The sequence below is a fragment of the Chamaea fasciata genome, unplaced genomic scaffold, assembly GCF_029207755.1.
Source record: "Chamaea fasciata isolate MVZ Bird 193981 ecotype frontalis unplaced genomic scaffold, bChaFas1.0.hap1 SCAF_3, whole genome shotgun sequence".
Lineage (NCBI taxonomy): Eukaryota > Metazoa > Chordata > Aves > Passeriformes > Sylviidae > Chamaea > Chamaea fasciata.
This window is the reverse complement of record NW_027094088.1, coordinates 54,712,025-54,784,113: the sequence shown is the minus strand read 5'-3', so window position 1 is coordinate 54,784,113 and position 72,089 is coordinate 54,712,025. Positions and strand designations below refer to the sequence as shown.

The 72,089-nt window shown below is 37.5% G+C and overlaps 1 protein-coding gene across 1 annotated transcript; it reads left to right on the top strand.

The window, feature by feature from the left end:
- Positions 1-18,061: 18,061 nt before the first annotated feature.
- Positions 18,062-70,482, top strand: SCAF8 (SR-related CTD associated factor 8). Its single transcript, XM_066179055.1, has 20 exons — positions 18,062-18,420; positions 38,564-38,647; positions 40,125-40,169; positions 43,493-43,654; positions 46,414-46,570; positions 47,709-47,839; positions 50,714-50,890; positions 54,478-54,557; positions 54,960-55,077; positions 57,862-57,993; positions 58,116-58,228; positions 58,704-58,897; positions 61,043-61,143; positions 62,715-62,828; positions 63,453-63,609; positions 64,755-64,885; positions 65,853-65,997; positions 66,514-66,594; positions 67,199-67,420; positions 68,066-70,482. The coding sequence occupies exons 1-20, from the start codon at positions 18,391-18,393 to the stop codon at positions 69,766-69,768; spliced, it is 4,077 nt and encodes a 1,358-aa protein (XP_066035152.1). The 5' UTR covers positions 18,062-18,390; the 3' UTR covers positions 69,769-70,482.
- Positions 70,483-72,089: the final 1,607 nt, after the last annotated feature.

The following is a 72,089-nucleotide window of genomic DNA, read 5'->3' as shown; positions in this document are numbered from 1 at the left end:
ATCTTTGCAGAGACAAATGAAACCCATAAGCAATCATCATGCTTTGTTAGCAAATAGAGGCTCAAGGAATCTGATTCCATGGGGCACTATAGAGAAAGAAAGCATCAAGACAGGGGATAAGAAAAAAATATTTCCCAGTGACACAAACCAAAATCATCAATGAAGACATTAATTGATAGAGACAATTAAAAAAAATATGGTGTCTCCTGAAGAATTTGAGCCTCCTCAGTGACAGAAAAAAGCTGGATGCCATACAGTTTTATAGAGCATATATACTACTGCTTGCTGTCCTCTTGTCCCATAACAGCTAAAAGGTTTATGTTAGGAACAGCATTCACTAAATATTTAGCTTTTTTTAGAATGGACTTTCATTTCACTGATGATCAACAATTTCCTTTATATGGGATACATCTTCTGTCACTTTGGCTAATGCTTCGCATAGTCAGGGAAGAGCTAAAAGTTCCACTTAGAATTAATGGAAAAAATAGCAGTATGAGCAAAAAAAAAAGTTTCCATGAGAGCATAACATGCAGCCTCCTGTAACAGACTACTTTTCCAAATCCAGCAGAAGGTAGTGGATCTCTCCAGCATTCAACCAGGCTGCTAGACATGCAAAGATGAAGCACGTAGAAGCACAAAACTAATCATTGTATTCCTATAGACATACAGGAACAACACATTTGCTATAAACAACTGGACATAGACAATGCTTTTACTGCCTGGGACAGCCAGACTGATCCCCCTGTCTTTTCCTTTTCTGTGTGTGCAATCCACGCACTCCAGGCCTTCTAGGGTGTCTGCGGGACTGGACTCGGGTCTCTTCGTCTCCTGGCAGAGACATAACTCTGCAAAAATGGGCTGTGAAGACGATCTGGCTCAGAACTGCTCACAGCCCGGCACAGATTCCATGCTCTCCCCGCCCTACTAACAATTTAGAGTGCATGAGGGATGCACACGGAAAACAGGATTACGCATTAAAAATAATAAAAAAAGAGGATGAAGCATGCAGGGCATCTGTCCAGGGCTGCGTTTGCCTGCCCTGCAGACACAGGGAGCCCCTCGGCGCACTGTTAGCGCTCCAAATCCAAGAGTTTTTCCAGCCCGGGAGGTTCCAGCGGGACAGCCGCGGGCCAGCGCTGCCCCCCAGCGCTCAGCCCCGGCCAGAGGCGACTCCCAGACCGTACGCGTCTTTCCTGGGAGCAGAACTTCAGGCAAGGATATATAGAATGCTATATGCTCGCAGATCTAGATAAATTCTATTATTATATCTATAGAGTTATATCTACATAACGGAACTATATGCATTCTATGAATATATCTACATACATTACACATACACTTCCCATGTTCAAGTAAATATTTACACTTGTTCCACACAAAAGCACCCTTACACACACACAATGCATTTCTACCTTTTACAATACAGCAATTAACGCATGAGGGTAGTGCTAGGTGTCATGAAGAAACACTCACATTTCAAAGAATTCTCATATCTATGACAAATTAAGGTTCTGACATGATCAAGATGGTGCTTTACATCCCATTTCATTTTCACAACTGAATTTCATATCAACAAGGAACATCTTGGTCTGTAAATACATGCTCTCTCCCTCTTCCCTCTCTCCTCTGTTACTCTTTGCCTAAGATTTTATGATTATTTTTATTCCAAATTTTTCATAAGATACAGACTGGCCTTTTATACACAGCAAAAAAGTCATAATTAAAGCTGCTTGACACTCCCTTTAGCTACGGGTTTGTGTTCCTGAGTTACATTTTCCTCCATAAAACTCTTGTGAGAATTTAAAGCATTCCTAAAACCCATCCCAAAAAACAATTGTAAGAGTTCTGACGGCAACAGCAAAAACACACTGGAAATGCCTCCTGCCTTCTGGGTCCATAGGCACTCTAGAAAAATCCCATCAGGGATCATAACTGGATGTGACACTGCTGCCTTGGAGTGAGAATATGGGCACTGGCGTCACTTGTAGATTAACACCAGTTTAACACTGTCTTTCATATTAACCCTGACAATATTTACAGAGATTGTTCAGACCATGGAGGAAAATGTTTTGCCTTCTGCCCTTCCTAAGGTCACCTCCATCCCACTGTGCAGAATTCTACAGTGGCAAGTAACTACAACAGGTTTCCAAAGATATGACCTAAAGTTAGGACTTACGATTGTTATTTTGAATATAATAATTTTACGTTCTCCCCAGACAGGATTAACCAGAAATCTGCCATGTCTTGGCTGGGCTCCAGTGCCTCTGACACAAAACTGCATCCATACCAGCTCTGCAAAAGGACATAGTCTGCCAGGATTTTCCCTGAGCCTTCAGAAAGATCTCACACCAGATCTTAAGGATGACTCAGCAAACAATCCTTACCTCTCCTACATCTCCTCACAGCAAGGAAACTAATCCAGAGGCCTCAATTACAAAGACTAAATCCTCAGCAACCATGCAGTAATACAGCATCATGGAAAGCCCAGACACTTGGAAAGTAGAAGAGCTGTAAGAGGACCAGTGCATGGAGTTGGTCAAGTCACAGTGTGGAAAAGATAAGCTGCTTCAGGAAGAAGATGGTGTTCTCTTTGAGCAGGCTGAGCAAATTGTACTTTCCCTGTGATTTAATGAGGGCAAAGAACAACTTCATGGATCCCTCAGACTTCTTTCTTTAATTGGGATATTAAATGACAAAGTATATGGAAAAGTGATTTGATATCCTATAGTAATTTGGAGGTTCCTACATCATGAACTGCATTAAAACAAGGACATGTAACACTTACATAGCGTGTGACTCTTTTTAAAATAAACATATTTGGCTTACACCACTGTTACTCTCTGTGCACTTCCTACTGTACTTATTAATTTTGACTGTATTCTAATACCTGGAACAGAGTATCTGATGCTTTAAGTTTATCCAAATAAGTAAAAAAACGTCCTGGTTTATGTATTGCCCAAATACAGTGAAAGAATTTTCTGTGTCAAGATAAATATGCTGGTATACACTGTATCCTCACAAGGAACATGAGTCAACAGAAAAACTAGCTTTATTGCTTTATTTTTAAAGTAAAATAATCTCCTAATATTTTCTTAGCTGTTTAGGCACATTGGGTTCTGTAATACAAAGCAGAAGCATTTAAAACTTTTAATGCTGCCTCTGTTACAGTAACAAACCAAAACCACCTTATCTAAAGCAGGATTTGGGATTTTGCTAATAAAGGGCTGGGGTCTAGTCACACTAGAAACATAATGGCCTGCAACAGTTCAGTAAGACAATACCTTAATCCCTTGGACTTTCTTCAGTTAATTTTGGAAATCACTCTGCCCTTCATAATGCAGCACTTTGTCTTCACATATCTATCTTCTGCTACAGCCAGCAGTATTTAATACTTTTTGACACTCCATCACCCTAGCAGCTGTTTTATTTTGGTTTTGATACTGTTTGTGGAAAATACATTTTAAAGTAGAAAGAAAGAAGAAAAAAGAGAGGAAACAAGTGCTGAACAATGAGAGACTTTGCACTCATGTGAAGGCAGCTCCACCAGCATGGAAATAGATGGACCAGCAGATGTGAAATCAAGGGAGGCTTTCCGGTGTTTGCTGAATCATTTCTTCCTTTGTTATCGCTACAGGGCTTCCTGTCAGCAAGTCAATAGTGCATTCAGAACACAGCTAAAAGGCCAGATCCTATTCACTGAGGAGCCCCAATTAGCCATGTGATGGCAAGGGACCTTTTCACATCTAACACAGTAACATTGTATCAAAATAAAGGTTATCTACTTCGAAAGTTGGAGGAGGGAAAGCGAAATGGAGCACACCCATGCACCGCTATTTGGGCCTGTAACAGATTTTAAAGTGTACATGTCAAGATCTGTTCTGCTCTCTCATTTTGCTCGATCAGATTAGCATTATTCAGCAGGATTTTCTTGGTTTTACTTTAAAGGAACAGAAGACAAGTTACATGCAAATCCTTTTAGAGAATGAATACACAAGTTTTACTGAGAATAAGATGGACTGAATTTACAAGAGTAACAGCCACCCTGTCTTTGTGGTCACTGAATCTCCAAATAACCAAGGCTGAAAACCCATTCTGACCTGTTCTCTGTAAACTGCCTTGATTGACCCTTAGTAGCACAGGCAGAAAAAGAGATGGGGAAGTGCTCTTGCTTAAGGGTTATAGAAAAAATTCGGCAGGCATTACACAGAGTTTTCACTGATAGCTAGCCTTTGGCAAAAAGACTCAGCTATTGAGGGCTACCTAACTCAAGCAGCCACCTCTGCATCTTACCTGAGCACTGGTCCCTACCCCAGGGCAGCCTGAAGATTATGACACCAGAGGTCTGACACTTGCACCCAACACTGTCCTGGGGGCAGCCCGATCCCCATAAGAGACAACTACACACCAAAGAAAAAGTGCAGATTGTAACTAACTGTTCAACTCCTACTACTCCTAGAATGACTCTTTGTGACAGCTTACTGTCCATGAGAAAAAGAAACCAGCTCTCTAGATGACAAACCTGTCTGTAAAAAATCTGCAGGGAAAAGGGTGTAACACTGGTCTTGCATACAAAGCTCAAACTCTACGAGGAGTGTGTCCACATAATTCACAGTATAGTTGCAGCTCTGTTCCAAAAGGAGGTAACTGAAACAAGGACTATGTAGCTCCCTTTTTTATTATTAAGATTACATTTAATGACAGAACTAAAACTGTATTTTATCAGATATCAAGTTTTGCTTGAATCAAGCTAGTTTCCCTAAACTGCTCCTATGTTGTAATGAACTAGATACCTCTATAGAAATATTAATAACTTTCTACATTACACTTTTAATATGTTCATGGAGATTTCAGAGAAAAAGGACTAAACAGCTCAAGACTCCAGGAAGTATTATCTCACAGGTAATAGAATTCAATAATATTCAGTAGGGTTAAAAACAATGCCACCTTTGAAAATTTTTCAATAATTCCATGTGAAATGGTCTATTTTACATCAGGGAGAAATAGTTTTTCTCAAGTAATTTTTACTCCTCTTAACTTATATAAATAAAAAGTTGCTTTCTCTCTCTCTCTATATATATATATTTATATATATAACTTATATATAAAAGGTAATTATAAATATCAGGGCTTAAAGTTTCATTACACACAACTCGAGACAGTCCCATCTTGGCTTTTGATGACAGGACATGACAAGTACACAGAGCACATAGACAGCCTGAGCAATCCAAGCTACTAAAAACCCCTAAACCTTACAATAAAAACCTACTCTACTATATCAAGTCCCTATAGGAATCTAAATTGAAAGTACTAATCAGAACTTTTTTTACTCATCACACAAGCCACATACTGATTAAACTACACAAGATCTCACTAAATAACACAAGGGCTTTTTTTTCTTTTTCTACCTTGAATACAAATTCTTTCCCTAGACAATCTTAGCACTTTCCTTTCCTTGTACATTTTTCTAACATGCTCAATTTCTGTAAGCCAGTTCATTTTTTTCTGTGAGGCCTTGAGACAAGACATCCATCTTGATCAGTGACAAGCAAGAAGCCTATGTAGCAGCACAGCATGGAAAACTACCAATAATATAGTAGCTGCAAGTATTATCACCTTTTCTTTCTGTACAGGATTTGCAGACTAACATATTCTTCAATACAGCCACAGCATGTTTTCCTCTGTCCCTGAACTAATTGCACCTTTCAAGTAGAAGTAGACAAGCTATATCACTATATCTTCTACAAGAGCATGCACACCAAAAACTCTAAGCTACAAAACTCCAGAATCAGGATTTTGATTTTTAGGGAAAAAGAAAATATAAAAAAAACCAAATTTACCTACCCCCACACTACAACAAACAAACTCCTATAACTTCCTTGCATGAGGTAATAAAACCCGTTTTTTAATAGCTTACCCTTTGAAATAAGGAGACCGCCCCTTCTCAATAAACTACACTAAGTAGTTTTCTGTCACCTGTTTCTTATTCTCATCAAGAAGATTAAGTTAGCTATTTAAGGCCGTTTTTTTCACACCACTAATTCAAAGGCAAGGCAAGCAGGAAAATAAGGTGGTTTATATATTTAATCTGTTGTTTTGTTCCCTTTATAATAAATGCAATTAAGCTGTAAAGTGTTTAGTATGTATTTTGATTGCAATAAAAAAGAGCTGCTATTTTAATTACTGCAACATTTTTATCCTAATATGCTAACAGTTTAAAGTATTTAAATTTTAAAGAACTTTTGAATCATTGAAACCTCTACTATGAGTTCTTTTGGTGTTGCAGAGTTTTTATATTGGCTTAACTAATTTACCATCCAATAGAAGTGCACAAACTCAAGGAAACAAGGGGAACTGGAATGGAAAAGCAACTTAATTTTGCTATTTTCTCTCTTCCAGTGATTGCAACCCCATGGTAGGAAAAGCTGAACCTTGTGTCAAGGCAGACTCCAAGAGTTGTGGCTTAGGGTCTGCCACACTAAGGTCAAGCAGCATTTAATATGCAGAGTTATAAACTAGTGCACCAAATGATGCTTATTTATGACTTAGTAGTACTTCCCAAGGCTGTGATAAATAATCAGGAAGGAATTACTTTTCCTGAGTTAAGTCTGCCTGTGCTTATCAGTCAAGGAGCTGTGTGACTGAAGTGACTAAAGTACCTCAGGTATTTTCATAGAAGCAGTTGTTGTTAGCAACTTTTGTGTCTGAGGCAAGAAAAGTGCTGCATCTACTCTGGGTGTCAAGGTACTAAGTTAAGTGGATTTTTTTTCCTTGGTTCTCTTCTAAGATGTAGCAGGACACAAGCATTTGTCTTTCATAGGCACTGCCTATGTAGAGTGATAAAAAAAGTTGCATTTTTTTTTTGTCATGGGAACTTAAGCAGAGTGTGAGCTCCTCTCTTGTTTCTTGTGCCTAAGGAAGCTGTGACTCACTTTCACTTATTCTGTCTTCTACTGAGGAAGCCTTTGTATTACTGTGATAGACTGGATGAAGAAAGATGTAGCTGAAGATGTACTCAAAAAGACAGTATTAAATCTTTCAAATACAAAAGTAGTTATGGAAAAGCTTTTCTTTTTTTTTTTTCTTTTTTTTGTATAAACTTTATTTATGATTAAGTGGCTGTGTTGCATTCTTTCTGGTGTCTACCTCTCTAGAGACAGAGTACTACAGTTCCTCTGTTGACCAGAGCACCCTCCCTGGTTTCCCATACTTCATGATAAATACTGCTGTGTTTTAGCACAGGGAAATGCTCTGTGCTAGGCTAAATCCCATTCCTTGTACAGTGGCCAAAATCTCCTAATATTGGGCAGATTTTTGGGGGCAGATTTTTTGCTAATATTAGGCAGATATATTTTCTTACCTATTCTAGGGGAGGCCTTTCAGGGAACTGCCCAATAAGAGAATAGGAAAAAGGATAGACACGTAGCAGAAATGGAGTGTAGTGTCTCCTGTAGTGTGTTCTTTACATTTTAGGTGTAGTTCTTGTTTAAGGCTTTTGTTAAAAGAGCCACACTTTTATTCTTAAAGCAGTATTTACTCCATACCTTAATTTTGTCTGGCATTTTCCTTAGGAGGATGAACTCTTCACTATGTTCCTTAGATAAGAAAAGATTAAATCTTTTTTTTTTCTGCCAAATAATTATCTTATATGCCTCCTTAGAAAAACCAATATAGTATTTCTCTTTTCCATAAAACCTAGCATTAACAGTATAGTTTAAAGTGAACTTAGGACTTTTGCTAACCTGGAAATGTAAGGTGTTACTTTATGGTTTGGGGAGTCATGTTTTTGGAGAGGAAGTGTATTACTAGCATTACTATTACTAGTAATGATGCCTAAAAAACCCATGTGCACTACTCTTTCAAGATAATGGAATTTAGCTATTTCAATAATAACTGTAAAATGCACGCAAGCTATTATTATTCCTTACTTGGTTCAATAAAGCTTACATAAAAGTGGTCTCTGGACAGAAATGATGCAGGATTAGTGATCTAAATATCACGATTTTTTAAATGGGTTTCATTTGTTTGTATTTAACTACAGTCTAATTACTGTTAGCCTGCTTTCTGATGTTGTTTTTCTTCTGTAGCATTTTCTTCTTTTCACTTTTCTCCAGGTCTTCCTCAAATCTCAAAGGTCATATGTTGTGCAGGTATTAGAGAAAAAACAATATGTAATAAGTCACAGCAGATGAAAACTCAATACTAACTTCTTGGTAGGTAACTGTGTGAAAGATGGCACTGGAAACTTACCAAAATTTTAAGGACTACATATAACTTTTGATAAAGAAATTGTGCATAATAGCATTTATTGTACCTTCCTTATTAGATGAACAGTTGTTGCTTGTTTTAGTCTCACTAGCAACAGAAGCATGAAATTTAGCTTTGCCCATGACTGAATCCCTGTGTTCCAAGTCTAGCCAATCTTCTTTTAAAGAGATTTGAAGAGAAATCCTAGGGAATTGTCAACATCAGTTAGTGTCTTGCAGTCTGATCCTATAATTGGCTGGCGCTTTGTTCCTTTCTGTAAAACTTCAGAGGATTGCTCAGATCCACCAATTCAGGCAGACAGTTTGGTGTTAGATTAGAGAAGAATTACTGTACTGACTTATTAGGACCAAATTTTTGTATAAAATGCTTTTTTATTTGTTGTGTTGGGGTTTTTTTCAGAGGGAATTCTAGTATAAGAATAGCATGTTGAGTTGGAGACATACTGTACTTTTCTTTCTCTTTTAAAAGTTGATTCCACTATGAATGTAGGAATCAGGCCTAGAGTAATTATCACTTATAGTTACTCAGCATGCTTAGAAGATCCAAATGCCATATATTACCTTTTTACTAGTTCATGAACATGCAACTGTAAACCAAATTATTTTGGGAGTATTTTTGGACAGTAGCATAGGCATGATTCCTTTTTATTGTTGCTTGCCATAGCATTTGTTACTGAAGATTCTCCTTCTATTTTGATTATTGTTGCTAGTTTTCTAGCATCAGGTACAGCATGTTGTATCTCTATTGAACATCGAGAGAACTTGAGTTTTGCTCTTTTTTTTTCCTTTTTTTTTTTTTTTTCCCAGTAGTTAGATCATTATTTGCCACACTTTGAAGAGAACCCAGCAGGCAGAAATGACTAGTGCCAGGGTTCCCTGTATTAGTGTTTCACTTACAGGGTTGTCAGACCTATTAAACAAATACAGGTGCCATAGCTGTCAGACTTTATGCCTATGTTATAATGCACTTTATTAATGTATAGCCTTGGCCTGGCTACATTGTATTACAGATACAGTCCTACCCGATCCTAAATCGAGGGTACAGAGTTGTTTAAAGAAGTCTGAACATTCACCAGTGCTTAGAACTAGGAGCTTTGAGAGGCCAGAATTAAGACTGGAGTCCCATCTCTGTGTGTTTTGTAAGAGGCAGTCATTTTCCTAGGCTTTAGGCAGCTTGTGACTGAACTATATTTACTCAGAATGCAACAAAAACTTAATAAAGAGGAAACAGAGGCTTTAAATTAAGAAAAATTATGAATTTATAAAGGCACTAATAAACTGCTGGGTTCCCATTTCATATCTACTTACACTTTATATCCTTTCTCCATAAATGACTAGGAGGAAATAGTGCAGGATATCTCTAGAAAAGGTGGTTCACCACTTACATTTATTTCAGCAGCGCTCTGTATGAACACGGCAATTGATGGGCAAAAGCTGAGTTCACAAGTTATGGTCCTCAGTATGCAAAGCACACCGGGGATGACTACCTAAACTGAATAAAAATCGGCAAAAACTGTGGTTGAAGTGCAAATCACGTGCTAATAATCTGGCTTTAGTTTTGGTGTGGCATATATAATTAGCATAGCAGCATGCAAGTAAAGGCAATCTTGTATTAACATAGATTGTTAGCAGAATAGTGGGGGGGTTTCTGTTTGTTTTTTAAAATCACTTCCACCAGTGGGATATGGTAGAGGGAGATAAAAAGATTGGTTAATGAACCAACCACCTCTTTACAGGTGCGTTGTTCAAGCCGTGCTGCTGGGGAGGATGTATTGATTTTTGGGAGAGCCGGGAGTGGAGGGCGGTCAGCACCTGTGGGCGAGCAGGGAACTCGCCTGCTTCCAGACTTGTACCGCCAGGTATCTGGAGCAAGCGCCGCGGGGAGCTGCAGGCTCCTGGCTGCGGCCACACTGCCCTTAGCGGTACGCCTGAAGGGGGGTGCGTGCCCGCCAGGTGGCGCCATTGCGGCGCGGGAGCGGCCCTGAGAGGCGGCGCGGCCGGGGGGTTCTCCCGCCGGGAAGGCACGGGAGAATGCCGGGCTCCGGGGCTTTGGCAGCCCGCTGGAAGCACCGGCCTGAACGACGAGTAATGGGACCGCCCGACGCGTGCCTCTGTTGGGAGCGCAAAGAGCTGAGCTCGCTGTGGGGGGCTGCATGTCAGCCTCCGCGGGGAGCCGGGATTGCCTTACAGGCTTTGGGGGCAGCAAGGGGAGGAAAAAAAACTTCGGGACTGTAAGTGCAGAGCGAAAACAAAACAATCATTTCCCCTCTTAGAGCTGCCCTCAGCGTTACTCAGCTGTCTCTCGGCGGCTGGATGACCGTGGCCGGGGTTCACAAAATTCACCGAAACCCTGTTCGAGTTGAGGTACCTGTTACTGATGGCTCACGACACTTTTATCAAGCTCCATAGAATTTTCTCCTTCGTGGGGCTTTTGAGCAGATGTTTGTGTCATGCTTCTTTACCATCCAAAGTAGAGACTACAGGCTGCGTCCCCAAAAAGTCAGGAGCCAGGAGCTAGTAGGGCGTTTTCAGACATTTAACCTGTAAAGTGCGATTGCTGGTGCAAGTTTCCCTTTGGCAATGCAGTTGTAAAGCATTCGGTGAACACCGCCAGCATGCCAGGAGAACTGTGTCTCAGAGAAAGCTTTCATCAGAAGCAACTTTCTCAGGATGTCCTATTAGGAGGACGCAAGAATAAATCTTAACACGTCTTTTTACGAGGTTTTTAACACAGTTAAACGAAGACAAGATTGCATTTGAAAACTTTTTTAAATTTGGGAAAAAGTTAACACATTAAGCTTTTTTAGTTTTTTATGCTGTTTTTCTACTTCTTGCATTTGACTTATCTCTGTACCATCCTCACAGTGGTTTTGTATTGGCTATTCAAGAGACTGATATTTTTGCAGATTGCAGGTTAGTTTCTTGTCAATTTCCTTATATTGACTAAATGCATATGAAGCTCAATACTCAGTTTGGCCAAGGTTTTCTGACCAGCCATGTTTCACACCATGTTTTGGGTTGTGTAAGAGGTTTTAAATGATAAAATCTTCTTCTGTGAATTTTGCAGGTAAGCATAAGACTGAGATTCAGCTTACTCTCTTCTGCCTATGTTTTCAAAAGCGGGCAATACATGGTTGACCTTCATGCCCTGTGATTTTATTGCTTTTTAATATCTTCTGTGCAATTTTGTTTATGAAATGTTTATATTGTCTTTGTGAACCTACACAGATAAGTCTCATTCTTGGAGGAGGAAGAAATGGATCTGCCATCATTCCTTCTATTCAGTTCTGATCAATAAGTCTTGCAGGTGGTCTAACTAATGGCTTATTTAAACTACTGAGGTTGTGCTCATGCCTGGCTTGAAGCATGCAGATAATGTTGCCTAATAACATTCAAGAAGGACAATGTTTCCTCTTGTGGAATTTGAGCATTACACTCAAGCTATCACTTTTTAAAACTTGTTGCATCCTAACCATATACACTATAATTGAATTGAGTAATTTTTCTAGGGCATCTGGAGAGAAATCTAACAGTTCATAGAAAAAGGTAACTTCCATGTCAGGAACATATTCTATTACAAAATAGAGTTAATAGTGTAAATAGCAAATATTGTCATTATAGTATCTACTTCCAGTAAACACATTGAAATGGAAACACACAAGTATACAGAAAGCATGGCTGTGTAAGTTTCTGCTGCAACAGTTTAAGTAGCTAATGTTTTTTTGGTTTTCTTTTTGTTGTTGTTGTTTTTTTGGCAAGGTTTTCCTTCTCACCCCAGGTGAGGTGCTGGGTATTTAAAATTCCCTGGACTTTTGTGCTGGCCCGCACCTAGTGTGTGTATGTGCAATTATCTCTGTTCCGCTTGTTCCCATTTAACATTTCCAGTGCAAGGCTTTAATTGACTGAGCTGTTCTTTTCTAAGTCACAAGCATGTTTTCAGAAAGAGAACATTTTCTGTAGAGTTTGTGCCACCATGGACTTCTGGTGTCTTTCCTATTGGGGTGTAAATTGTTAATGAGCTGAGCCTCACTGTCCAAGATCCACCAGAAGAAAGTAGAACTTTCTTCTCTAGAAAATTGAGTTACTCTCTATTGAAATGCAAGGATGATACAAGAATTTCATGTCTGTTAGACCAAAAAAAAAAAAAAAAAGTGTAAATGATATGACTGGAATGAGGTCATAACTTGACAGAAAATATCTGAAACTGGAAAAATCATGCTTAGCATGATGAAAAATCATGCATGTGATGAAAAAACTGTCAGTGTGATAAGGAGGCATATTTCAGCTCTGTGGAATACCTTTCTTGAAAGTTTTTTTTATCAGTAGTCAATTAGATATTGAAGATGTTTAGGTTTTATCAGTATGAAATAAACCTTGGCTACTCCTTCATTTCTGGGCTTCTGCAGACTTTGGCAGCTATCACAGTAAAAGTGCCTGTGGTGAGTCTGGACCAACCACCGCAGAAAAATGTGTCCTGCTCCATATGTACTTGTGGCAAAGGCCTGTGCCTAGGAGATCTGCCCACTGATTTTATTGTCTTTATTGTGGTATTGCATAGTCTTACCTTAGATAGAAAAAGTGATCTTTAGCATCGGCTAAAATTTTGATTTCAAATCTTTGCAGATTTTTAAGATAATGAATGTGATGGTCTAAATCTAAACTATTGAGCTTAAAGCAAATTATAAAAGCTTGAACTGAAATGGCTCATTTTCCTATGTTATTTGCTAGAGAGAGTAAAGAGACATTACAGAAATAATCCTAGTATATTGTGCTCAGTTTTGTTATTCTGAGTTACCAGAAAGGGAGAAATAATTCTACTTTTGTAGCCTTATTGTTGCAAGTTGGAAATGTGAGCTGTATGGCAGGAGAGGAAAAGTAACAGTATGTGAAGAAACGATCCAAATTGCTGGTTAAGGTCTTCTCTCATTGCTCTTAGCCTGTATGTAAAAAGCCAGCTGGTAAATACTTTTTTTTTTTTTTTTTTAAGTAAAATTGTTCTCAGTTGATAACTTCTAATGTCCTTACTTCAGGTTTTTGACCCCACATTTGTTTGTTCCTCTACAAACAGCAGTACTTCAAATAAGCAGTCTTCTCCTGTTGATAATGTCTGAAATTTATTAATGAATCATCCTTGAATTTTCCTTGAAATACTTAAGTATATTTTAGAAAGTTTTAGTTTTTTAGTGCTGGGATTGAATTCTTCAAGGAAATTTCAATACGTATATGTTTTTATAGACACATCTACCAAAAAAGAAATTATTTTCCTGATTTCAGCTTCCCTTAAAGAATAAGTGGATATATTTGTTGTTGAAATTTACAATAAAACATTTCTTATGTCTTCCATGGTATTTGGAAGCTAAAATCATGTGGATTTTCTATCCTTGTAGTTCTGCTGTTCCATTGAAATTATGTAAGTGTGGTATAATTGCTACTGTAAAGCCATTGTCTGACCTTTATTTTAAAAGAATTGTCTTGTTAGGAGCAGAACTAAATGTAACTATGCAGCTGTAGGAAACAATGGTTATTCTACCTCGGAATTGTACAGTACAATCAATAAACAGGATGCCACAAAGTTCAAGCTTCAGGATTAGAACCCCACACAGAATAAGAAAACATTAGTAAATGCTTTCTGGCTAAACTTATTAGAAATGCCACAGTTGGTGTGACTTGTACTGCCAGCACACTTAAGCATCAGGTTATCCAAACCTCCTATGGCAAGTCTGAGAAATGTTACTTGAAGGTAATTTCCAAGACTTTGTTTTCTTGTCCTGATTAAAGCAGCTTGTTTTGCAGTCAACAGAGATTTATAGATTGTGCCTCTGAGAGAAGTAGCTGGCCTGTAAATTAAAGCTCCAATTGCTTTTTTCAGTGAAGTTGTTTTCAGGTTACTTCTGTGGTGTTGTGCTGAGAGAGTCTGACACCATCATGCTTGGGGAAGTGCAAGAGTCAGTCAAGCTCCACCAGCAAGAACTGCATAGTAAAGTAACTGGAGCTCCAAATTATGGGGCTATCATGAGTAACATGGTTACAAATGATTCAAAAGTTCTCTTTCAACCTCTGAAATTTTTAAAACTTGAAAAGGAGCTCCTTAGGTGAACATACATCTGTAAATAACTTAGGAAAAGTTCAAGAGAATTTATTTCTATACATTTTGGCTACAGTTTACACTTTTAAAAAGGTTATAGAGGTTAAGAGGACTGAAAATGCAAATGAAAGAGAAGGATGAGGTAGAGTTAGCAAAGAAGGACGAAGGGGAGAAATGAGCTCAAGTTCAGTAAAAAATGTAAGGTAACCCTTGAAAATGCACTGAGAAGTTAAGTAGAAATGGGCAAGGTGCATGGACAATGACTTGTAGCTGTACATTCAAAAAAATTGTGTGGTTAATATGAGGAAAACTGAGTGACATCCTCTTACCTGAAGCTACAAATTACTGATAACAGATCTATTTTCCTCTGTTCTCTGCCAACTGGAACACCAGTTCTCCCTCCAGACACTTGCATGTAGTTTTCTCTGCTGAGAGGAAACAGGGAACTGCTTACTTGGATGACAGCCTTCTTAAGGGCATTTGCTGGTATGACACTTGTTTGATCTATGGAGTCTCTATTTGGACTTGTCTGAAGTAGGAAAAAAGCAAGCATACCTATTTTACCTTCTCTTATGGGGAAAAAAACAACATAAATCCCCCACAATAAGCCAAAACAAAACAAAAAAAAAAAAACCAAAAAACCACCCAAACCCCAAACAAACAACAACAAAAAAACACCAAACAAATAAAAAAACAAACCAGGAGAATAATAATGTATTAAGTCTTGCTTTTCTCTCAGAATTGCAAACCTAGGTGTTTGCATCCACATATAATTCATTTATGTGTTGGAAAGCCAGAGGGATTTCATCTGCAAAACTACTGAGGTTTTGGTATGAATTTGACTAGTTGTGCAGAGCTCTGGAACAGCAGAAAGCTTGTGCTGTGCAGGAAGCTGATGTTTACTCTGCTGTGCAGCACAATGAGAAATCTCCCGGCTTTGGCATGTCAGGAGTGATACCAAGTCACTGAACTAGAGAGCCTTGTAGGGCAAGGCCACCTTGCCCCAAACTAAGCTAGTGTTTCTTCACTAACACTGTTTTGATGTTACATCATTTGTATGTTTTCTTAATTAGACCATGTAAATATAATCTGAGCTGTTTCACAGTGGTCATTCTATTGCCTCTTTCTCATTCTTGGATGACAGCTGGCTCCTTTTGAGATCAGGGATGTACTGTGCTGCTCTTCTCCTTTCTACTGCTGGAATTAAAAGGGGCTGTTAAAAGGCTTTGCTACTTCAACACTTAAAGTGGTAAAAATCCTTGTTTAAATGTTTGACAGACCTACAGAAAGCAGGCTGAAAATGTGGGGGGAAGGGAACCACTTAGTTTCAAAGTCAAACTCTGCTTTTGAGGTCAAGGCTTTGTGCAGGTATTTCTAAGCATAAATCCTACCCCTCCTTCTCTGATTTCTCCATTATTGGAATAACTTTATGCTTCTGGAAAAAAAAAAAAAAATTCCTGAAAAGCAACTGAGGGGGAGTTTGTGATCACTTTGAAACCATTTTCAAAACTTTTTTTTACAAAATTTCTGCAGTGTGGTATTCCATCCATTTTACAAGGGAAAACTAGGCTTGCTTAAATTTCACCTAAAAGGGAAGTTACAGATCCTGGAGGACTGTTTTTAACTGCAGTACTTCAGTAAGCTTTCCAGAGGAGTACAAGAGAAATAGTTTCAGCAATTACTCTTTGTAATTACAAAGGTACACCTAGTACCCTGTAAAGCCTTCACAATAATTTGAGCAGAGTTGTCTCTCCATATTTTATTTACTCCTAATTCCCACAGGAAAAAAACTAAAGACACAACCAAACCCCCAAACAAAACCAAACCCAAAAGTGAAACAAAGGCCTTGTCCTTCCTGGTAAGCACAGTGTGCTTCTCCTGAATCATCTGGGAAGAGGGACTGCCGGAAGGTTGTGCTGAACTCTGCAGTTCATAGAGTATCAGAGCCACTCAGATTAGAAGGGACCTGAGGAGCTTGTCAAGTCCAGTCTCTGGCTCAAAGCAGGGTCAGGCTGTGAGCTCTGAGTAGCTTACTAAGGTTTTTATCCCATGGAACTTCATAAAGGGCTAGAGACTGCACAGCCTGTCTGGAAAACCTACTCCACTGCTTGGCCGTCTTCACAACCAAAAAGGCTTTTCTTGGGTTGTGTCAGAACCTCCACTGCTTTAAGTAAAGACTACTACCTCTTGACCTCCTGCTGTGTAGGAGGTCTGCAAAGAACTTCAGTTGTTTAAAAACAATCCCATGTCACTAAGCCTTATTCAGTCATTTTACTCTGCAGGTATTGGGTATCCTTCCTACCCCATGGCAGTCTTTTTTTCTTTTTTTTTTTTTTTTCAGTCTGAACAGACACAGTCCTGTCATCCTAACAGGGTATTTGCTCTTGTTTCATGACCCTCTTGGTACTGCAACAAGGGTGGTTGCTAGAGATGGGCTTTTTTCCTTAAGTAAGCCTGTTGGGGGGTAAGACAAGAGGAACTTTCAACTCCTTTTATAAAAAGACTTAGTAATCTCTCTCATATCTGTAAGAATGGAGTTGTAGGATTCCAGATCTCCCTCCAATGTTGGGTTTATTTTCATTTATGTTACCTTGTTTGTTGAATAAAGCCCACTTCAATTTGAAGTCCCTGACTCCAGCCTGAAGTGGGATTTTCACTGTCCCTGGAGAGCCTTGGTGGCTCCTGTCTGAGGGGCAGTTGTGAGACCATCAAGGCACAATCTATCCAGAGCCTGACCAGTGAAATGCAATTCAGATGGGAGTTGTCATATCTCTACTGTGTCAGTGTAGTTCAGTTGAAAGGACATAATCAAGCAGGGGAAAGCAGCAACTAAAGACAAACCTGATCTTCAGTGCCTCTGAGATCCTTGAGTCTCTTCCTGGCAAAGGTGAGTCATGTGGTGGTTTTGTGTAAGAGGGAACAAAAAAATCTGTGCCCCGGAAGTAAGTCCTCCTGTTTGACAGAGCTGCTCCTGCTGGGATTTCTTAGCTAAGCAAGATGTTTGTGCTTCAGGGAGCGGCAGGTGCTCTGCAGGTCCGGCATGGTGGTGAGGGCATGGGGAAGTGCACCCTATCTGAAACTTAACCTGGCAATATGCCCTGAGCAGTCAAACAGAAATGCCTTAAAGCCTGGTGATGGGTTTGGAGACTTTGGTGTGAAACTGTTGAGTTATAATATTCATGTAGTAAGTGCACTGGGGCTTGTGACTGGTTTACATTACGATTGTCTGGGTTTTCTCCTTTCCTATCGATAAATAGTACGGATTGCTTGTGGCCTTATCGAATTACGATGGTTTTTTTTTTCCCTCCTACGACTCGGTGATTCTTTTTCCCGCTTCCCTTTCTCAAGCCTGCATGCCGTTCCCAGTTTCGCAGGCGGGCCTTGCTGCGGGGAGAGGGAGGCTCAGCGGGCCGGGCGTGAGGAGGCGAACCGTTCGGGGATCCGGAAACGGTGAAAAACAGTGTCCCAAGAACTCCTGGATTTGCCCCCCGGTGACGAAACGCAGCGGCGTTTTCCACGTCGTTCCCGTAACCCTTTCCTTCCCGCCCGCCCCGGGAGGAGAGGGAGGCGAGCGGGCGGGGCGGACGCGGCGCCATCCCGGCAGCGCCCGTGCGGCGCGGGCGGCGGTGCGGGCGCTGCCCGGCAGGGGGCGCTGTAGCCGCCTGCGCCGCTCCGGCGCTGCGCTGCGAGGAGCCCCCGCGTGTCCGCCATATTGGCGTCCGCGCCGCAGCCGCCGCGCGTTGTTCCTCCATCTCCTGCCGGCGCGGCCGCCCGGAGCCCGGCGCGGGAGGGAGGGAAGGAGGGAGGGAAGGGAACGCCGGCGCCGCCGGGCGGGAAGCGGGGCGAGGAGGAGACGGAAACGAGCGGGGCCCGCGTCCCCCCGCGCCCGCCCCCTGCGCCACCCGCCATGGAGAGGAGGCCGGGCGGCCCCTGAGCGAGCAGCGCACGCACGCACGGACCGAGACTTGCCCCCGCCCGGCCCGGCCCGGCCCGGCCGCCATCAGCGGAGAGAAGCCGCCCGGCTCCCGCCTCCGCCGCGACATGGAGGCTGTGAAAGCCTTTAACAGCGAGGTGTGTAACCCCCTGCCGGCGGCCTCCCCTCCTCGGGGCCGGTGAGCGGGCGGGGCCCCGGGGCCCGGCGCCTTCCCTGCCCACTCCTCGTAGCGGGGAGGCTGCGGGAACTGGGGGAGCTCCGGGGGGCCCAGGGGTGCGGGAGCGCTCCCGCAGGCCGGCCCGAGGCTCCCCCCCGGCGTCGGGCGGGAAAGGGCCGTTGTCGCCGTCCCTGGGAAGCGGGAGGGTGGAGAGGGTAATGGAGACGTCCCCCTCCCCCCCCAGCTTCTTCCGCCGTGAGGCTGGGGGCGGCTGAAGGGGAAGAATAGATCTGGCGGCGGGCTGGAGGAAGAGGAGGACGTGTGAGGAGGCCGAGGAAGAGGAGGAGAAAGAGGTTTCTTCCCTGCGCCTGGCCTGCGGTGGGGCGGGTGATGCCCGGCCAACTTCACGCAGCGGCCGAGGAGGCTGCGCTGGGCGGCGAGGGGGGTCCAGGCTCTCTGGGCACGGGGCCTGTGCCCTTCCACGCCTTCCCTCGTCTGTCCTGCCAACCTCTTCCTCCTCGCTAATTACATGTGTGTCCGAACCCCGCCAGCGCGCACTTTTGGCACCTCGTGCAGCTAAGCTTTAAATCTGGGGAAAGGAACACAAAGGCATTGGAGGTTCGCCTCCGTGTTTAAGAGTAGTATGTTCTCAGTGATCAGGATGGAAGCAGACATTCCCTACGTGCTGCACAGAGCTCAGATCCTGCACTGAGGCACTGTGCAGAGAGCGGGCTATGGCATCCAAGAACACATATATACATACATACAGGCTGAGGTCTTCGTACTGCACCTGGCTTCTCTTTTGTGCTGAGAGCTAATGTTTATTTTATTGCAAGATGGTTCTTGTGGCAGCTCCGCTTTGTTGCTCTCATTGTGAGAGTATCATTTGTATTTCGAAGTTGATGTACGAGCAAGAAAAACAAACACATGTTTTTCTTAGAAGTCCTACGTTTTACAAAGTAGTTTTTAACTTATATTGACCTTAGAAAGTATCAGCTCTCGTTACAATGTATACTTCTACAGACTGCTCCCATACTGAAGCTCCTCATTGCCCTCTCGCTAGCCCCAGCCGGGATGTGGTATGGCTTTAATGGTTTTAGGTAATGCCGTTTCATTTGACCTGGTGGAACAGTGTGGCAACCATGTTGTTGTTCTACAAACACAGTAAGATAGATTTTTAAAATGAGCAGGTACTCTCCAGTAACTCAGGAGCAGTTGTACAGCTCTAACTGATGTGCAGTTCCAGGTGTTGCACTTTATGCAATTTGACTTCTTAAGTAGAAAAAAAGCACATTGTGGCCACTAGAAGAAAAAATAAACACTATAAACTTTTATTCCTATTTTATTTTTTGATTGTCATATGTGCTATATTGTTATGTAGGGAAAAGGAAGAATCTGGTCACAAGAGCAGCTGGACATTAGTTGTTCAGAACAGTTTCCTTCTATAGACCTCTCAGTAGGAGCAGAAGTTGTCCTCTTCATGTTGAAAAGCAGCTTCTGACTGACTTGCTGAGCACTGTACTTAAGTACTGTAAAAATAAGTCTTGAGACTTAAGGTGGCAGCCTTACTGAAGAGGAGAGCTTTAGATTGTACCTCAAATTTTCTAAATGCTTAAAAAACGGTAGACAGTAGGTTGGAAAGAAAATGTAGAAGATCCTGACAGTGTAATTTTAACCAACTTATCTACTATGGTATAAATAGCCAACATCTCTGATTTAACCTCTGTCCATATTTGAATGCTGGGTTACAGTGATGGGAGGGTCTTAAAGATGCCATGACTAAATAAGCCCTGATCCTGGAAGTAAATGGTACCAGACTTGCTACAGTTAAAGAATCTCAAGTGTCATTGCTAACCACTCTTAACAAATCTGTACCCAGTGCAGAACCAAACTTTAACTTAACTTTCTGTAATTTTCTCTGGTTTAACTTACCTATATACACTTTGCAATACAGAGCTGTGAAATGATCACTAAATATTTGAATTAACTGAAGAGCATGAGTCTATGTATTGCTGTTCCTAAATGGTTTTGATTAATTTACAAAATATTGGTACTTCACTTGTAAATCCTCTTCTTTGTTTATATTGTGTTTTAAGGTCATATTAAGCTCCAGAACTGACGTCTGAGCCCTGTTTTAGAGTTTTTTTTGGCATAAGATAGATGTAAATTAAATTTAGCAGCAGATGGGACAGAATAAATTTTATAAAAACTTTTACCATACTTTCTCTGATGCAGTTTGCATTCAGTTAATAATTTTACAACAGTTTATGTTACTTACTGGTGAAAACCAGATGACACTTCGGAAGGAACATTCCAATACCGTTAAACACTCAAGTCTGTATTGTGGGTGCTTCTGAGGTTGTGTCTGGATTCTGCAGTGAAGCTAAAATAAAGGCAGCTATCCATCTTGGGAGCACAGCTAACTCCAGAACTGTGTGTGAGCTGAGCACTATCTTGTATTGTAACTATCCTTTATGGCAGTCAGGATTGAAGTGCTTAAAATAGGCTTGTCATTAATTTGATTAGAAAGAAGAATTTCAAGTTAATTTGAACAGTAACTGCTGGAAATAATGGCGGGTATTGCAGAAAGCTGTTCAGTGTCTAGTGATGATGTGTAGCACTGTCTGTGCTGTACCTAGTTGTATATATAAAATTAGTCCTAACATTTCAAGTCTTGGGAAAGTTAAATTTAAAGCTGAGAAATAATCAAGATCCTAAATAAAAAATGCTCAGTATTGTTGTCCTGTAATGATTGACATTTTCCTATTTGATTAAAACTGCTTGGCAACTGAAAATTAGAATAATATACAACTGACTTAGTATAGTGTTGAGGTAATGGTCAGTGTTTTGTACCACAGAGTTTATAATTTGCTACAGTTGGCACCATGAAGGCCTACCACTGCAGAGCCATTTTCCTCCAGGCCTCAGTTCAGGCCCTGAGTTTTTTCGGAAAGGCACAAAATCAGGTTCAAGAATAGGTCTTGACAGAAGAAAATGACTCAAGTGTTTCAAATTCTCTATATGTTCTCTAAAATATATTTTGTTAAAGAGGAATTGAAATGGACTAGAGGCAATCATGTGTATCCTCACGGTTCCAGTGCTCAGATGACAGTGATTTAATTGCAGATGTGTATAATTAAAATCCAGTATTTGTTATATAGTTGCCTCAGTGTTAAAGTCCTTGTGTCATCATCAACTCTAGCTGGCCATTGTCACATTGCTTTCAGGTACTCTACTTGAAGTTGGTTTTGAGTGCTGTACTCCACGGAGTTTTCTTGCAGTACTTGTCCTTTTTCCTGTGGCAAACCAAACTGTTTTTCACTTTATAATGTGAAGACTTTATGGAAAAAGAAGACCAATGGACTAATACACATTTCATTATTTTAAAATTTATTTCTGTGTTAACATGTAGAATAAATGTAAATAGTTTCACATTCACATAAATAGTCACAGGATTGTAATTTATTTTAGGGGGAACAGAGATCGCAAATTCATTTTTAAGCACAACACAAATGGAATATTGAAGTTATGCTTTGTTTAGCCATATTAACTGCATCTGTGAGAATTAAATAATAGGAATCTTGAAAAGAGAGCGAATTCAACTTAGATATTTATTTCTTTAAAAATTGCAGTAGTAATTCACTGTTCTGTTTCAATTAAACATAGCATTTCTAATAATTTAAAGTTTATTAATGTCTTTATTCGCATACTGGCACACATCTCTTAATGCATGAGCTTCATCAAATCTTGCTGTTCATGATGTTTACTGATAATTTTGGGTTTGCATTCTCTTCAAAAACGAAGCAAAAATATCTCCTGCATAAGCTGTGCATGCTTTGGTCAAATCATTGAATATTGTATTCATTTTGAGTTGCTGAGACTGGTACTTGCATCTTTGATTTACAGCCATTTAGAAGGTTAGTAATGGTAAAACGTACTCAGGAGAGTTAGATATCATACCTAAATTTAGAATTTACATTGTTGAATCCAGTGCACAATAATTGTTATCATCCAGTACCACAAATTTCAGCTGTATTTGTATTTGTCAGGCAGTGCAGTATATTATGACGTTGGAGAGGCAATTGAGAAAAGGACAATTGTATATTTGAAAAAAGGTAAAATAGAATGAGGCAAAGCTGCTCCCTTGAAACTCAGAAACGAAAAAGTCGTGTCTTCTGACTCCTTTCAGAAATGCCTTGTTCTCTTGAGCATGTCTTGTACGAAACGCTCCATTTCTCTTGTTTGTACAGTTGGGTGCTGATACTTTCATGTATTCGAGGAAGTTGAATAGAAAACTAAGTGTCATCATGGAGACTTGGAATATCCAACATCTTAAAGTGGGATGCACGTAAAGTGCTGTAAGGTTAAGATTGTAATTACTCTTTTTTTAAAGAGTGATGTTGGTGCCTGTGCCTTTTCTCTTCCAGGGTGTGAGAGTCATACTTAAAACTTCTGCAGCATTGCCAGGTTGGTGTTCAGCTGTTATTAACAATGAAAATGGTTGTCTTTGCATAGTTCATCATAAAGTGCACTGAGCTTTTGGTGTGCATAATGCTTTTGAGAGTCAAGTAAGATGATACATAAAGTAGCTATTGCTACTTTTGGATTCACTTGTCATTCTGAAATTGATCAGTGGTAGGGACATAGCAGATGCTGATAATTTACTGGTAATGCTGTTGTCTCTATGCTTTCTTTGCACTTAATATTATGTTGGCCACCTTTATCATGACAATTCTTTGGAAGGCTTATTTTAAGGGTCAGCGAGGAGCAGTTCAATGGTCTACAATTTCAGAAACGTGACCCTTGGAAATGACCCACATTTTAAATACTGGGCATTAGGGTAGGGGTGCAAAAAACTACAGAATGCTAAACTAAATATTCTATTTCAGACTGCTTTATTTAAATGGAATATTCTAAGTCAACGAAGAAGGTTTTTCATGAAAGAATGCCAGTTGATGCTAAAAAAAGCTAAATGGTATGCCTCATGAAGATGCTAAATGGAGATTGATGCTGAATAACTGGGGAACGTAGGAAAAAAAGGGATGCTTTATAGAATAAGCAGCCAGGGTTTTGATTAGTGCAAGTAGATACTAGCAGTTATGTTAAGGAACAGTGAAAAGACACATAAGCTACTCCCTGTCAAGATATTTTTCTTGGATTCTGCTGCATGTTTCATGTTGGCCAAAGCACCTGACATATCTGCAGGATATTTTTTTCCTAGCTGCTGTGACAATGACAAAACCTGTATCTGTTTTCTCTGTCACTGTTTTTTACTAGCCATAAAAAAGAGTATGACCTGCTTTCATATCCTCTGCTGTTTAAAAGACTGCAGCTGTGATAGGTTTAAAGCTTTCTTCTTTTTTTTTATCTGATACCCCATTTATGGTCTGATACTTGTATATTTTATTGTAGCAATTGGGACGTAAGTTTCTGGTTTTCTTTTGTCTTTTGTTAGAAGAAAAAGTGATACGTGCATTCATCTGCATGCAGACATTCATACATCTGAAAAGTTGTTTCTGTTTTTCATTCTTATTCTCTGGGGTGGATGTGAAAAATATCTTCCATTTTACTTTGCTGTATAATCCTTTAGTATTTCTCAAAAAAAAGCTTGAATATTTATATGAATTTCCTTAAGATGCAACAAAATATGTAAGAACTTGTTAGTTTCCTGTTTACTGTCAGGAGCATTAGGAGCAATATCAGTGAAATATAAGTAATTTGACTCTGTTGTTTCCCAGCAAGAGGTAAACTTTGCTGGCTCTCAACAATTTTTTTTTTTTAAAGAGTGTGGGGAAAGAAAGTCCTTTTCTCTTCAAGATACAGTAAATATTAAATTGATGTTCACCTGGTTAAATATCTCCATGCGTGCTGAATAAATATTTGCAGTTTTAATATAACACTTTCAAAGACTGATCTGACCTTTGATTTTCATCGGCCACAAAACATTGACTTCTGGCCTTGTAAAGACATGCTCATGGCAAGTGTGTGTTAAAGGCCCAAAATGTTAGGGTTTGGTTTTATTTTGGTGCATCTCTTGTTCAAGAACCTCCTTTCTTTAGTGAAATAGTATAGTACAGACATTGATAGGTTTTCAATCTTAGATGCATAGACTTTAAATTTGTTCTTAAACTGTGATCAAGATCAGATCCTTGTGAGCCTGGAGCAGTTGGGTAACTCTCCAGATTCTGCAAACTCTCTGGAGTTGTAATTGGATAGTTAGAAGTATTGATTCTACTTGCTACTCATTTAGAGAGCAGCGAGCCATTTTGCACTTTAAAACAAATGCCCTTCTGAACTCTTGTAATTTCAGATCCTTTGGTTGTCACCTGCTTACCAAAATTATACCTGGGGCTGCAATCTTTGACAGAGTACTTGAAATTATCTTAACAAGTCTTGTTTGAATTTGCCACTATTTGAGTCGTGCCCCATCCTTTACAAGGCCTGGAAGTGTTCCAGGCTGAGTTGGATGGGACTTAGAGCAACCTGGGCTAGTGGCAAGTGTCCCTGCCCATAGCAGGGAGGTTGGAACTAGATGACTTTTAAATCTCTTCCAACCCAAACCATTCTATGACCAACAGTTTGTTTTCCTATGGCAGTTGTAGAAGTGGAGTCTAGTAATCCAGAAGGCTTTCTTACAGGAAAAAAAGCCATTCAGAAGAAAAGTTTTGGACAAGGAAGGTTTAAAAATGCTTTGAGGTACTTAAATTACTCCCATAAGAAAGTTTTTTCACTTAGGAAGAGGTCTTCTGTTTTCTTGTCTGTAAAATTGGTTCATCATTTTACCTCTGGACAGCCACCAAAAGATTCACCCTGAGTGTTTCCTTGAGCCTTGGTTACAGCCCACATTCATGGCCTCAGCAGCCACTGGTGTAACTCCACTCTGAGGCCTGGGAGAGTGGTGCATAACTGGCTGTTCATATGTGCATCCAGAGTTCAGTGAGCTTGACTTTCAAAGTTCAAAAACAAAAACAAAAACAGCTTTTGAAAAAAGTTCAAAACGATATTAGTCCTTGTTCCTGTTGGGAACTTTTAGTAAGTTGCCACGTGTGTTTCTAGTCTTCCATTTTTATTTTTTTTTTTTACTTCTTTGGAGCTACTTTTCTGCAGTATTTCTTGGGGACACTGGCAACAGCAGTAGTTGGTTAGTTATTTTGTTAACCTTGTTCAGGAGCTGCTTCTACACTTTAGGGTACATGTTCCTTAAGGCAAAACGTGATGTCCAGTTGCTGTGGTACTAATATTCATTTTACCTATTCTTGCTGTATGCACTCATCAAAAGGAGATTATTTTTATAAATACAGTTTAAAATGAATTGTTAATATTTGGAGGAAGCAAGAAGAAATGAGTGCATTGTCACTGTGTCCTTCTCTCTATCAGATTTATCCCTACCAGAAATGCCTATTTCTTGTACTAGCCTGCTGTTTCTGTTGTTAGGCTTTTGGGAAGTGAGCTGCCATTTGTGCAAAGGTGACTACTGTGTATATACAACAACTTACCATTTCGTTTCCACTTCTTTTTTGCAAGAGTTTGCCTACATAACTTAGCTGGTTTTACTGGGTACAGTTTTTGATTGCATGAAGTTGTTCTTTTCTCCTGCCCTTGGTTGTATGAGTGGGTGGCTGATGCTTTGACATTCAGAAATATAATGCACATGTTTAATTTACTAAACTACGTGTGTGGAAGGTGAGGCTTGGCACCTTTGTTAATGTGTTTGCTGTTGATGGTTTTGAGGGTTGGCAGAGAGTGTTCTGGTTCCCATTTAAAATGAAGGCACAAAAGAAGGTGTGCCCCAAAGAAGAGTGGCAGAGCTGAGGTCCAGGAAGCAGTAGTAACAAGGAATGGTGGTTTGGGTGGATGGTGGCTGAGCAGTAAAACGGTGGAGGGTAACAACACCTGAGTCCTTGAAGCCACCTATTTTTGTAGATTTGGGCTTTTTTATTATAAGGTACTGTTTATAAAATTAGTTTTGAAAGATTGAAGTGCTCTATAAAAAATTGTAACAGCTGAACAAGGTGCAGTACCTTTATGCAAGGAAGTGAATAGCTGTCTTACATATTTGAATTGGAATTTATTATTAAAATAGCATGCATTTTTGGGAAAGGTAATTTAGAAGGTCCATCATCTTGAGCGGTTCAGTCTAGGGCTCAAGTGTTTCCAAATAATTAGTTTAAACTTGAGTGGTAAGGCTTTCTTTTTTTTTTTTTCTTTTTTTTTTCTTTTTTTTTTTCTTCAGTATTTATTAGTTACTTTCAGAAACTTAAGTAGAATTAATTACATGCATTCTTTCCTTTCTACCCTATTGTTTTTTTTCTGTGAAGTGCAAAATACTGTAAATTGCTCTCGCTTTAAAACTCTTGGTTTAAAAATGTTGGCCTTGTGGCAGGACTTTATGGAGCTCTCAGTGCATAATTTAGAAATTAGTATGATAGATAAAAATACAGTCCTCATATTTTGCTAGTGATGTGATTGCAGTTTTAAAAAGATAAATAATCGAACTTATAAATGTTTTTGACTTCAGAGGATAAGTCCAAAGAGCTTAGAATATATTAACCAGATTGTTGGAACCCAGTGGAAAGACCTGATGAAATCAAAGTCTTTCAGAATACTGAATCTCCTGGATATATTAGCAAGACAAAGCTGATTCACATGAAAAGAATAGCTTCAGAAATCATGTTGATCTTCAGAACTTGGTTACCAGATATGCAGTAGTAACCACTTGCTTCTTAATTTTCACGAGTATAAAGTGGAGCACTTAAGCACTTAACAGGAAGTGAAGACTATTTATATGACAAATATACTGGTTGGAGAAATCCAGTCCTATACAAACTGTGATTATTTTTTAAATTTTGAATCATCAAGTTTCGTTGTGGATGCAGGGGTTTTAAGCTATATCGAAGGAGATATTTTGAAATCAACACAACAAGACAGTTTTTGTCATGAGCTCTAAAAACAGTTGGCAGAGAAAACATGTGAGTCTGTTTTTTATAATGTTTAAGATCCTTTCATATATTTCATATCTCAGAATTGTAGAGGTGTGGTTGTAGTTAAGGCTTCTCTAAGGCTTTTAACTCTGTTATGCCACACCTTACCAAACTAGTGCATTGGAACAAGGACAGAGGGTACTTCTCCACTGTGGGCAGCCCCCAAGCTCACCTCTGGAAATCTGTGAAGACAGACATTGTGACAGAAGCTGATACATTTTCCTCTTGATCTAGAATTAGCTATGTACTAATGATAATATGTTAATGATGGAAATTAGCCATATGGCAGGAAAGATGAGAAAATTGCTTGAAGTGAAATGCTCCCATTATTTTCCTTGTTTTCTTACGTGATACTCATCTGTATCTTTTGATCAATCCTTGCTTTCTGTTATTGCGAATTCAGGCATTGGTGAAGTGCTCACTCTTACCTTCCTATTTCATTTGGTCCATTTAGGTCTTTCTAAGCTTTTTGTTCCCATGCAGCAAACACCCCAAGTTACCATGAAGAGAAAAAGGGGAATTGTATTTTATGACTTCAAAATAGCTGAGAGCAAGTGGAGTATGTTCTAGAGACTATCTGAAGTAAGCATCTGTTTTGGAGCTGTGTGGAGTTCAGGAAAGTGGAACCAAATCCAGGTGGTTTCTTTAAATTCCAGTTTTATGTTCATCTTTGTACAAAGCAGACTGTACCAAGAGAACTTAGAAGCTCTCTTTGAAAGGAGTAATGGTGAGGGTTTAAAGAAAATTTTAAATCGGCTGGTGGCTCAAATATGTAAAAACTAAAATGGAATTTCGTCATTCCATCTCAAATTTTTTGGGTTCAGTAAACTTGAAAGTCATAATAGTGTTTCCTTAAAAGAAGAAGGAGAAGCACTACACAAATGCAGTGGTGGTTACACCTGACTTCGTGTGCTTTGGTATCTGATGGGCTGGAGGGTTTGCTGTATTACCTTTGCATCTTACTTCACTTGCTTGTGCAGTAGTTGGCATGAATATTTAAATGTCCTCTGTAAGCATAAACAGTGGTGTGTAATGCAACTGATGTGTAGGGAGGGGCTGAGTTTTTCATGTGAGTGTCATTGGTTGCTTTCAATTTTTTTTTAAAGGAACATGAACTTAAATATCAAGAAAATTGACTATTACTTTATGTTAATTAAAACACACTTGTCATGCACTTTGGTTTTGAAAACAGTTGTATTGAAGTAGTTGCTGTTGTGTTGCAACCCACTCATTCTGTACTTTTTTAATGTTGAATTTTGGCAACTCATCTTGGTTGATAACTGAAAGAACTTTTTTTTTTTTTTTTTTTTCTTCCAAACTGAAATACCTTATGCTGAAAGGAGCATCTGCCATTCTGGTCATCCTGCATGCACATCTATGGTATATATTTAAACATTTTTATGCAGCACTGAGGGTAACAAAGACCTGACAGGCTTTAAATAACAGTTCTCATAGGTAGGTCCTACTGAGCATCAAGTTAAAATCCTACTCCCTGAGAGATGAGGGCCTGCAATTTGCGTAACTTTTCCAAGAAGTTAAATTTCAGGAGGGTGTGTAAAATGTAACTTAGAAATTTGTTGATAAGTGTCCTTTTTTTTAAAAGCAATAAACTACAATACTCTTTTCTTGTTCTTCACAGTGTGGTGATATTTAGTGAGCGATTCAGTGATTCTGTATTTCCAATTGGATTTAATTTATTTTAATGCTATTGAAATATGAAAGAAGTTAACCTCATTTATTAATTTAGTATGTATTTGGCTTGACTTCTAAGTATTTATTTTGATTTTTTTTGCATTGAAATTGCAGATACTTGTTAGTATATATGATGTCTGGTTAGTGTCATGTCATTATTTGATGTCTTTCTAATGTTGTGTCCTGGTAGCAGCCAGAGAAAACTTCAAAAATATTTCTGTGGAGAGATTTGTAACTGATACCCCTCACACTGGTCATAATCTCATACTTAGGAGATGAGCTGAGTCCTGGTTTATCAACATCAACATGTTTATTCCTTTAGCTGCTGTATCAGTGTTACAGGGATTTGTCTGTGTGAATATCTGTTCCTTTGTATCTCATGAGACTATAGGTTGTTCACAGCTTTCAAGCCTTCTAAAATCATGGCAAAATTATATGAAAAATTATTTCCTAGCTGCTTTTCTTGTCTTTATAGGATGTGGCAGAGGTATTAAAAAAAGGATATATTATTTATGAAACTTCTAAAATTTTAATAAAGTTAGTACTTCTTTCTATTTTTTATTCAAAGTTTTGGTACAGGAACAGCTGTCTTGCTCTTTTGCCTATTGAATAAGAGCACTGAAAGATGTTGGAATTAAGTCCTGGGCTTTGTAGAAGTGCAGTGTCCCATTGCCTTCCTCAGATATGTGTAGTAACTTGCTCTGCAAGTGACTGCCCATCCTCAGGGATGGAAGTTCATGTGCATGATGTCTGGTCTTCACTTGAGATGTTTTAGGCTGTAGCTTACTTAGCTGCGTGTAATACTGCCTTGTAAACTACAGCTGTATGCAGTAGTTTGCTTTTTACAGGCATTTGCAGTAGATTTCACTTTAAGTACTTCTTTAATTATGATTGCAATGATAAAACTATTGTTTGTGACAGTGAATGATGAAAATTTGAAATATGCTGATAAATTCCCTGCTTTCAGTAGGCCTTCTCTTGAAGACCACTTTTCTTAACATAATTAAATAAAAGAATACAGAGCAGAAATTCACTGCTTTATGTATGGCATCAGCCTGATCTTTTGCATTTCCCCCCAGTCCCAACATGTAATTCATATAGCTCATTAGATCGTTGAGCAAACCTTTATTTTTTCCCAAAGTTTGGAAAGAGGGCTTGGTTTATTTAAAATTATATTGGGGAAAAGGAATATTAACAATGCTGCTAACCTTTATGTACACTGGAATATGGCCTGTTATTTAGTGTCTTAGCTCTCCCCATCATTACTTTTTGCTGTACAAATCATTATACTGTTTTATCAGATAGAGGAAAATACAGATTGTGAATATAATTAACTGGCTTTAATTGCTGGCCTGGTCCTGAGACGTTGATGTACATTTCTGTAGGAAAGAGACAGTCTTAGAAACCACTTTTAGCACTATTACTTTGATCATCTTTAAGACTTCTAATGCTATCTGTGTAATAAGCTGTTATGTGCTTTACATGGACATTTGGCTGTCATCTGATTCTTACTTTGCAAGAATATGACCCTGGGAATTGCTTTCATTGAGGTAGATTGGGATTTGTAGCCAGTATATCTTTGTGCACTCATTTTGTCCCTGAAGTGCTATTCAGGTTCAGGTCTTCCCTGTAAGGTTTTCCTGTGATTTATATTTAGTATTTAATTAAACATGCTTATTTCTGTCAAAGGCTTATTGATTGTCCCCCACCTAATTATCAAAATGCCAGTGTGTGTAGGACATGGTTGGATGGAACCGTGATACAGGAAACCAGCGAAACAACTTCCCCCCACAGAAATTCACTGTAAATTTTATCTGGTGTTTTCTTCAGCTTAAATGGGTTGAGAAGATTAATGTTGTTTTGTATTTGTTGGCAATGTGTTTGGAGCTGAGCATGTTCAGTCATCTAAAATGCTTGAGGCAGGCAGAAAAGTCTTGTCCACAGCTTTCTAGAATAAACTGATAGATGGTCATTGACAATGCTACTCCTAACTGTGCTGTCTTGAAAAAAACACTGGCATTTTTTACAGTAACTTGAGAGTATTCTCTTTACTTTGGCTATGCTTTTTCTCTCAGAGGAAAATAAAATTATTCCCAAAGATCAAACGAGAATCATGTGTTAATGCTCTTTCTGGCTTCATTATTTAACACTTGTTTTTTCAAAACCTGAGCTAACAGTTTGAAAATGGTTTACCTTACCAGTACAGTCAGACTCCTTGTGGCTTGTCAATGGTTGTGAAACTCTTGCCTCATCCCCTCTTGTTCTTCCCTCCACATTCTGAAGAATTTTAGTCTTTGTTCCATCCTTGTCCTTGTGTGATAATGCCATCTGCATTTATAGAGAAAATGTTTCATCTTTAATTTTCGGAGTAATGTGCTGTAGTTCAAGAGCAGACAGCACGAAACAAAGCTTTGTGTAAATTTTTAATGTATATTTGCAGTTTTGTTGGGGTTTTTTTTCAATCAGGGTTTAACCTTTCAGTTTATTGTAAGTCACTCCATCTTATCTGAAGCAGCATTCTCCCAGATGTTGTGTTTGTGTTGCAGTGACTGCTTAGGAGAGTCTTTGTGTCAGAGTGACTCTTGGGTGAATACATAGATCACTGGAGCAGTGCTCTTTTCTGGGCAAATATCAAGAGACTGTTTTTTCTCTCTAAATGGTAGGATAGATGGGAGATAAATTTTGGGTTGATTGTGATCAGCATATTCTTTTTTCTGCTGCAAAATCAGTTACTAAATGAATAGGAAAAATAACTTGTAAAGGGGTTTTTAATTTAGGTTTTATTATGTATGTGCATCAGGAGGTGATAGATGTGCAGTGTTTGGAGAGAAATTCTTAGTGTACATTTTAAAAAGAGACTCCACACTGTGTGGTGCTTTCCACAGCAATGCCTCAGATTTCAACAGCAAATGTCTGTACTTGGTGCAAAAACATTCACTTTGCAAATCCTTACAACAAGTAACTTAGGAAGATAGCTAGAAAAAAACAGTTTTAGTTGGTGGTCAAATATCTTTCAGTAATAATCAGACATTTAAAGATACTGATAAGTTTTTGCCTGTGAGGAAGTGTTTCGTATGAGTTGATGTATATCCAGAAAAGCAGTAAGTGGCAAGGGGTTTTTTCATAATTCACACAATCATATGGTAGCTCAGCTCTAAAGCATGTTTTTCTGAAGTTTACATATGGGTTTCTGTCTGCTCACTTTCTTTGTTCTTCCAGCTTGTAAATGTGAAGTAGCCTCTTTCAAAACCTCTGAAACTTCTGGTTTTATCTGGCACTTGAAGATGACAGTGTTTCACTTTCGACCCTCTGAAATGAACTGTATTTCTACTGTGAAAAAAATGCAGCTGCTTGATGTGATAAGGCCCGAACTTCATTTGAATAAGACCTTTTAAATGGAGAGCTATGTTTTATGCTAAAATACAGATAGCTGACTGTAATTTATACAGTTATTTAAAAGAGGGTGTGTTTCATTATGGTATCAGGGCACAGACTTAGCAAGTTCATGGTGACAGTTTAGGTTCTGAGTCAATTCCCTCTGGGGCATGCCAGAGCTACCCTTCCAGGCTGAGGACAACCACATTGGGCAGTTTGGAACCACATCGACCAGGCTGACTCTTGCTTGCTCTCCCTGCTCATCTCATGTGGTGTGCTCCTTGGGTGAGGAAGATCCTTCCCAGTTGATCTTCACTACTGAGGTTGTATTGACATATACCTCTCCTTTGTAATCCTGTTCACCAGCTGAAGAACTTTTGTTCTTCACTTGAAAGCTTCTCCACAGTTTTAGTTATCCCTGATGATTTCATGCCGACCTTGGAGATTGTACAGTTGAGAGTGCCCTGTAGGTTAGTACTATTGCCTAAATAATGTGGGTCTGAATGTCCATTTACTGCATTTACTACTGAGATTTTTCTGGTTTAGTCCTGAGTTGGTATCTTCAATGCAATCTCTCATGCATCAGCAGATCTCTGCTGAATGGCAATAGCCAGCTTCAAAGCCAGTGTCCAGTACTTCCTGTGTACTTGGGCTTAATTTGTCTGCCTGATTATTACTTGGTAGTGTCACTGATGTTCCTCTTCAGCTTTTGACAGTCTGACTTTATCCTAACCAGAATATAGGTGACAGCAGACACAAGTGGGTTCTATTGGTTCCCTTTAGCATGCACCAAATGACTGTTCATTCAAATTGTTTGCTGGCTGTATTTAAGGGGTAATTGTTTGGGTTATTTGTCATGCAAGGGCCTGTTTAGGGAAGCTTGGTTTCGTGGGAGCCTTTTGTGAGAGATCTTTGGTAAATGTGTTTTGGTGGTCCAGTTGGTTTTATATCAGTGATTTCTCACTGTGCTCATGGAGTCGTTCAAAGAAGAGCAATATACTGAGATGTGGCTTTTCCTTACAACAGCTGCATGGATCATGAATCAAAGCTGCCAAGTCTTTCATTCTTGAGTTCTGTTCTAATACTTCATTATTTTTCACATTGTGAGCTTATTTACCTTCTTGTAAACACACTTCTGAAGGATTCTGGTGTGAGATCAGTTTTGCTTTAGTGTGTAGATGTAAAAAAAAGGGGGGGGGGTGGTGGAGGGTGGTATCTTTTTCTGTAAGGCTTTATCTCCTTTGAGTCCTCCTGTAAGTGCTGATTGTCCTGGACAAGCACTGCAGTGGATTTGCTAATCCTTCTGTCTTCCAAAAAGCGCTGATTTTCATGCTTTCTCCTGTTCATTTCTCAAACTTGATTGCACTATCTTGCATGTACATTACCAGCCAGAGCTTATGGTCACTCTCACTCCTCCCCATCCCTTTGAATATTACTGCTGATTTTCTCAAGTGTATCCTTTTATTTCAGAGAGTTTTCCTTGGCTTTACTATTTAGCCATGTTGCGCTTTTTTTTTTTTGGTTTATTTAAAGACTTCTTTTATGTGAGGGCAAGCCATTAACTTCTGCACATGAGCATGAGTGTCTTACAAAACTAAGGCACTGGTCTTAGAGACCAAACTAGTTTAGCCAAACATCTGTAGGAAAGGGTATACAGGAAAAATAAAGCTAGGATATAAACACAAATTTTTACAATAATACATGTGTCTTTAACTCCTTTTTCTTCAAATTCCAAGTGTCTTAAAAGGACCATCTATGCTGGAAAAACAGAAGTTTTCATTACTAGGGAGTCAACCAAGTCTTGCTTCTCTAGTCAGCCTAACAGTAAGAGAAAATAAATTTGATGGATGGACTGTTTGATGGATAAGGAGCTGGCTGCATGTCAGTATCCGAAGAGTTGTAGTTAATGGCTGCAGTGTCCAAATGGAGACCAGTGTGGTGTCCTGCAGGTGTCCACACTGGGATTGATACTATTGAATATCTTTTTTGATGACATAGGCAGTGGGATTGAATGCAACCTCAGCATTGAGGTGGAATTGGTACACTTGAGGGATGGCATCCAGAAGGAGCCTGACAGGCTTGAGGAGAGGGTCCATGCAAACTTCATATTGAACAAGGCCAAGTGCATGGTCCTTCTGCACCTGGGTCAAGGCAATCACCAGTCTTTTTTGAATAAACTTTTCAGAACAAAATGTTTTGTAGTAAATTAAAAGCTTCTTAAAGACAATTAAGGAAAATAATTTTTGAAGAGTTATTTCTTTTCTTGTCTTATTCCAGGTACTAAATTTGGGATCTGTGAGTTTTTTAAATGGCTGTTAAAATCTGTAACAGATGTATCCATTGTCCAAAAAACCTCTCTCTGCAGAAGTACTGTTTTACTCTTTATATTGATTCCCTTCCACCACCACCTTTCCTCCTTGAATTATCAGTCCTTAATGCTAAATTTGCCTCTTTGCTACCTGGAATAAAGTATTGGGATGTTGGCAGCAACCCATGTTATCCTGTTGGCTTTTGGCGTATTCCTGTTAAGGGGTGCTGAGATACCTGAGTGCAGACAGCCGATGTCTCAGAGTCAGTTGTGTGCAACTCTTGCTTGTTTCCCAGCACTGTGTAGTGGCTCCCTTGATGCTTTGAACTGCCCCATTAGGGCTCAGTTTATTTCAAAGCTGATGGCCTCGTCAGGTGTGGTGCCTGTGAGTACCTGTGTGAGTCAGTGGTTCTTCCTCCTTACAGTTGTGTGTGTTGCAGGTGAAGGAGCTCCTGTGCCAGTCTCATCTGGGACTGTTTTTGTACTGACAAGGTTGGCTTCTTGAATATAGGCTGATTTCACATTTGCTCATGTACCTGTAAATTACTTTAATTAGTATTTTGGGCTTGGAAATGCTGACCAGGAATAACCAAAATGACTCTGCTAAGAAACAGTATATAAACAAAAAGTTTCTGGTGCTGTAGTGTTCCCAGAAGTAGTTAAGCTGTAGTTGCACAACATCCAGCCAAACAGTAGCCAGGATGAGTGATTACATTTTGGTAATTACCTGTGAGTAACTGGAAGCTGAACAGTGAGCTGTAAAGCTCACTGTCTCCCACAGCACACTCCTGGAAAAGCTGGCAGCCTATGGCTTGGACAGGGGCACTCTTTGCTGAGTTAAGAACTGGCTGGATGGCCAGGCCCAGAGAGTGGTGGTGAATGGTGCTGCATCCAGCTGTCACCAGTGGTGTCCCTCAGGGGTCTGTGCTGGGGCCAGTTCTGTTCAATATTTTTATTGACAACATGGATGAGGGCATTGAGTCTTTGATTAGTAAATTTGCAGATGACACTATGCTGGGAGTGTGTGTCGATCTGTTTTAAGGTAGGAGGGCTCTGCAGAGAGATCTGGAATGGTTGGATGGATGGGCAGAGTCCAGTAGGATGAACTTTAATAAGTCTGGGTGCTGAGTCCTGCAATTTTGGCCACAATAAGGCCCTGCAATGTTATAGGCTGGAGACAGTGTAGCTGGACAGTGCTCAGGCAGAAAGGGACCTGGGGGTTCTGGTGACAGCAGCTGGACATAAGCCAACAGTGTGCCCTGGTGGCCAAGAAGGCCAAGGGCATCCTGGCCTGTATCAGGGATAGTGTGGCCAGCAGGAGCAGGGAGGTCATTCTTCCCCTGCACTGGGCACTGGTCAGGCCACACCTCGAGTGCTGTGTCCAGTTCTGCCCCCTCAGTTTAGGGAGGACGTTGAGATGCTTGAGTGTGTGCAGAGGAGGCAACGAGACTGGCAAGGGGCTTGGAACACCAGTCCTGTGAGGAATGACTGAGGGAGCTGGGGGTGTTTAGCCTGGAGAAAAGGAGACTCAGAGGTGACCTTATCACTCTCTTCTACTGTCTGAAAGGTGGCTGTAGCCAGGTCGAGGTTTGGTCTCTTTCTCCAGGCAGCAACTGACAGAATAAGAGGACACAGTCTAAAGCTGCACCAAAGGAAGTACCGGTTGGATATTAGGAAAAAGTTTTTTACAGGAAGAGCAATAAAGTATTGGAATGGTCTGTTCAGTGGATTCACTATCCCTCGAAGTGTTTAAACAAGACCGGATGTGGCACTTGTGCCATGGACTCGTTGAGGTGTTAGGGCTGGGTTGGACTCGATGGTCTTGAAGGTCTCTTCCAACCTAGTGATTTTGTGAAAACAGAGAAGAAACTGATTGGAGGCTCTTGGGTCTTTTTGCCTCTTTTCTCCCTTTCCCCCATAGTGGTGAAGAGCATTCATATACCTACATTTTAGAAATGTATTGCTTTTTATTGTGTGAGCAGCATGTAAATAATTCAGAATACTTTGCAACAGCAATTAGCATTAGCATTAGTGAGGAGTAGTAGCAGTTGTTTTAAAAATGGATGTCTAGCTGTGAACTGGTTATAATTTCACAGTTTTAATGGGAATCCTTTCAAGCTGAGAAGGCAGACACTTATGCTTGGACAAACCAATTTTTTTCACTTTGTGTTTTGACAGCTCTAGGAGGTTTTGGTTAAAAGTGGTTTTGACAGGAAAGGATAGAACAAAAGAATCTCATGTTTGCAAGGAGAACAAATCCTTGTCTCTTGGAAACTCAAGTATGATGAAAGAATATCTACTTTTTACCTTCAATGATAAATCATTATAAGCAACTTGGGGCACATGACTTATATTTAGGATTGTCTAATCCTTTCCACTGTGTGATCCTGTTCACTCTTAGAGTTTGTTTTATAAAATATAAACAATTCTGCAACTGTGTTTTCTGAGCTAGCAGTTTGCCACAAATTGAGCAAATATTAGGAGGTTAAAAATACTTTAAATATCTGTATGGGTTCATTATGTTGCATTTCTCAGGCTATATAGGAGAGGAGAGGGGTTTTGACTTTGTTTCTGTTTCACTTACTGTTCCATGGAAGAACTCCAATTCTTCCTGTCCCTGGGAAGGAAATAAAAATTCAGTTATAGATGATCATTCCTATTATCAGAACTCCAATTTTGAACTAATATGCTTCTAAACGTGTTGGAAACAAAAATAGATCAATATTCACAATAATCATCCTTAAATCTGGTTTGGCATTTTGTGTCTGCTCTGTTTCTGTCTGAAAGTAGCAAATATCAGCCAGTGCCTTCTCTTATAACACTTAGAGCTGAAGGAGAAAAGAACAGCATTTTGTTCAAAATCATATATTGTGGGTAAGTGGAGATTTTCACAGCAAGTAAATAGCCCTGGGAAGGAGTTGCTTCTAATTACAACCCATCAGTCATAGCTGTGAATTTAGTTAGTGTAAAGTTTCACTGGGCAGCAAATTTCTGATGAATACTTCTCATGCTGGCTTGCTTCTTCTGGGAGATGTATGTACCAGTCAAATGAACCGAGTTAATACTGCATCCAGGGAGAGCATTGTTGCAAAATTACACTGCCTGTGTGCTGTGGTTGTTTTGCTGGTTAGATATTAGTGAAGTTAAGACTCTCTACTTGAAATTGAGAACACCGCTGGTTTTTTGCTTAAACATTTGCAATACTTCTGATATATTACTTTCCTGAGTTAATACAGTGAATGAAGGAAGCCTAGACTTTTTTACAGTCTGTTTTAAGTGTCAAAATTGCTAAATGCTCATGCTCACTGGGCTTGATTTTGTTGTTGTTTGTTTGTTTAATGGAAAATGAAAATACCTGATCCAGCAGGCATATGATGATGAATATACTACGTTAAGGTCTTGATACACTTCCATAAAGGTATTCAAGTATATCAATGTCTTTGCCCTGGAGAACTTAATAAAAGCTACAATATTTGCATGTTGTAAGTATTTATTTTGTAACTTCACTTGAAATGCCTCCTGTATGTAGTGGTGGTAAGGCTAGGTGAATATATAGGGACCATTGCCAAGAAAAACCTGTTCTCCATAAGCATTTTGAAACTTGTATTATGCCACTGAGCTTTTTTTTTTTTTTTCTTAAATGGAAATGTCTTTTCTTGCTTAATACGTAATGTCCACTGAAAATCAAAAATGGTATTTTTCTTATGGAAAAATAATGTATTCTGGTTACAACTTCAGATTATATTTCTGATTTTTTTTTCTTGCAGTTGTACTCGCTAAATGATTATAAGCCACCCATTTCTAAAGCTAAAATGACACAGATCACCAAGGCAGCAATCAAGGCTATAAAGGTATGAAATAAGTTAACTTCTTTTGACCACTTTTACATTTCTCATATATGTCAGAATAATTTCATGTAATAGTCTAAAGAATATGCTTCAGAATTTTCCACCTCCCCTGTGTGTACAATTTCCAAGTTATGATCATATGTGATATCTGGGAATGCAGCAGAAGGCTAAAAGTGTTTTGTGACTTTCATTTGCTGGTTGTCATATGTGAGAAAGAATTACACCAATTTGACTTTATCTGAATTCTATCAGATCTGAAAGACAGGGGAAAAAAAATTTCCTTTTAAAACTCAGTTTAAGAAGGAAACACTGACATGCTTGTTACTACAGTTCACCCTTCCTTCTCCCCTCTCTCCCTTCCTCCCTCCCCAGAATTTATGCATGCCTTTGGATCAATACAACTGTTCATTTTTCTAAATTCCTAGCATAGCTTTTCATGGATATTGTTCATAGACTTCAGTTTTCCTGTTGCTTGGATACAAATTGTTTTTAAGTTCTAGTTTTCGTGCACTCATTAAAGATTATTCCTGCCACAAAGTAAAACTGATTGCTAAACAATGGCACAGCAGAAAAGGTTCCTGAAAAATGGTGAAGGAAAGAAGTATGCCACTAGTGTTAAGCATTAAAACAAATGGAAGCTCAGTGAAAGTTGGAGAGGTAGAAAAGAGGACAGACCAAACTTATGCTCTTTCTATTTACATTCCTTTGCTGACAATGCAGATATGTTTTGAGGTAATGAAATCCGTATTTGTGTTTTGCGTAATTGGGAAAGAGTAATTTGATGACTGAAGAGGGAAATTCAGTGGCTTTCTTAAGTATGTCTCTGTAAGTTAAAGTTAAGTTGCAGTATAATGGAAATGCTTAAAACTTGTATTGAACTCAAACAAGTAGTAAATCATAACAGATGGTTCTATTAATTAAGCAGTTAAATGATACCAAAATGTTTTATTGTGAAATCAACTTGGAAATCCTACTTCCACTCTTGTCCGATGACAACATTTAATTGTGTAAAGTGGTTATCTCAATTATTAACATGATTTAGAGCCATTATGATTATATGTGAGATTTAAAAAAAACAACTCCACAAAAGACAGGCCAGCTTCAAAGAAAAAGTATGCAGTAGGTGCTATTATTTATGAAATGCAGAGAAGTTCCATGTTAAGTAACATTAGGTGAGCATCTTCAGTCGTGTACAGTGAAATAACTGTTTTGGTGGAGCAATTGTTATTCTCCTAGGTCTCAATAAATATGCATGCTATTCAAAAAATCCAGTGTAAAGAACCTTCAAGAAAAAGAAGAAACATTGATATTAGCTCTTTTATATGCTGTTAAGTGTTTTAAGGAAGATTGTATGTTCAGATGTAGGTATTGGATTGCTGTTTAATAATCTAAAGTTTCTGCTTCTGGTTTTGCTATCAATATTTGAACAAGTATATGCATCTTCAGATTTTCTCTATTGAAATACTATTATATTTTTCAGTTCTACAAGCATGTTGTACAGAGTGTTGAGAAATTCATTCAAAAGGTAAGTCAGTAAAGTGGGAGTTTAAGTACACATATGAATTAATATTTCTAGCACATATTACTTTATTTCCATTTTTAGTCATGTTCCGTTTCTGCTAATAATCAGCAGCAGATCATAACCCATGATGCAGAATGACAGATACTTTGTTCTCATTTTGTTCAAATATAATTTGATTGGAATCACTGTGGATACTGTGACTACTGGATACTTTAAGACTACTTCTCTGTGTATTTAAATGTTCAAAGAGACTGTCAGTGAATAGCTAACAGCAAAACAATTGACAGTTGTTTGGCTAGTGACAGGTGCTTTTGCTTTTCTGCCAGGTTTTCCCATTGATTTTAAAGCTGAAGGGAAGATGACCTTCAGCCTCATCTTTTTTGTAGCAGGAGATGTAGTGTTTCAGTTGGTGCTCCTTGCAAGTAAATTAAAACAAAAAATATTTATATGGCTAGACTAGAATTACTTTTTGGGAAGATGGTAGTATTAATTTAAAGAATCTCTCTAGCAAAGAAATTTATAGCACTTCCTTTTCTTGCAACAGTTAATTATTTTTGGGTAAAACAGCATTTTGCTTCCAGTTGGAAATGTGTGGTTTCAATTTTGTGAGTCTTCCCTGCTTATCTGTGTTGTAACTGATTGGTTGGTTGGTCATTTTGGTACTGAATTTCTTCTCTCTTTATAAATAGCAGTAAATTATAATCAAATTGCAATTTAGTTTTGACAAACAAGCTAGAGAAGTTAGGCTGTTAATGTTGCAATGCTGGAAACAATTTTCCTTCGGTTACTCTTTTTACAAAGCAGTCTGGATTGCTCTGTATTAGTAACCTGTCTTACTCATTAACTTTTATTCCTTGTTGCCCACTGTACTCTGCAGTGCCTTTTGCCAGTGGCTGGACAGTGTAAACACATTTCAGCTTCAGCCTGGTGTTTTTATCTGTCTTGGAACTATTTATGAATGAAACATTTAGGTACTAGTACATCAGTCCTGTGTGAAAAAAGTGCCATGTATGTGTTTCAAAGCCACAGTAAAGACTAGTAGTGTGTTTTACCAACACTGCTTTTTTTTTTTCAAGTAGTTATCTTTTGGGTCCTTGTCTCTGACTTCTTCCATCTCTGAGAAATGGGACTGATTGTTCATGGCCCTTCCACAAGCTACTTTGAGTTACCCTTATATGTTTGCCTTCAGTGTCCAGTACTGCTCGATGGGGTAGTTCTGCACTGTTCATTGCTGGTTAGAGAAGGCAGATGGATGTTCTTCTTGATAACCTTTTAATGATCACCCTGGATTAGATGATTCCCTTTGGTGGTCTTGCTGTGGGGTTTTTAATTATTTCATGAACAATTTAGTGAAATGTACCACTTAATAATAACTTTAAATAGTAACGTCTTGCTTTAGTAGAATGAGAGATAAGTAGATGAAAGCTATGTATTTGATATTAAAGGGCTTAAATTGTATGTTTGCAGAATAATTGGATGTTTTTCTGCAAGCAGTCACTTCAAGTTAAAGCTCAGGATGACTGGATCTTCCATTAAAATCTGCTGTAGACCTGGCCAGAGTGATGTCAGTGCCATCTCAGTTAGTTTGCTCTTCATCCTTTACAGCTCCAGTATTTTATTTCATAATTTTGTGAGGTTACTGAAACTTCAGATAAAATAATTGCCCATTACTTACATTCTTCATTTTATGATGCTTAACTCACTGGTCTATTGTTATTTTTGTTGATTGTTTTATTCTTCGGCAAAAGATCACTTCAGGGGTCAAATGATCACATTTTGTATATGTGAGATTATTCCATTGGAGAGCCAGACTTAATTTCTTTGAGTAATCAAATTACCTTATTGATTACTCACTCAGAAAGTAAGCAAAGATTTGTGTGTAAAGGCTGTCCCGTCTGAGATTAGGGATATGCAGGCTCACTGCCCCAGTTTTAATTTTTACTTAATTTTTTGCATGTATTTTATTACCTTTTCCATATAATCTATATTATTATTACATTATTATCATATTTTGCTTTATGTGCCATGTTTTAAATTATTTCACCTAATATATGTCCTGAGTTTTCTTTTTAAAAATCTGTGACCTTTATTAATTTGAATATTGTGAAAAGTTGTATACCTGTTCTGTATGCAGAATACTCTTGTTTAATAATTTGAATAAAATTTCAGAAGGTACAATACATTGAAGTGGTTTTCTGAAAACAGTGTATTATATCCAGTTTAGGCTTAATGGTGTACACATATTCCTAAAAGGATGCCACACACACATTCTAAAAATGAAGAATGTCATACTTAAATGCACTGAAGGAAGGCTTTCTAAAGGTTGCAGGTGTTATCAAATCAACACTTTTCTAAAGAGAACATTTGTATCTAGGGCATAGTAAAATTAATATTCTGAAGTGTTTGTTTGGCACGTCATTAAAGATTTTTAACTGTGTTGCATAATATGTCTACAGGACCAGAGAGGAAAAGGGTGTCCTTTCCCATGTTTTCCATAACACCTTGTGTGTTACACACCAAATATTTATTAAGTGAATCCATAACATAGTGTATTCCGATGATGACTTTATTATATTTTTGGACCACATTTTTTTTCTGTCTTAGATCTGGTTGCAGTAATGTGGTGTAATTACTCTGCAATTAAAAGACAAAAATCTTAGCATTGGTTATTAAGAAAGCAAAATTACATAAGTAATTAGTATTTAGTTAGCATACATGCCTTATAAATATCATAGTGTTTGTAAATTATGCAAGTTTTCCAGAGTTGTAAAATAAATATCACTGTTATATTCTCAACCAAACAGATGTCCCCATAAATATTTTTTTCTTCTACAGGGGAGGATATACCATACCCTAAATACAACAATGTAAAATAAAGTAAACAAATTTTAACTGTAATGTTTTCTTTGATCATAAAGAAGGAAAAAATTATCCTGAATTACATTTACAGCTACTCCAAATTTACTGTCAAGAATTTGATCATGCTTTATGCAGTACTTTTAAAATAGAGTGTACATTTTAAATGGATATGTGGATTGTGTGTTAAATTTTTTTAATAGATTTTTAAAGGTTAATTCTTTAGCGGTGAGAAATTGATTTTACACCTTTTACATATCTTCAGAATGCATATGGATGTGATAATTTAAACATTAGAGGTTAGATGCTTTTTGGGAAAGTTTCATTTTCCAGGACAATTCATTAAATAGAGAACATTTCAGTATACTTGAGTGCACTTAAAAATTGAGAGAATTGTTTACATTTACTCTGCTTTTAATGGTTTTGTTTGTTTTTCACATATGCTACTTTTGAATTGCCATTCTTTATAGTGCAAGCCAGAGTACAAGGTGCCTGGTCTGTATGTCATTGACTCCATTGTGAGACAGTCCCGGCATCAGTTTGGACAAGAAAAGGATGTGTTTGCACCAAGATTCAGCAATAACATCATCAGCACTTTCCAGAACTTGTACCGTTGTCCTGGTGATGACAAGGTAAACCACTTGCTGATCTTTCTAGTTATAACAATCTTTAGCATATCATCTATAAAGAATAAAGATTTTAATCTCACTTTCTACTTGCTGGAGGGGGTCTACTTATAAACTTGCCCTGTATATGTATTTCTTAATGTTGCTTGTCTTAGGGTAGGGATTGGAAGGATACATCAAATGAGATTAATTAGAATTTTGAAAAGTTCATCTTTCCTTTGATTCTATGATCATCCAGCAGCTAAATAAGGTTTAAGTTGAATAATTTGACCCACTAGTTCAGCTGTTCCCTTGGATCACAGCAGTTGAGATAGCCACCAAATTCTGATTCTAAAAGATTGGCTAGAAATAGCTGAATGCAGGCAGTTTAACTTGCTTCGTATTTGTCTCTAATTGTAAAATAGGTAGTGTTTCTTCTTATTGAATAACTGCAAAAAAGTGGGGAATGCCAAGGGCTTCATCTTCACAGAAATTTGTGTAATAGCATCATTAGGTAAAGTAGTAGGTGAGGCTGGATGCTTCAGGTAGAGTTATATTTAGAATAGTTACATGCATTCCTACAGCTGTATTTTTCAACCAGAGATATGACAACTCAAGGCATCCATGGAAGGTGATTAAGGCACATTCAGCCATTGTGTTGTCTTAGGATTTCTGCCTTTTCAGAAGGGTTAGGACCTCTACAGGAAAATGTGTCGGGACGTGCAAATTTTACTTGGTTGGATAAACTTGGCTAAGGATGTATATCTTCTCTTCTTCAGCTGAGTTCTGAGGTGTTGCTGAACAGGTTATTTAAGTTAAATGACATTTTTCCAGTGTAGTGTTAGGTTTTCTGTGTGATTAACTTGTGCTGCTTCAATTCCAGAGTGTTTTACTATGTTTCTATATAAATAGGCATGCTTTTTTTAACTTATATTTCTATTCATTCAGTTGTATTCCTTTAGCAGTATTAGTGTGTTTTGTAAACTCATTTAGCTTGCTACTTTGGGAAATACACTAATACAGAAATAGCCTGATGTATTGAAGAAAGAGAGGTTGGAACAAGGATGGATGCAAGTACTCAGTTTGTGTCTGGTTTTAAAAAATACGTAATAAATTTATTGTAGGCTATGAAATAGCACTGTTTGTTCTGTGATGTTTCAATGCATGGCAATTAATGTATTGCATTAGAGGTGTTTGATGTGAAGAGAGGTAGTAAAACCTAGTCTACTTAGTATCCAGAAAAGTCCTGTCAGGTTCATTTCTGGGATATTTTTCACCTCAGAGTAAAATTGTACTTTTCAATCCTAAGTCTTGCTGCTGTGTTGCGTATGGATTCAATATTATCTGAAGGCCTTTGTGCTGTGAAAGTAGTTATCCTATACATTGCCTAGGAAAAAGCTGAGCTGTCAGAAACCAAGGTATGTACCTGGTTTGTAGCATTTTGATGTTTAATCTGGTTGAAAGGCATAATGGAGAAACACAGCAGTTATCTTCATATGCACAAATGTAGAATTTGTTTTTAAATCAAGCAGAAATGCAATATCATTTCATTTAAAGTAACAACAAAAACACCTCGCTGATTCCTTTGCCCAGAGAAAGTGCAAGGTGTGGGTAGATACTGAGCCACAGAACCAGTTTCATATTCCTGTTCTGGAGAGATGAGGGAAGTTAGAGCCTCTGGTGGACTTGACAAGGACTGCTTATAATATAGACTTCAAAGAAGAAGGGCTCAGAAACCAAAATGCTGTGTGGAAGCCTTCAGTGATTTCTTTTAAGGGAACTCTAAATTGCGTCTTCCATGCAGTGAAAATTCAGCACTTCTCTCTATTATAGTTAGGTATTCTCTTGTAGTTCTGGGTGAACAGACTTCTTTTTCTTTGTTTTGAACACTGGCTAGGTGCTCTGTGTTCTTGGTTTACAGAACTCAAGTAATTAAACCATCTTTGTGACAGCAAATGCCAGATCCTATTAAGAATTTCCTACTCTTTGTAGTGCAACTGATTTTTTTCCCCAAAATAAAGCAAAATCTTCCTTTTTGATGGAAGTGAAGCTTATTGAAAAAAAGTCTAGAAGCAGATCAAAATAATCATCTGTTTGTGATGTAATAGAATGCTTCTATTGTAATAGAAAAAATGTAATAGAAATGTAAGCTGAACAATGAGTTACAGCTAATGGAATTGTATGAAGTCTTAATTTTGGGTTTTTCTTCATTCTCCATGTTCCACCTTTTTTAATACAACTATGTATTTTCAATAGGCAGTTAATTGTGTTGCAGTTTAAACTTTTAAATTCCTCACTTCATCAAGACAGCTTGCAAAATATGAAGCTGCTTTTCTAATAAAAATATTTATCAATCTTAGCAGTATATGCCCATTTTTCAGTGCACATAAATGGGTTTGGTTCATGGGCAGAACAGAATTGCATTTATATATGCTAACTATAAAAAATTAGGAAACTAATAATTCATTTTTTTAATTATTAGTAATGCTTTAAAATGCTTCCTTAAAATGTTTTTCCTTCCATGTCATCGTCCAGGACTAAAGGCACATTTTTGGTTGAGAGAACATTGTCACCTGTGTGCAGTAGCTCTTTGCTGTTGCCTAGGATCAGTCTCAGGTTCATAGTTTAGACAACTTTGGTGTGACCCAGTATGACTGTCCTTACTGTTTGCAAACCTAAAGGCCCTTCAGTCTAGACAAATTAAAGCTGCTAGCTAAGAATTCCATAATCAATAACAACAAGAAAAATAAGGATGACTCAGATCTTCTGTTTTTTCTTCATTTTAGAGTAAAATTGTTAGAGTGCTAAATTTATGGCAGAAGAATAATGTGTTCAAGAGTGAAATTATTCAGCCTCTCTTGGATATGGCAGCTGGGATTCCTCCTCCCGTGGTGACCCCTGTCTTGCCCAGCACTACAGCTGCTATGAGCAACAATACGCCAGGTAAACAAAACCAGATGGAAGTCATACTTTGAATCAAAACACTTCTGTCAGCTTTGGTATGTTGCCTGTTAACATGCTGAAATATCTCACTTGAATGCTAGAAAGGAGTATATTACAGGCACCATCAAGATCAGGGAAACAGGAAAACAGTATTAGCAATGTGGGCTTGATTGTTTTGTGCTCTGAGGATCTGCCTTATGTAGGTAGATGGCAGGAAAATGGATTTTTACCTTTTCTCTTCATCAGAATTTTTTCTTTCGGGGTTGGGATATTTGGGAAATTGGCCAGATAGGAATGGCTTTTGGCGCCTGCTTTTGTAGCCCCCCTTTTGCTGATCCCATGCTTAAAAGCAATGAGATGGACAAATTCACCTTGGTTTTCACTGGCAAAGCAAATATGTGAGATTTTCAGATCTTGAAGTGCCTTTTCTGCATCTTCCAACTCAGTGTTTTTTATTTCTACATAGTATGACTATATATTGGATTGTTGGAATCATAAGTCTTTAATTCTAATTCAGATTGACTTTTAAAACTGTAATCTAGTCATATTTAGCATTCATTGGTGTATCTCTACTTCTGAGCCATAAATGCAAAAGTATTTGCAGGTATGGAGGATTCTTGGCATGAAACTAATTATCAGAGTGCTGATTTAGTCTCAGTGTTTCTCTTGAGAAAAAATAAAGCAAGCAATCCTCATGAATCCAGCTGGTGCAGGTTGAAATTTTTAGTAGAATCTTTAAAACTCCTCCTAGAGATAGAGTGCAAGTCCAATGAGATTCAGACTAGCAGACAAGTAGATTGCTAACAATTATCTTTTGGTATATGTAGTTTCCACTGAATATTTTGGAATACTGTGTGAAACCTATTTATTTTGCCTTCATCAGTGTTTTTGTTAGTAGTCCCAATAGGTCAATAGTGAAAAGAACTGTGAACTATACTAACACAAAGTAATTCTGCTACTTGAGGAATGTTGGTGTGAGTCTGTGTTATTTCTGTGTGCTCTGTGTGTGTGTCAGAAAAATAGTTTCAATTTATGTGTTTTCTCAGTGTTTAATAACAGCAGGTTTTTTTTCTTCTCTAACATTATTTTTAGTTTCTGTGTTAAAATATTTTGGCATATTGATTTTTCTCTTTTTTAGGTACACCTGTGACTCCAGTTACCCCAGCCAATGTGGCACAGAGTTTACCTGATCCTTGGGTATCTCAGATAGCTAACACGGACACCCTTGCTGCTGTTGCACAGATTTTACAGAGTCCTCAAGGCCAACAGGTAACTATTTCAGACGGTTGCACTGTAGACTGTCTGATACTTTGTGTCTTTAAGGTACAGGTAAGGAATGGTTTCATTAGTATCTCCTTTATTTATGTCCAGTATCCATGTTCACTTTTCCATGAGGTTGTTCATCACAAGTAAGTTCCAGGTCAATTAAAACTCCTTGTTACCTATTGTAGCCAGCCCTTTTTAAAGCCAGCACCTTTAAAGCCTTAAAAGTGTCTCAGAAGGTGATTTCAGATAAGATGGTGTGTAATATATACTTGTCTATATAGATGATAAGTACAGATCTATTGCAGATGACTAAATCAAGAGCAACAATAAGATGTCGTGGATATAGATATAAAATAGAATGCACATTAAAGCATGTGTCTCAGTTGGATGCCTGAAGAAGAGCTAAACATTGTACAGAAATGCAGAATGGGAGCAAACTTGTTCAGGAAGTGTACTGTGTATTGATTCCATTTTTTCTCTTTCAATCAGCTAAACATAGATTTTATTTTGCAGCATTCAAAAATAAGATTTTGGAAGTTACTATGTTCTTCAATTTTTAAATGCTCAACTCTAAAAGTGTCTTGATGTCCAACATCACAAGAACTGCTTGTCCTCATAATCTGCAAATACATAAGTTAAGCACACACAGCTGGCTTTCTGTAAAAATGTAAATAAATCATTTTTCAGTCTGTGCTGGAGCTATGGCACCTACATAACTTTGGCATTATGATTTTTATTTGGACTGAGGTTGTTTTACCTGCTGGCATACTAAACAAAAATCTCACACATCTGAATGAGAAGCAGTGGCCAGTGAAAGTTCTGGTGCTGGCAATAACAACTTTACTTAGTGAGACTGTTTTTACAGTATTTAGCTAACTAAAGTTGTCTGTAATTGTTTATAAGTCAACTGAAGGGATATTTTTATATGATTATTCTGGAAGAAACAAAATCACTGAAAAGCAAAGCAAAATGAGTTTGTGGGATACTTTGTGAAGTATGAATGAAAAAATAGTGGACAAGCTCTTAAACAGGGAAAGGATATGAAATGAGAATGGTAAATATGTGGAAAGTCAGTGAGGTAATTTTAAAGATTGTTGCTTAGAGAATATAGAAAAAGAAAATGAAGCAAAAGAAAAAAATGAAGATGAGAAGGGAATTAGGATTTTAAAGAAAGCAGATCACAAAGAAATAACATTTGGATATTTAGCTCAAAATAGTCTTAAGCAGAAGAGAAGAGACAGACTGGGTACACAATAAATATGTACATGCAGATTGGTAGAGGAACTATGATATTTGTTTACATGCTGTCCTTCTCTTTTCTTGTTCTCCAAACCATTCCATCTGCCACAGCCTCTCCCTGGCTCCCCAGCTCCAAAGACCTTGATTTAATCCTACAGTTGTGTTTTATGGGTGAGAATGCATGCAGGTAAATTGAGAGTCTAGACATAATAGAGGGCTAACTAAGAAAGATGTGATCAACAAGAATGTGAAAACAGCCAGAATGGTGCCCACCCAGGATTTTTTGCACTCTAGGGTCTCCATCTCTGCCTCTTCAGTTTGATTCCTTCCTACTGAGAGCAATGCACAGGCTGGACCAGCAGTATCAGACAAAAGAGGGCAAGGGGGGAACTCTTCAGCTTTGCCTATTGCAGTAATAATTAGGGAAAGATCTTGCTGAGGTAGAACAACAATTGAAGCCTTTTCAGAGGCTCTGCTGTATAAGAAATCTGTATAACTGTTTTTGAAAGAATGGGAAGAATTGTTTCACATTATTAGAAAGTAACTCTAAAAAATCTTGAAAAAGGGTCACACATTCTTGATGCATTGTAGAAAAGATATTCAACCTAATCAGTTTATGAAGTTTCTAGTGAAGGGAGGGATTGAACCCTTTAAGAGTTCAGTGGGGAAACCTATATGTGTTGAAGGTAAGGGTAATCAGGGACTTATGTCAGCAAGTTTGAACTACCTGAATTTGCTCAACCTTTTTTCCATAAATATCTAAAGATAAGACTCTAGGGATTTATCTGGAGGAATGTCAAAGAGCTGCTTCCTCTAATTCCACAGTGGTTTAGGAGACCTTCTTTCCATAGAGTTAATATTTCTGAAGGCAAATCTGCACAATTTTGTGGAAGCATCTCTATTCAACAGATAAACTGATCTCCACATGAAAAAGCTTTTTATTTCCTCATTAGGATAGCTTCTCTAGAAGATTATATACAGATAGGAATTTGAAGTAAGGAAATCAAGATAGACCAAGTGATTGCTTTGTACATTTGCTTTTTATGTTTCTTTAACACAGCAAGAGTATTGTGTTCTGTCAACCCACATCTGAGTTTGACCATGAGATTTCACTTGTGGCTTGTGCAGAGACACTGGTGCAAGCTCTCTCTGTGAACAGGTTGCATTGGCATGAAGTGGAGCTTGCCACAGTGCAGTTCTTTTCTCTGTACAGGTGTTGTTACAGGACACAGATTATCCTAATATAGGTGGGCCCTTAGGAAGCTGGAGTAGGCTAACAGATTTTTTTCAGGTCAAAAGGAATCAAACTGGAGAAACAGAAGAGGGGGAACCCTAGAAAGCAGGAAATCCTGAGTGGTGACTGGCATCATCATGCAACCTGTCAGAGCAAGTTAGGAAGAAGAAGCATCTGCCTATCTTATCAGCCCCAGAAAACAAATTAGCCAGTAAGTGGGAACAAAATTTGCTGTAAATGAAAACAAATTAAGACAAAATAATAGCCATAGCTTAGATGAGACTTCATTCCTGGGAGTTTTTTTTACTGAGTGGAAGGGGAAAAGTCTATTTTGTACTTTGGGTTTTTTTTTTGCTTTAAAAAAACCCCTTTGTTCAGTATATTTGTTATCTTTTCTCTTTTAGCTTCAGCAGTTGATACAGACACTGCAGATACAGCAGCAGAAACCTCAGCCTTCACTACTTCAAGCCCTGGATGCCGGTCTTGTCGTCCAGTTACAGGCCCTCACAGCACAACTCACAGCTGCAGCTGCTGCTGCTAACACACTTAATCCACTGGAACAGAGTGTCTCTTTTAATAAGGTAGAAGTAGAATAATAGAAATTGGGAAAAGTATATTTTTTTTAAATATATGTGAGAAGTTCTTTTGAATTTTATTGTTTGACTTTGGACATTTTAAAAATACATTAAATACTATGAAGTGCTACAGCTTGAAAATACAAAAAATTGTCTAGACAGTACTGTAAACAAAAATATTAGTTTTATATGAGTTTAGGGCTAAATAGCATATTGTAGTATAGCTAGAGTTGGAAGGGACTCACAAAAGTTACTGAATATGGTCATGGATTTGATTTATGATTTAGCAAAGTTAATCCATTGTTACGTATTTTTCCCCAGCCTTTGTAATACAGCAATGAGAATTGTTTCTTACGAGGTAATAAATGGAAAATATGCAGGAATTAATATATACTGTTTTCTCAGAAGAGTAAAGAGTTGTATTTGTAATTTTCTTGCATTAAGTATGTGCCAAGAAAACTTTAATCCTAGCCACAAAATTATGTAAGTGAATAAATAGACCTGTAGGGAAACTTCTGTGGCAAAAAAAACCCCAAACCAACCAACCAACCAACCAAAAAACCAAACACAAACTACCCCTTCACAGAAAGAAAGGAAAAAAAAAAAAAAGAAAAAGAAAAAAACAACAAAAAAAAACCAAGCCAAGAACCCCCAAACCAAACTACAAACAAAACCAGAATGCAGGAATTTTAGAGTACTAAGATAATTGCATGCCAGGTAGCAACAACCAATTGCAGTCATATTGGTATAATACCTATAATAAAGAAAAGGAAGAACTCCTGCTCAAAGAATTATAACCAACTAACTGAAGAAATAAATAAACATTGTTCTGTTATCTTTGGAAGAAACAGTTTGTGTGTACATAATCGCTGTAGGATTGTCCTGGAGTGAATAAATAGTAAGAATAAGGAAGTTGCAGAAACTAAAAACCCCTTTTTATTTTTCACTCAGATAATCTCTTTTTATTGAAAGTAATGCAGCTGTAAAAATAAGAAAAGAATGGTCTGTGCTCCTGCTATACCACAACTGTAACCATCAAGTTGAGAAGGGTGTAATCCCAGGGAATGAATGCATCAGTTAATAGGGACTGCTGTAATATTTACATACAGAAAATATTTTATAGTATGGCATTATTCTGCAGACTTTAATTCCAGCTTTTCCATGGATTGGTATATTCATAGATGTGGCTGTCTTGAATTTTGGACAGCTTAAATGAAATAAATCGAAGGAATTCACATTCTGGTGAGATGTTTGTATACAGACATAAAAGAAAGGGCAGCTTTTATGTTAAAAAACATTTATTAGTATTGTGATCCAAAGGAAACTGTGAAGCATAGTTTTCATTCCATGACATCATGTTTGTGAATTGGATAACAAATACAAATAGTGCAGGAAAATAATTTTGATGAATGCATAAATATCCATATATTTTTTAAAAATCCTATTTTGGCAGTTCTTCCAATCCTTTGTTTTCAACCTCTTCAGTCTGTAGTATCTTGTGTTACTTAATTGTGCAAATTAATCTGCATTATGTGAAAAAAATTTTTGGCAACATCAAATGGTTGTGTTTTCTGATCTTGCTACAGAACCAAATACTTGTGTTACAATAAAAAAATTGATCAACATTTCCTATGCATTTACCCTACACCTTTTAATTTCCAAAGAGAATATCCTGATTCTTATGGAAAAAAAAAATGTTTCCTTTCTAATAAACAGCTTTTTTCATGTCTTTAATCCTTTCTGTTGCTTTTTCTGAACTTATTTTCTTCTTAGGTAATTAAATTAAAGTAACATATGTAGCGTAAAGGGAAGGTTCTGTGCTTTTTATTCGCGCGCGCGTGTGTGTGTGTAACATTAGACTTGGTATCCTAGTATTTAATTTGGTTTAATTTCTATTACTCTATTTTAGAGAGTATTCTACGAACTATGTAAAAGTCAAGCTCTTTCAGTTCAGATTTTTCATTTCAATATGTCCGATGTTACTTAAACCAAATGTAAACAAAAATCATGCTGCACGTTTACCTGTCTTGGCTGGGAGTTCTCTTGTTTTCTCTGGCCTTGGTTTATCTAAATGTTTGTTTTGTTTGTCATGAACTGGTTACTAGTTTCTATTTATTTTTTTTTCTCAGCCCTATAAATAGTACATATTCTATTATTTTCCTTCCTGCTTTGTCATGATGGAAGATACATGATGGCTATTAGTATTTTAAGTTTGAGGTTGTTTTTCTAAAATACACAATTATTTTCAGAGCAGCAGCATTTTGTAAGTGCCTCACTGGAAAATATTCTAACAGTACAAACAAAAAAGGCAGTCACCTTGCTGTAAATGGATTAGATATATATGGTGAAAGTTGTTCTGGATTTTGACATCCCATCTCACATAAGCTTGATGGTCTGTGTTTCTACTGTGTTTTCTCAGAGACATACTCAGTCCTGCTTTCATAAATATTATATTGGGAAAAGTGGTTCTAAGTATTCTTGATTGATCAGTGATTGATCCATCTTCTAGTTAGCTTATGCTTTGTTCTTCTTACTGGACTCCAGTAATTAAGAGTAAATAGATTATCCTGAGAAAGAAGATGGGTTACTGAATCATCTTGGCTTCAAAGTTGCTGAAGATGTTTTTGCCTTAGTATTTCAAAATGACTGCTGTATATTCTCATCCTCTTGGTTTTTTCTCCTGAGATTAAGGTTTGGAAAGAAGTTATGATGGTTGGTGGTATAGCATTAGCTCTGCTTTTCAGAAAACTTCCAAGGTGTGTAAAGATACATGGGCATGGCTTTAATAGCATGTCTCTATCATTAAATAGTGAAAAAAAGGCAATCTCACTGACAAATAACATCTGTTTTATTTCTTTTGCTTGTTCCTTAGTTTTTCTCTTGAAGAAAGCAAAGTGCTAGTAAAATACTTCTGTGCTTTTTAAAGTTAACAGACAAACTTTTTTACTTAAGCAGAACTCCAGTGTAGACATCTTCACTGATAACACAGGAAGTTTATCCAAGTTTGTGTCCTTGTCAGATACCTTTCTTTTTATCCATTAGAAGGATTATTCCTCTTACATGATAACTGCTTGCTTTGATTTTTTTTTGCAGACTATGTGAGAAGTTGTTTTCAAGGAGCAGTATATTTGAAGGAGTTCAGGTTGTCTAAATGACACGTGTGTGTGAAAATACAGTAATTCTTTGTGATGTAATCAAGCTGTAGGTCTTCTCTTGATATGAGCAGAGCAGTTTGATGATTACCAAAGGATTGAATAGTTGGCCTCTTCGTAGTAATTTCTTCTAATTAAAGGTACCATTACACAAAATTAATCTTTCTTTAAGCTTTACTCCAAAGTAGCTCTTAGTTACTGTGGAAAGAACATGTACTTGTTGCAGCAGAGCTCAGGAAAGCTGGGCCAAGATTTGGTGCACTCAAATTGGTTTGGTAGCAATAGCAGTATGACATTTAATTTTCTATTCAGGTTATTTGCCAAACTTTTTAAAATTGTTTTTCTAAGTTGAGAAATAAGAGCATTTTCCTATTGTAAAGGAAATATACATAAAGGGACATATAAGGAGTCTCCAGTAATGCTTATTTTGTTTTCTTCTAGAAGCTGATGGACAGGTTTGACTTTGGGGAAGAGTCTGAACAAAATGAAGAGCCTAAAAAGGAAACTTCCTCTTCTCAATTGTAAGACCAAGCTATGTTTCTTATGGAAAATTCTAAAATTTGCCTGATGCTAGTTGAAAATTAGGATTAAGTAAGGCAAATACTTATTTCAGAGCGTAAGTACACTAAAACAGTAGAAAAAGACCGTTTTCTAAATTAACATACACGTTTTACTGTAAGTCTGTGTGCCACAATATTTTTTGACTTTAGGGTAAAGCTAGCATGTTCTTTGCTTTTTATAGTTATATTTATACAGTTGATGAGATTGTGATGATATTAGAAGGTGGAACCAGCTCCATTGTCATCATTATTTTACATTTTAGTTAAACAGAAACCCAGTTGTGAAGACCTATTTGCTAACTGTTTAAACGAAGAAAAAAGTGTAGGCTTTTTTTTTTTTTAATTTAGGTTATTTCATTTTAGGCCATTAGTACCAGAATCTGTGAACAACTCACTTTTTCACCAACTAGCTGAACAGCTACAGCAACAAAATTTAGAACATCTCAGACAACAGCTTCTGGAGCAGCAGCAGCCTCAAAAGGTAAGAACTCCATCTTGTGGCTGTTGTAGTAATTTATATTCTCTGATTTAAAAAAGCATATATTCCAGGATAAAAACACTGTGTTGTTGCTGACAGTTTTCTTATCATTAAAGTCTTTGTCACTAGCTGACCATGTAACAGAAGCTTGCACAATAAGTGGATTAAGTGGGAAAAAGTGCTTAAAGCAGGAAAAAACCCACAACTAAATGTGTGGAGAGTACATTTTGCTTCTCCTAGGAAAGACTATTCGTTGGGTAAGTTAGACATGACTGTACTTCGGCTGTTCAGTTCTTTCTATGGGAAAGAAAATGCTTTCCCATGCTTGCAGAAGGAATAAGGTGAGCAATGAAGTGATTACACTCCTGTCTCTGAAGGGAGGACAGAATAGGGACTGTGGGTAACTTTAATCTCCCCAGGTTTTATGTCTTGACTAATTATTGATGAAATAATTCTGTTGAAGAATCTGAGCTAAAGAATAGAGTCACATATTTCCTGAGAAATTATTCACTAAGAACTGGTGCTTGAGGTAACCCAAGGTTCCTTCTTTACTGTTTGAATTGTGTCCTGTCTTTGCTGAAATAACTTGGCTTATTTCTACTGAGATTAGTCCTCAGGACTTAACTGTTCTTTTCCCCTCCTGATCCCATAAAAAAAATAAAAACAAAAAAACAACAACAACAACAAAACAAGCAAAAGTATTTTGTCTTGATCCTGGCCAGGTATAAAGTGGACTTACTGTGGAGTATTTGGATCTGGTTTCACAGGAAAATGGAAATCTCAGATTGCAAGAAAAACAAGGGATCACACATTTAACAAACATCTGTTGGAGATTTTAGTTCAAGCTGTGCAATGGTGAAGTCATAGAATCATTGAATAGTCGGGGTTGGAAGAGACCTTAGGATCATCAAGTCCAGCTGTCAACCAGCAGTGCCACTGTAACGCCTGAACCACTAAACTGCATCACCAGCCCAGATCCAGATACCTCTTAAACTCCACCAGGGATGGTGACCCCATCACCTCCCTGAACAATCTATTCCACTGCCTGAGCCTTCAATCTGGAGCTCAGCTTTCAATCAAGAATGCCATTTAAGCTTTGAATTTGTGACTTTAATAATTTAATTTTTGCTAGATACTGTTTCTTTATTGCTTAATTATACAGTTTTATTTTCATTTCTCATTTAAGTGTAGTAAATGAAAAAGGATATACAACATAGCTACAGACTAAATAGTTTTGGGTCTTGGTGGATATCTAGCTATTTCTGTCTTTAAACACTAAAAAGGAATAAAGCATTGAGGAATGATCTGTTTGGGGAGCTTCTGATGTTTCATATTAAAAAGGAACTGTTTTATTTGAAAATAAAAATATTGAATGCCTAGCCTATTGTAAAATAAGCAAAATCAAAGTTTACAGTAAATTTATGGGTAGAACATTTACTTGATTCTCCCCTTACTATTTAATTTTCTATTACAAGACCTGATGAATTTTCCCCTGAGATTCAGTCTTGTCTAGTCGCTATGGAGAGAAAGTCTTATTTTCACTTTGATAACAGCTAAAAGATGCAAACTGCTGCTGGAACTACTTTGTAGTGACTGAAGTATGTTATGGGTAATGTTTTCTTTAATTCCATGTGTAAGTTACAAAGATCAAAGAGAGTAGGAAAGATACAGCACAAAACAAAATTATTAGGCATCTGATGAGGAGCAGAGGGAAAGGAGGAGAGGACAGAAGATAAAAACAGAAAGAGCAACAAGAATTGTAGGCATTGATATCAAGAAACAGATGGTTGAAGAATAATTAAATATAAGGAAAATGAGACAAAACATTGTCAGAAGGCAAATCAATTAACTGAATTGTAGTAGAATTTTTTTTACAAACTTATTTTAAGATGTTTAAAAAATATAAAGATAAAATTGTTACTACTAGTCATTCTGCTAACTGCCTGTCATTCTCTGGGCAGATAGAACATGTAGGACTTCTTAAATTAAAAGTTAAAATATAGTGAGGATCACTGAAATCTTTACCTGCGGTTATGGATTATAGATTTTAAATGGCTTTTCAAAATTGATCTCATGTAAATTCTGAGTATTTTAATTTCATTTATTCTAGTCCTTGAATTTATCTTGTATTTTAGAGTTATTTTTTCCAAATCTGTACTTTCAGGCAATACCCAGGTTGTTATAGCTTTTTCTCTAGCAAATCATCTACACCTTGAGTATTCCACATTCATTAATTTTGCTGTTTTTTGAGAACTGTTTATTTTGTTAGATCTCTTGAAATTACCATTTTGACAAAAATTACATAGCTTCCTCCCTTATCTTTCAGTAATTGCTCGTCTGAAATCATGCACTGTAAAAAAGTTCAGACTAATGTAGAATTTTTAATTAGTTCAGTTGGTATTGCAAGTACTTTTATTATATTAGTATCAAAATAACATTTATTAATGTGTATGCATGGGGGACAAGTGAGTGTCTTTCAGGGTCACTGTACATATGGCTTGTTTGTCCTGTGAATTTCTGTTCTGAAGCAGTCAAATTAAGCAGTGATTTGTGCACTTTGTGTGTTCTGTAGTTTTTTGATTTAGCAAATAGATACTAATCTTTTGTAATCAGGAATATTAATTATTTCGGGGTTTTGTTTTTAAGGATGATGCTATAAAAAAAGAATGGAATGGATTGACATCCAGTTCAACTTTCATATTATTGGGAAGTGGGAATTTTATTTTCATACAGTATTACATTTGTAATTGCAAGGGGTTTTTTGGTATATTATTAATTGTTATTTAGGCGAGCCCTGAGGAGAACCAAGAAGGAAATTTTGGTTCAGAGCACTCTGCGTCACCATCACAAGGGAGTAGTCAACAGCAATTTTTGGAAGTGGAAGCAAATGTCGATGATTCAATGGATATTCAACAGCAGGTAAAACTATTTAAATTTTTATTACAGAAATTGAAAAGAAAGCACATACTGACATGATTCCAAGTCATATATATTGTGATTATATTTAAGTGTTATTGGACATCTTTTATGTCTGACAGCAGGACATGGATATAGATGAAGGTCAGGATATTGCTGAAGAAGAAATTTTTGAACAAGAGGAAAAGAAATCAGCTGTTCGTTCAAGATCAAGGACTCGTTCAAGATCTCGTTCAAGGTTTTCTAATTAACTTTAATAAGTAAATGAAGCTTTTCTGAAAAAAAGTTGCAATTTGTGATTGTCAGTCTTAATTCTGTATTTTCCAAAATTGTCATAAGCAGTTTTTGGCAATGAAAAGACACGTTCATTAAACATTTGTGTGTTAGGTGCAGACTTCTGGTATGACAGTTCATTTGCCATATCTGTGGTTTAACTGGAATTTTTTAAGACCTGTTCAGGTTACAGAAATAACTAACGCTAGCCAGCTGGACAGGCTTTCTGTGCCAGAGAATTAGATACTGTAGATGTAGAATATTTTGAATGTGTTTGTTTTTAAGGTGTATATTCTGTTCCTCACCCAAAGGCATTAAGTTTATTTCGCAAAGCAGTTTTAGTGAATACAATGGAAATATCTGTGTAGTGCCTTAAGTTTGTAGTTGAAAGATAACTAAGTGTATTTTAACTCAGCATACTAAAATTAAGTATTTTTTAGGTCACCAAGAAAACGAAGGTCTAGATCACGATCTGGTTCTCGTAAGCGGAAACACAGAAAACGTTCACGCTCAAGATCAAGAGAAAGGAAGAGAAAGTCATCTCGGTCATACTCCAGTGAAAGAAGGGCTCGGGAAAGGGAAAAAGAGCGACAGAAAAAGGGATTGCCTCCTATACGGTCAAAAACACTAAGTGGTAAGTGGCACCTGCTTAAATGGAAAAAAGGTTTTGTTTTCATTGACAGAACAAGATTTATCTTGTTACTTATGTATTTATAAGTTAATTTCTGATGTTTCTTGCAACTTAGAGTACATCATGTCATCTTAGACAAGAACAAGTATCATACTGTTCTACTGATGTTTTTACTCTCACTTGCACCATGGATTTTGCTTCTAAACAGAGAGCAGCAAAGGCTGTATCTAAGTTACAGTCTTCTTTCTCTCTAATGCTGTCTTTAACTTGGCATTTGGATGTGTCCAGCAGTTGGTCTGAAAATTTTTAAAATGTTGAAGTGTGTGGTGCACACTTGGAACACTTTGATGGATATCTTAGAGGCCTGGGTTCTAAAAACATTTACATTGGTGTTTAAATAGATTTTCAGAGGAATGTAATGCCAAAACAGGTGGAATTTGCTAGTGTAAGACACGCCATAATGGTGGTACCCTAAGAAAGTACTCAAAAATCAAGTGGATTTCAGCCTCTGTAGAGTGCTGCTGTGTACTGCTTTCATTTCTATGGAGAATTTCCCTACTGAAAAAAAGGAAGGTAGTAAAGAAGAAAAATAACTTCCTCCACACGGTTGCTTAAATCAAAGGAATGTATTTTGAGAATTTAATTTTGTTTAGATAGGGTATAAACTGTTTCTGATACAGTTTTGCATTTATCTTGTGTCTTAGAACTGTATTGTTTATCTGACAAGCAGCTCACAACTCATTTTTGCAAAGGAAAGAGTGTTTTGTTCTCTTCACATTAATATTTTATACCATTCCAAGGTGACTTTAAACTGGGGACTGTACTACAGTTTAGATGTGCTGTTTTCCCCTTGTTCTCTGGTTTTTCACATGAAAAGTGACAAACTGGTTTTATGGTGTAGATTTCTCCCAGCATTCCACAAGGCGGGGAGCTATAACCAGAATGGTTGGGAGCTGAGATGTTAAGTAACCTAATGAACAGCAGCAGCATTTGAGGTCCTGTGAAGTTTAAAGGAGATATTTAGTAGGCTAAGTGAAGAAGTGGAAACTTTGGGGGGAGATGAGCGATTAAATAAATAATTCACCTGACAAGTGTTCTACTTCATGAAATTTGTTCAGTGACAGCCACTGTTACTACTTGCTGAGATCTGAAGAATTGTTTTGTAGAGCTTAACACCATGAGATATGAAAGGGATATCTACAAGCATGTAAGGGACAAGTTTTGTCCAAGAGAAATCTTACGACTGGTCATTCTCAGCACTGCAGAGTACTGATGTCAATTGAAATGTCAGTTGACAGAATGCACAGCTCTGGTTTCCACTGTGGTGCACCAGGATTGGTACAGAAAGGGGATGTGCTGTATCAAGATAATGATGAAGAAATAATGTTTCCTTGGTTAAGGATAGGGCAGACCAAGAAATCCAAGCTGCATGTATATATTAGGGAGACAGGAATTTGAGCCATGTGCATATGGGAGAAAGAAGTCTTAGCTCATGTCAGTGAGTGTTTATGTTTTTTGGCAAGGAGGATGGGTGGACATTTGGAAGGCAGGGATCTGGGCTTGTAGTGGAGTTGATAAGAATCAGATGTCTTCAGCCTGATTGGCTTCAGATAAGTTTATCTTTTCCAGGTTGTTGTCCATGGTAAATTAATAGTATTGTTGCTATTTTCAGGTGAAGATGCAGTGCATAATACTGCAGTATTAAGTTCCATCTGTAATACACTTTTAGCAAGTTCAAACTTAGTCCTACTTTGTTAAAATTGACTTGAATACAAAAAGCATGGGTTTTTTAATGGAAAGTAGAAGAGAAATGTTTTGGTTTTCTTCCACAAGTAATTTATAATTCAGTTTACCTTAGCTGAAAATCTACAGAATTTTGCAGTTTTATTTCTGTGGAAACAACTATCTTGTTTAAAAGAAAATGAAACAAGAAGAATAAACACTTGTGGTGAATATGTTTCATGTTGTTTAACCCTTTATCATTTTTGTTAATGTACTTAATCTCTATATAATAAGTAATAGATTTACGCTTCTTTGGTTTTTATCAGTGATTCCTGGGTAGTTATAAAACCTTTTACATTCATGCTATAGAGTAGTTCAAAAGCTAACATTCAGTATTTTGATTGATATGAATGTGTCTCTTGACAGTTTGCAGTACTACTCTTTGGGTAGGTCAAGTAGACAAGAAGGCTACACAGCAAGATTTAACAAACTTGTTTGAAGAATTTGGACAAATAGAGTCAATTAATGTAAGTAAGCCTGTTGCTATGCCTTTTCAGGAATTTTAGACCAGAATTTTAGACATGCTTATGCCTCTGAATTCCTTATAGCTGCTCAAACTTGTATTTAGGAGACTCTGCTATGACAGTTAAAAATTGTGGCCATGGTATTTGCCCCCCTGGTTTTGATCTACTCTCTGTTGAAGCGCTAAAGACAGTACACTTCAAGGTAAAAAAGTTCTTCCTAAGCTCTAGCACTTCATGCAGTCTTGAAACCAGGGTTTAACTAAAAAGTTATGGTTATTCTGGTTTAGTGATGTGTCATGGAGCTGGTATCCTTTTTTTTTTTGCCTAAGGACACCTACTGATGTGTATCCACATTGTTCTTGGTTACTTTCCAAACAGCAGATTCCTTAAGTAGAATCCTTCTCAGTAAATGATATAGAAGAAAAGAAATTGTAATGTAAACAAATGGTTATTCCAAAATGTGACAGTTAAAAAGAGATGCTGTTGCTGTTAATTCAGCTTCCAAAAGAAAGTATTTTTCTCCTAAAACAGCATATCTATCTACATGAGAGAAATCTGGGTTTTCCTCTTGCTTCAGCAGTTTTAAAATGCTTCTTCTGCAATTTCATTCATTTCAGATAATACTTCTACTGTTTTCCTGTCATGATAATATATTCAAATGTATGTATGTAAATATGTAATTAATAAGGAATACTTTTTGTGACTTTACAGAGTCTTCTAAAAAGTTTCACAAGCAAAAAAACCAACCCCATAGCCAGACATTTAAGCCTCATTTTGATTTTCAGGGCCTATCAATTAAGGAAAATAATGTAACAACCACACATGTTCCAGTGTCTGTTACATTTCAAAGGCAAGCCATATTGTAGATAGTTCATCCTCTGCATTCCACAAAGCTTAAGTACTTAGAATAACAATTTTTATCTTAATGCGGTTCTTATAAAATACTTTTACAGTCTGTCATCTTTCATGTTTGTTATGTTACTGTGTGCATTTAAACAGTGTAAAAGCACACCAAGATTTTTGACCAAAATGGATGTAAGCAATTATCATACATAATATGTAAGCTTGAAAAGATTACATGCTATGTCATACAATAAATAAAGCATGTTATAATACATCAATACAATAAAACATTAGGAAAAAATCATTCAGGAATGAGGAGTCTACCCTTCAAAAATGCAGTCTACTTTTAAACGCTATTTTGCTCTTCTCTGAGAGGTTATTGCTCTCACAGAGAATTTGGAGCTTAAGAAGAGGTAGCTACCTCTGCTTTTCTGAAGTTGTCATAATGTAGCTCCCAGTTTTTGTCTGCTCCTTGTTCAAATCTTTCATGTCATTTATAACACTCATTCTTCAGCTTGCTGCTGCTTCTTGAAAATGTTGTAACTGAGGTAGCCTGCCAGTATCACTCTTAAGTTTTCTCAATGTCCAAACTTGTTAATATGGCTGGTTAAGGTAACAATTGTTTACATTGTAAGCCTTTCCTTCTATAGTATTGGTGTTCAGTTAGTGTTCTTACATAATCTGAAGTTCTGATTTTCCTACTTTTTAAGACCACTGCTGTTTTTCCACAGATGATTCCCCCAAGAGGATGTGCTTATGTCTGTATGGTACATAGACAAGATGCATATCGTGCTCTTCAGAAACTTAGTTCTGGGTCATATAAAATTGGATCTAAAATTATTAAGGTAAGGTGATTTTGATCTTAAGGATGCTGTCTGTTTCAAGCAGAGTACAATTCTACTATGATGATTTCAAATGTACAATGTGGAGAAGAAGAACGAAACAGTGACGTGTAAACTGCTTTCTCTCTGTGTAAAATGCAGCTTTTAACAGGCACTATGAAAGATAGAAAAATAACATTATAACTTGATATCTGGGAAACACTTGGACAGCAGTTCATGTACCTACAGCCTAAGTCCTGTACCTGACCATTTGGGTCACTTAATATTAAATTTTATAGTAGACTTAGAGTGAAGTATTTTATTGAATGTTATGGAGGTTTCTTCTACCTGCTTGAAGAAAGTAAGGTAAGTCCTTGAAATACTGTATATATGTATATAACATATATATGTTATCATTAATGTAGAACAAATTTAAGCTTTCTGATGTAGTTATTCATACGTGTACGTATTATAGAGGCCAAGTAAACTTCTTGCAAGTTCATTTGTAATCCAAACATTGTTAAAACTTTTAATTAATAGACATTGAGGATTGATGTGCAGTGACAGAATGTGAAGGAAATAATCTGAAATATTCTGTTCCCAGGTTATATGATTTAACAAGATTGTCTGATTGGGTTTTATTTTCAGATTGCTTGGGCCTTGAATAAAGGTGTGAAAACAGAATACAAGCAATTCTGGGATGTGGATCTGGGAGTTTCCTATATTCCATGGGAGAAAGTGAAATTGGATGATTTGGAAGGCTTTGCTGAAGGTGGCATGATTGACCAGGAAACAGTAAATACAGGTACAGGCATTAACAATTCTGATAGTTAGACAATGTGTTTATTTTGGTAATTGCAAATTCTCAGAAAATTTATTGTTTAGGAAATACATATTCTTTTTTCATTTATGTAGATTTTCCTAGCTCTTTGTTTGCGATACAAATGGCACTGTTATAATGAAATCTAGATGGTATTTTTAGATTAATAACTAGTTGATTGTCATGACAATGAAGAACTGGTGACAGAGGGTAATTAATTTACACCAGTTAATAAAGGTTAGCGTATTTTAAGAGTTATGAACTTTTTGTGCACGGGTATGTGAAGTACTGATTTGTGTAGAAATTTGTTATCTGCTTGTGGTTACGAAAGTCTTATATTCAGGTGTAAGTCTTAAATTGAAATTAGAACTTGTCCAGATAGGCACAGCTTAGCAGAACCTTATGGTATTTTTTCCATAAAGTCAGAGAGACAGGGAAACATGTAGTGTTAGTCCTTTTTTCTGAAACCCAGTTGAACAGTTTGTTAGGTTTGTGAAAATATACTTGTACTGTATTTTCTTGAAAGAGGCATATGCCAAAATAAACAGTAGATGAAGACTTTTGCAATAGTGACAGGGATTCTTCAGGTCAAAATACAATCTTGCTTTGAGTGAAAATTGAGTATAAATAACAAAACTTAAAACATGTAAGGCTATTAAAATACATTCACTATGTTACACATAAAGTACAAATTTTTTTAAGAAAATGGAAGAAATGGAGGTTGTGGTGAGGTTTGTTTAATATCAGGATTCTTTCTCATTGTACTGTTGCCAAGTGGTACCATACATATATTGGCTACAGGAGTTTTTAGAAAACAGAGCATATTCTATATTGCAAATTGTTAACAGAATGATTGGTGAATAAACTTGGCAAGTTTTGAAAAAAAAGTTTGTATACAGGCAAAATTAAACAGCATTGCAAATAAATGAAGATATTTTATATTCCTTAAAATACACAATAATAAAAAATTGCACTCTTTCTTTTCATCCTAAGTTCAAGGGCTATTTGTAATGAATCTCTCTAGATACTAGATTTGAATTTTTTGTTTAAGAAGGAAGATGACTTTTTAATATCTAAACAAAAATAATACATTAATTATCTCTTTATAATAAAATACATCATTTTTAAAGAGTGGGAAACAGCCAGAAGCTCAGAAGCTGCTAAAGAAAATACTCAAACGACGCAGAGTGCTACAGTTGATAAGAGTACCGTTATTACAACACAGACAGAAGCTTACACACAACCAGTCACTATGCTGCAGGTTGGTATTGTCTGAGTTTGCAAAAGCCCCACAGAACTGGTGGGCAGACTTTTTATTCAACACAGTTAAACTTTAATGCTGAGTTTAAGTTTCATTTTTGATTTAAATCCTGCATCCATTAGTGTTCATCTCTGCAATATTTTAGAATAGAACAGTTGCCATGGTTGAGCATAATCTTTAGTTTCATGTATTTGCTTAATACAAAAGTTTTTGTACTTATATTATTGGTGTTTTATCTTTCCAAATCTATATAAACATTTCCAGTTGTGGAACTGACATAAAATTATATGAATGTTAATGTATTTGCATTTACTTAATTGAATTTTGAGCTTTTTCCTCTTTGCAAAAAACTGTCTTCAGTCTTATCTCAGCTGTCTCCTAATGTACACTGTAATCAGTATATATTTAAATATACATGTGTATATTGCATTTATACTACTTCTAATTACATCATTGTAAATATGATGCACTGTAACACAATGCATAGTGCAAACAGAAATTCAAGAAATTAAATAATTTTCAGGATTACATTGGAATTAGCCTTATAGTTACACACACTAAACCTAATTTTCCAGTACTGTTCTAAAATACTTAAGTTTTTCTAGACATTAGAATCACTGTTTTCCAAGTGCCCCCAAATTGCTACACTATCTACATTTTTCTTCCTTTTTTTCTCTCTGCATTTCTGCATTCACCCCTCTGTGATAGGTACATTTTTATTCTTGAAGAGACATAAACTGTGTTTTTGGCTGTCTGGGAATAAAGATAACACAGGATTCCTTGTCCTTGTTTGCCCTTAGTGTAGCATTTCAGAATGCAATCTAATTCTTCAGTGCTTGAAATATGAACAAAGCCTGTAGTACATTTAGTGCTTGATGTGAATTGCAGTTAAATCAGTTTATCCCTTTTACTGTCCTTGAGTACTGTTAATTATTGAAGCTGCTTGTTTTTCTTTCCATGAAAAAAGATTCCAGTAGCTCCAGCTGTGCCTGCTGTTAGCTTGGTTCCACCTGCGTTTCCTGTCACAATGTCTGTCCCTCCTCCCGGTTATAGCCCAATTCCTCCTCCACCCTTCTTGAGAGCAAGTTTCAACCCTGCACAGCCACCTCCAGGTAAGTCAGTAAAAACAAAATGCAGTGTGTAATGAGCATAGGCAGTTCGTGGGTCTCTGTGTACATCAGAGTTTTCTGTCAGCTACTGGTTAATGTCTGAGTGAGTTGACGTTTGACTCCTAAATTTCATACTAGATTAAAATTACTTATATCTAACTTGGTATTATTTTTACTGATGTATTTGGTTGAGAATAGAAATCACAGCTTTTTATCTTTGCGACAAACTAAAATTTAAAAATACTTAAAATCAATCTCCTTGCTTTTCAAAAGTTTGAAACTCTTGATTTTCTTCTTTGAATATTGCTGGCAGATATCTCTTAAAGATGCACCTGCAGATCATCCGTAGTGAAGATGGGGCTGTTTCTGAAAACAATAACAACTTTTTTCTTCCTATTAATTTGTTGCTTTGCTGTTGTAAGGCGGTGCAACTTTTTGGGATAAATAATGTAGGCAGTCTTTTACTGCATAAGTTTATTTTCTTTTCATGCAATCATTTGTCATTTTTTTTCCATATAGGTTATATGCCTCCTCCAGTTCCACCTGTTGTCCCGCCACCTGTTGTCCCACCACCTGTTGTCCCACCAGTTGTTCCAACACGTAAGTTTGATGGTACTAACAATTGTTTGTGTGTGATGAAAAGTTTACTTTGTTTATATGCTCCTTGTTATTTAATCAAAAGCAAGTTAACCCTGTGTAATGGGAAATAGCAACGCAGAAGTTGTTGTTTAGCTGGTTTAAGCAGACATTGAGAAAAAGACTTCTAGAGCTTATAATGTAGACTGAAAAATTATACCTAACATGGAGTTACTGAAGAAAGTTGTGGCAAATTGTTAGTTATTTGTATGCATAGTTCAATATTTGGACCTTTCTAACACATGTAGTTGTTACTGGAATTATTTGGTCTCAGTCACTGAATAATATATAATAATTTATTTTAGTTTAGCATTCTAACTGTATTCATTTAACATTTAAAGATATGTTAAAGTACCCATTGCTTAGGTTTGCTCACAGGTCATGATCTCTAGAAAAAAACTCTAAATGTTACATTGCTGATTGAGGATAAGAAATTTATTGTCAAAAAATGTACCAGTGAGGGTAATTAATTCCACTTCTTTTGATTTATCAGCCTGACTTCTACCAAACTAAATTTGAAAGTTTCACTATATGATGACCGTGATACAATTCTGTTATTTTTCCACAGCTTTAGTGCAGCCTCCATTACCAATTGCACAAGAAACAGTGAAGGATGTTCCTTTTTCTGGCCTTGTTCTACCAGTTGGCACAGTTACTAGTAATCTGGCTACTCCAACATTATCTGCTGGAAGTGTTTTTAATCCCCTGCCAATCAACAAACCAGAATCAGATGACAAAGGATCACATCTTTCAGACCTTCAGATTTCTTCCAGTGAAAACAGTAGATCTGGTAAGAAATGTTTTCATTATGTGGTATGATTGTGTACAGAAAGCATCACACTCCGAGGGATTTTTGCAAGTTATAGTCCATTCAGCTAGTAACTACAGAATAGGAAGTTTTGGGCTGGGTAGGGTGTTATTCTGAATTTAATTTGGGGATGTGGTGAGAACCATCTTTGTTATCGTCTTATGATTGACTCCTGGCAGCTTATGCTCAAATATGTTTTTCTCATAGACTCAAGAAGTGAAGCTGAGTCTGGGAACCCATTAGAAAACTTCTTAAAAAATGCAGTTTGGCTACAGAAGTAGCAATGAAAAGGAGCAGGAGAGGATAGGATAGTATAACATCTATAGAGTTTCATCAAATATTTTAATAGTTTCATTGCATAAATTGGTTGATGACTTTGGGGTTTGTCAATTTTAAGCTGCTGTACAGTCTTCACTCTGTAGAGATATTCAAATCTGTGGCATAATGTCTGTGTATCATCAATATGATTGAAATTATGTATAAATTAGTTATAGGAACTAGGACAGACCTTGTCAGCAGTATCGTCACTGTATGCATTACCTGAACATGGATTAAACTGCATTTTGTGTTGAATGCTGTGTGTTACACTGGTATTTTTTAACTGTTCTTCTTCTTGCTGCTTTTCAGTGCAAAGTGATGTCTCAAGTAGCTCTGGACTTGTTGGAGGAGTGCAGCCACCCAGTGTCTCAAGCAATTCTGGGCTTACTGGAGAAGGGCCACCACCCACTGTGTCAAGTAGCCCTGGACTTGCAGGGGGAGTACAGCCACCCAGTGTTTCAAGCAGCTCTGGACTTGTAGGAGGAGTGCAACCACCAACTGTTTCCAGCAATTCTGGTCTTGCAGGAGGAATGCAGCTACCTGCTGTCTCCAGTAGCTCTTCTCTTGCTGGCGGGATTCAGCCAACTAATGCCTCAAGTAGCTCTGGACTTATGGCTGGAGTGCCACCACCAAATGTCTCAAGCAGCTCAGGGCTTCTAGCTGGAGTTCATCCACCCGGTGTCTCAAGCAGCCCTGGCCTTCTGACTGGAATGCAGCCACCCAGTGTGTCCAGCAACTCAGGAGTTCTGGCAGGAGTACAGCCACCAAGTGTTTCGAACAACTCTGGGCTTCTCATAATGCCACCACCCAATGTTTCAACTAGTTCTGGACTTATGGGAGTGCCACCACCAAATATTTCAAGTAATTCTGGACTTCTGGCAATGCAGCATCCAGCTGCAGTTCCAAACATGCCTCATTTAAATATCAGTAATCAGAGAATGCCAGGAATGCCTCTTATAGATATCCGTCCAGGTCTAATGCCCCATTCACCTGGACCAAGGTTTCCATTAATGCAGCCAGGAATGCCACCACAGCGTCCTATTCCTCCTCCTGCAATCCTTGATCCGTCTCTTCACCCACCACCACCTCGAGGTCCTTTTCCTCCAGGAGATATTTTTAATCAAACAGAAAGACCTTTTGGAACACCAGGAAGACAAAATATTGATAATATTTCTAATCCAGAGAAAAGGCTACCACTTGGAGGTGATAACATTCAACAGGAGGGAGACAGGGATTATCGCTTTCCTCCAGTGGAAAACCGAGATAACCTTAACAGGCCATCTCCAGTGGATGTCAGAGATTCTGTTGGACGACCACCAGTTGATCCAAGAGAGGGTATAGGAAGGCCTCCAGTAGATGGAAGAGAACATTTCGCAAGACCTCATATAGACATGAGAGAAAATTTTGGAAGACCAGGTATAGATAACCTTGGCCGAAGAGAGCATTTTGGTTTCAATTCAGACAAGCACTGGGGACAGAGAGGAGATTATGATGAAAGAGAGCACCATGCCTTCCCTATTTATGGTGGCCCTAAAGGCTTCCATGAAGACAGAGAGAGGTTTCGGCATGTAAACTATAGGTTTGATAGCAGAAGTGGTCCCAGTTGGAATAGAGGATTTGAACAAGATTCTCACAGGGATTTTGATGACCGCAGAAGACCCTGGGAAAGACAGAGGGATAGGGATGACAGAGATTTTAATTTTTGCAGAGAAATTAATGGAAACAGGTTTGGAAGAGACAGAATGTCTAACAACTGGATCCCGCCTCCACATCCACGGGTTTTTGAATATTTTGATGGGGCCACTTCTCAACGCAAAGCTGATAATATGCCCCAGGTAAATGGTGAAAATACAGAGACAGAAAGTCAGCCACCAACTGCACAGGTGCAGGATGATCCAGAACTTTATGAAAAACTGACATCTTCCGTCGAGATAAACAAAGAGAAGAGTGACACAGAAGCTGATATAGAGAGTGAACCAGTGGTAGAAAGCACAGAAACTGAGGGGACATAATCATCACTCAGTAGGTAAAAGATACCTTTTGTAAAGTTGTCATCTCTCTGTAATAGATAAATGGCTGACTGGACCGTAGCAGTTCACTTTTGTCTGCCAGAATTAAGTTAATCTGATGTTCATGTTCATCTTTCACTTAAATAACTGTACAACTGACTTGTATAGAACACTGTTCTTAATTTGAACATGGTAGGTAAACGTTTTTTTGCTTTGGGTTTGGTTTTTTTTTTGTTTGTTTTTGTTTGTTTGTTTTTTTTTATTTTATTTCTTTGGTAAAGCATAAACTTGCCCCCAGTTGCTTTTAATTTCACAATGATAAATTAACAGCTTGTCAAACAAAGACTTCCTATGGAAGAAAATGGAATTTTTAGATACCACCCTTAGTTTGGCTATCGAAATTGTTATACTTGAAAACAGGTGCTGGTGTATCTTGTCCGTGTTTTTAGGCTGCTGCAGAATTTTAAAGTATAGATAAAGCTGTGATATTTTATGTTCCTACAATTCGGCAGAAAAAAATGGCCCATGTTACTTAAGGAGCATAACACAGAGATTAAAAGTGATTTTGTAAAATCTACACTATAGTCTCTGTTTTCTCTAAAGTAAGTGTTTGTGATTTGTTCCTCGTACTGCAGTGGGTTTTAAAAATGAAAAAGTACATTTTAATGTTGGGTGCATTTTGTTTTTAGATTCCAATAAAGCATATTTGTTTGATAACAGTGTTTTAGGTATTGTATTTTTTTTTAAACCTGCAAGCTCTAAAAACTTGGAATCAGCAATGATATGTGCTTAGCCAGTTGTTGCAAAAGGTTTATATTACTTTTGTAAAACCAATGCAACAGTTATATGTGCAAGAAGCATATGGTTTTTACATCAAAGATCATGCAGTCATATTAGTTCATGTAAATAACATGTATGTAAATATCTGTGTAAACTGTTTGTAGATACCACCTTTTCTGTGCGTGCCTGTGTATATGCAAGCACTCACAGAATGCTGTAGGCACTTCAATAAAATTGAAATGAAACTAGGTTGTGAAAATTTGCCTTTCACCTTCTTTAGGTAGTAAGATAGAACTTATTTTACTGCAGTACTGTCAGGCTTGTATTTATCTGCTCATAACATCATTGTTACAATATTCTTACTATTTCTAGAAGGTGGAACATATATATGTAAGAATATGCAGTAGGATTCTAGCTTACTTTTTAAAATGCAGATATGCATGAAGCCAAAACTTAAGTGAATATTTGCATTTTCTTATTTTGTAATATATTTGATGTTCTGGATAGATAGTATTAGTGTTTGAGTACTTTGTGGTTAATTGATTTTAATGACTCAAAGTTCAGAAATGTTGCATGAAAAGTAAAAAGCTGATGTTGGTCTGAAAACCCTACATGTTTTTAACAGAAATAAGAGTTGGAGGGTTGTGTTTTGATGGAATAACATTGAAATTGAACCTCTTTAAATTGTTGAGATGAATTGGCTGCTTAGATAAATTAGTAGTGCTGTTCTCTCCTGTTTCACCTACTTTGCTGCTTGTGTATCCTTTCAATTGGCGGTGAAAGATAAAGCTGTAGGGTGATGTCAGATTTTCAGTTTCTTCCATTTAAGTGCATTTCACCGTCTTTCAAAATAAGTTTTGTTCAAATTCTGTGTCTGAAAGCATCTTTTCACTCAGTTTTAAGAAAGTTATTTTCCTCTTGCATAATATGATAATAAGGGTAGATTCTGTTACATGAATGCCCCTTTGGTAAAAGAAATGTTTTTAGCTCAGATTAGACTTTTGGTCTTTAACATTGAAGCATTAACATGCCAGTTTTATTTCCCCTTCTGCTTCCCTCAAAGGGATGAAAGTATGAAAACGTCACATGAGTGTAAAGCATTAGCATGCCTTTGAACCTAGAAGAAAGTTACTCATGTGTGTAGTCCTCTTCCTCTGGAAGGTGGAGTATTTTTTCATGCTGTGTCATGGTTCAATTTTTCAGTTCCAGGGACTTTTATTCTGGAGAGTAAACAGACAGCTTAATTAAGGTAGCCCTTGGAAAGAATGGACTTGAATGAATTATTATCTATTGTGCAAGTAGTAGTCATTAGGTATGCATTAAATAACCACTGCTTTGTAATGGACCTTGCTGATGTGTTTATTACCAGAACGTGTCTTGGGATTTGAGATGAACAATGTTGAAGGTAAATGAATTGTCACAGGCTGTCTCTCACTCAAGGAGCTCGACCGATGCTGCTGCACCACCTACTCATAGTGTTCTGGTCAGGCAGATTTGCTTGTGTGAAAGCCCAAAAGCACAAAATAGCTCTAAGGATATTTTAT

Bases quoted from the DNA above. Each gene is read 5' to 3' on its own strand.
- SCAF8 (XM_066179055.1), top strand. From the start codon at position 18,391: ATGGAGGCTGTGAAAGCCTTTAACAGCGAG. The intron at 50,891-54,477 runs GTAGAAGTAGAA...GTTTTCTTCTAG, and splicing joins AGAGTGTCTCTTTTAATAAG to AAGCTGATGGACAGGTTTGA. The intron at 58,229-58,703 runs GTTTTCTAATTA...AGTATTTTTTAG, and splicing joins CGTTCAAGATCTCGTTCAAG to GTCACCAAGAAAACGAAGGT.